Source organism: Dendrobates tinctorius, unplaced genomic scaffold (assembly GCF_039654945.1).
Source record: "Dendrobates tinctorius isolate UK_male_01 unplaced genomic scaffold, ASM3965494v1 ptg000056l, whole genome shotgun sequence".
NCBI lineage: Eukaryota > Metazoa > Chordata > Amphibia > Anura > Dendrobatidae > Dendrobates > Dendrobates tinctorius.
In genome coordinates this window covers 5,410,514-5,481,970 of record NW_027361724.1, presented here as the reverse complement: position 1 = coordinate 5,481,970, position 71,457 = coordinate 5,410,514, and the positions used below count along the sequence as shown (strand labels likewise).

The window sequence follows — 71,457 nt, the reverse complement described above, 5'->3', positions numbered from 1 at the left end:
CTGGGACTACAGCTCCACCTGTGGGGAGCTTCACCATCTTGGCTGCAACACCCCACAAGCACCAGAGGATCTGCACGCAGCGTCGGCTCAACATCTCACTTGGCGAACACCACAGGTGGCGTCATAAACTATTCCATTAATTACATTCTACCATTCAAACTTCCCCTATTAATTGGGCGCCCAGGGCCATGGACCGGGTCACCGCTGCTGTGACACATCCCGCTGACACCGGCCCGGTACCGAGTACCCCCCACGGCCCTGGGAGGGCAACCCAATTACACCGATCCTAAGCACTGCAAGGGGCCGCCATTATGTGGCTCCCCTGAGGCTTCAGTCGCCACAGAGGTACTGCACCTTCTCCTAAGGTGTAGTGCCCCACCATCCAGGTAAGGTGGGAACTCCTTCCACATTCCAACACCTGCACCCCACACACAGGATAGATCAGCAGGGACCCATCCAAGCTTTATGCTGGAAAGGTCATAGGGTGCCTTTTGTGGTCCCTGGCTTCGTAACACGAGAGGTGCTGGGGAGGCGGGTGGAGTTAGATATAAAAGAGAGGGAAGGTGTAGGATTTCAAGTCAGTCTGACAGAAGCTCAGTCTGGGGTGAGTCCCAGAGAAGGAGGTCAGTCAGACGAGGGTCTGAGAGAGAGCAGGCTGATAGCAGGTCAGCCTGAGAGGAGCTCAAGGCGGAGGAAGGCAGTCAGTCAGGAGAGGCTGAGGACTGGTCTTAGTGGAACGAGCTCCCTAAGGAAGGAAGAGAAGGAGAAAGAGACGTAGACCGGAGACTACAGATTCCATAAGAGAGAGACAGAACAGATCGGAACGAAGGAGAATAGAAGGACGGTGGGATGCAGGTTGAGAAAGAGAGGGAACCCTTCCAGTCCAGAGAGCGCAAAGGCCGGGGCCCGGTCCCCGAGGTTGATTGGATCTTTATGTCCGGCAACAGACACCGGAGAAGTAGTGAGCGGCTAGCGCCTTGCTCCCATCATAGACTTGGGACACAACAGCAACTGAATAGAGAGCCGGGACGCAGTGAGGAGTCCCCGAAGCAGGCTACAGCTGTCTGTCATACAAGTAAAGACTAGGAACACCTAGAGAGAGGCATTCCAGGGTAACTAAGTACTGGCGCTATAAGAGGAGTCGTTCAGTAAGGTACATGTTGGCGGAGTGTGGAAGGGAGAACCGTATCTGTCAGGAGGCACTCCAGTGTAACTCAGTACTGGCGCTATAAGAGGAGTCGTTCAGTAAGGTACATGTTGGCGGAGTGTGGAAGGGAGAACCGTATCCTGTCTGGAGGTTGGCTGGAGCCCTGACCTGGAGAACACAGTACGGAGGCAGGCAGTTGAGTGAACTGCAAACAGTGAGTAAAGCTTTGGAACCGCATACTCTGGTGTCCTCCAGTTATTCCCGCACCACTACACCTGGGTACCAGCCTCCATACCATTCTGCGCCTCTCCTCATCCATTGCACCTACACTGCCCTGGGACTACAGCTCCACCTGTGGGGAGCTATACCATCTTTGCTGCACTACATCAGTCCCAGCGGATCTGCATGCAGCGTTGGCGTAACATCTTACTGGCCAAACACCACGGGTGGCGTCACAAACTATTCTAATAAACTTTAACACCATTAACATCACCGCCATTGATATTGGGTGCCCAGGGCCACGGACCGGGTCACCGCTGCTGTGACACATTCCCGCCTGACACCGGCCCGGTACCGAGTACCCCGCTGCCCTGGGTGTGCGAGGGCGACCCAATTACACCAATCATAAGCACTGTGAGGGTCCGCCATTACACCGATCCTAACCACGGTGAGGGTCCGCCATTACACTGATCCTAAGAACGGTGAGGGTCCGCCATTACACCGATCCTAAGCACTGCGAGGGTCCGCCATTCCCCCGATCCTAAGTACGGTGAGGGTCCGCCATTACCCCGATCCTAAGCACGGTGAGGGTCCGCCATTACCCCGATCCTAAGCACGGTGAGGGTCCACTATTACACCGATCCTAAGCACTGTGAGGGTCTGCCATTACCCCGATCCTAAGCACTGTGAGGGTCCACCATTACACCGATCCTAAGCACCCGCACCTTATCATATGTGACATACGGCAGTGACTTAATACTGTGAGGGTCCACCATTACACCGATCCTAAGCACTCGCACCTTATCATATGTGACATACGACGGTGACTAAATACTGTGAGGGTCCACCTTTACACCGATCCTAAGCACTCGCACCTTATTACATGTGACATACGGCAGTGACTAAAAACTGTGAGGAGGTAGAATAAAATGTAAGGCTTATTTTTTCACCATGGTTTGAGGCGCTGTCTTCTTTTTTATTGACATGGAACTTTCCCAGGTTGGAGTCCCTGGTTTTTGACGTGCGCTTCTGAAATTTTGTCTATAAGATTTTGACATTTGTGAGGTGCGGTTCAACCTTTTTACTCTATATATTAAATACTGTGAGGGTCCGCCATTACACCGATCCTAAGCACTCGCACCTTATCATAGGTGACATACGGCAAAGTTTTTGTCATCATCCAAGATGTTCTGGGCAACCCAACGGACTAATTCCTGAATAAAATCTGACCGAGTGTATGTGGCCTAGTATTCAATCCATCAAGGCTGGCATAGCTCCTGTAGTTGCAGTTTCTGGTTGCGGTTAACCATCCACTCTGGTCCTCTTCAAAAGGCAGAGGTGATTGGGTTGGACATGGTGCCGTCTGAAACCTATTGTGTAGGCCTCACCTATGGTCTGCAGGGTTTTTATATATGCCTCCCTGGTTGTGGAGCCCTTGGACGGTGTCTATGAACATCAGTCCCTTGCAGCTCCCCTGGATCCACCTGGCTCAGTAATATCCCACTGCTGCCATCAAATGTGAAGACATGTGGGTTAGTGGGTGCTCTTGTCCACTGGTCCGAGATCGCATGGGCTCATCCCATTGAACGCCCACTCTCCTTTTCCGGTGGTCAGAGTACTACTCAGACAACACAGGGTGAAGGTAAACAGTGTTGCAATACCTTATTGATTCAACAACAGACAATAACATATAGAACAGTCCCAGCAAATACCCAAGGTGGTGCAAATTATAGAGTCTCACTTTTCCGCTGGCTCGCCGGGATTAGAGCAGCTGTGACTTCGGGATTAGAGCAGCTGTGACTTTAAGTCCATCTAGTTCAACCTATATCCTAACCTAACCTGCCCTAACATGTTGATCAAGAGGAAGTAAAAAAAACCCATGTGGCAAACAGTAAGCTCCCCATTGGGGAAAAAAAATCCCTTCCCGACTCCATATTCAGCAATCAGACTAGTTCCCTGGATCATCGCCCTATCAAGGAATCTAGTATATATATCCTGTAACATTATACTTTTCAAGAAAGGCTTCCAGGCCCCTCATATTTTAGTAATTTGTGCTCTAATACGATGTTCCAGTGGCCGTGGCTGCATGTCTCACGGCTGTTAGGCAGTCATAACACATGGAGGTAGGGATTGTCTATCAAACAACTATCAGAGTACGCTCGCTCATCACTAATAGCAAATAATAACCTGCAGCAAAATGCAACTCAAGAGTCAACATTCTGACTCGTACGAACAATAGTCTATGTCTCTTTACCGACTGAAGAAAGACAAGTCTGGCATAACTAAGATTAAATGCTGTGTCGTCACAGCATAAGTATAGTATATACATACAATATATATAAATATGGATACATATTGTCTGCGTATATTTGCTTTTTATAACAGAAGTGTTAATATATTATTTTTATCAATTGACAAAATGCAGAGTAAAGTTTAATGAATATTTTCTTTATTAATAATAGGATAAAATGATAATGGAGGGAGAAAACCAGGAACTGAATCAATAGACGAAATCATAGTCTGATAGACAGCCGGGGTCAGATACCAGGTGATCAGTATGGATACCGCGGAGCCTGGTTAGAGGCCATAGATGTCCAGTATGGATACCGCGGAGCCTGGTGACAGAGGCTATACATGTCCAGGTAGAGATGTGACAAAAGGACACAGCTAGATGATGAAGGTCCTTCTATACTTCTCCAACAGTGATGGTGTATCTGCTGGACTTCAGGGCGCTGGATGTGGAGGTTTCCCGTCTTTTAGATGTCTGTAGGGGAGCGGCAACAACATGTAAGCACGCTGGCAGCCCTGGATAATCCACGCCGGCAGGATGATAAGATCCGGCGGAAGATGGAACCTATGAGAATAGAAGTAAATGCAATGTAAGTGATGGGACTCCATACAACATGATACTTCTGTGGGGTCACAGTGGCCAGACAGCTGAGGAATCTCATCACACAGAGGTCAGGGATCATCACCAACCATCATACATGTGATAATCCCATCACTGACAGATGACACATGAATTCTTCTCACTGACCGACATCACACAACATGGACATGATTCTCAATCTCACCTCTTCTTCTTTTCCCCTTTTTTACATTTTCTTGGCTTTCTTGCTCTGCATTGGGATTTATTGCAGAATTTGTTATCTCAATATTTGATGCTTGGGTACACTCTGGATGGGACTTTGAATTCTCATTGTTCATCGTGATGGTAGCGATGGTGCAAAGCTAAATAAGGGAAAAAATAAGATATGAAAAACTTTTTTTTACTTTGAGATGTCTTTTTTTTACATATTCTGGATTTATTGGTCATATATTCACTTTAGAAAGCCTTCCAGAGGATGACGTAAAATTTTGGAAGTCAAGGTCCTTGTCCTCACTTGTGTCCTCTTCATTCTCTGAGACCATAGGCATGTCTCTAGTAGCGTGATCTACAAGACATAGGTAATGAAATGTTACGAGAGGTTTTGGATATAGCACAGTCACAATTCATCCCCGAACCGGATGTCACATATTAAGGAAGACGAGACAAACAACAACTTAGTCTAGATGATGTCTCCTTCTACTTACTGATAAAGAGTCTGGTGTCCACATCTGACAAAAGATGAGGAATATACATTGGCTTCTGATTTAGAAGATTGTCAAAATCTAATTTTTTCACGAATGGATGATCCTTAATCTCAAATGCTCCACCTGGAAAAAAAAAAAAAATTGATGAGGACATTGTCAGAAACTGCTGAATATCTGAACAGTTTATCCTAATCTGAACTAATGACGTAACTGAGCCAACATGAAGGAAATAGAAAGAAAGTCACAGTATGGAGAACTAGAAATAGGCGAGCAGAAAGAGAAGTGCTGACCCTCATGGACATGAACGATTTGTCCTCAGTGTAATAAGTAAATATTAATACTATTATATCTGTTACCTGTCCCAAGTCTTTGCTCAGGATTTTTTTGGAGCAGCTCAGTGATGAGGTTCTTAGCCTTACGGGGTGGATGGCGTTTGTGATTCCAAGGTATTTTTGCTGTTATATAGAAAGTTACAGAAAATAAAACGTTTGTATTGGACTGTAAGGTGCAGCAAAGGAAATAACCAATGTAACCAGTCAAAGCAAAAATCGGATCATTCTACTTACCCATGACAATCAATCTTTTAAGCTCAGTTATGAAATCCACATCAAATGGTAAAGATCCCACCAGAAATTCATGGAGGATGATACCCATTGACCACCAGTCAACAGGTCTTCCGTAGTCTTTCTTCATGATGACCTCTGGGGCCATGTAATGCAGGGTACCACAATTCTAGAAACCAACAGAATATCCAGATGAGAGGTGATGAAACTCATTATTAAGACAAGTTCTCACCATTAAATACACAGTGACAGAATATCAAATAGAAGTGGAGAAGTTCTCCAGAAATGAAGAACGTAGAGAAGAGACAATAGTGGTGAGATATGTAAAGAACAAGCTAAGTTCCAGTAAGTGATGCTAACCTCACGGTCCTTGAACTCTCTGGAGATGTCCTTCGCTGATTGCTTATAGGTGTTGGTTTTTGGTATCATGATACCAATTTTTGAAAGCCCAAAATCAGTGACTTTAATGTGCCCAGCAGTTGTAATCAGGAGGCTGTGAAAGAGAAGAAGGTTTTAGGCTCACAGATCGTGTGATCATAAATAATAACTCCCCTCTTTATTACACTATAGGGGGCACTTACTTCTGCGGTTTCAGGTTTCGGTGCACCACACCATAGCTGTGCAGGTATTCCACTGCAAGAACTGTTTCTGCAAAGTACAAGCGGGCCAAGGGGATAGATAAATGGCCCCTGGTTCTTAGAAGGGACGCACAGTCTCCACCTATAGAAGAAAGGAAATATGAGCGGTGAGGGGTTTATAGAGCAGATCACCAAGATGTATCATGAGAAGTGAGCTGAGACATCGGAGCAGGAGAGAATATATACAGATATAATGCATATATAGTGCACAGAATATTGGTCTGAGGTCACGGTGAAATGTCGTCCATATACAGTGATGCCACAACTGGTCTACAGCTGGAGATACAGACGAGCTCAGTGCGGACATACAGGGACATCACACATCAATGACTTTCCTTAATATCTACAGTAAATGCTGGGTGGGGATGCAACCATCCTCGTGGACAAGTCCTAACAATATGAGTCATGATAAGATGTCCGCAGACATAGGCTGAATATAATATATGTACATGTCCTACCTCCGACATACTCCATGACCATACACAGGTGAGATCTAGTAGGGAAGGAGCAGAGGATGGAGGCCACAAAGGGACAATCAGCGAAGGTCATGATGTCCCTCTCCAGAAAGGCCGCGTCCACATCTTCTTCAGTTTCCAGGTTCTTCTTCGCCATTTTCTTCATAGTGAAGATCTGCTGTGAGTGTTTGTGCTGCACTAAGTAGGCAGCCCTGGAGAGAAGAAGAATCCATGGTTAATAATGAGCCCTATAAAAATCCAGCTATAGAAGTCCTTGGACAAGACAGTGATGTGGACTCAGATCATGTCCCTATGATAACACTGTATGGCAGAGCACAGAGGCGGAAGCCTTGTCATAGGGAACCCTGAGAAATGTGGATAATGCCAACAAAAATCTCACCCAAAACATCCGCCGCTGATCAGTTTGGATGTCTCGAAGTCGCTCATATGCGGCTTTCTCGCCGGGATCAATGATTCCATCAAGTTCTATAATAGAAGAAGCAGAAATGAGGTTAAGATCTAGAAGCTGCTGGAGAAAAGCTCCAGATGCAGAAACGTCTCGTACTACATCATGTCTCAGCTGATTTGCACTGATCCGATGTAGGTGTAGCAGTGGTGGGGCTGATGGATTGCTTCCTGACACTCCAAGGGTTAAATGTATTTGTTGTTCATGTGTGTGATAAATGGATGATACCCACTGGGGCTACAGCTAGCTGAGACAGGGTTAACTGTAGTGGCCGATCCAGATTGGGAGGGAGAACTGAGAGCTATTGGCAAGTCCATGAAGTGACAGTCAGTTAGTGTGTGAACCGCAGTGAACGAAGTAGCAGGCCTAGGACGAGAGGCTGCTAAGGATAGCGTGGGACTAATACTCTGGGCAGTGAATTGCTGAAAATACCTTTCCATGTGATTCGTCTACGAGTGTGGGTGGGATTTTACATAGGGAGCTACCAATCTCTAGTGTGGGTGGGGTTAGACACAGGACGCAGCTAATCACTGGTGTGGGCGGGGTTATACACACTGGTGTGAGTGGGATTATACAGGGCTCAGCGTTCAGAGCACTGCCAGATTTGCAGCAGCGAATATAGTGTAAGGTAATGGACACATGGCTGGACTCAGGGTCTCTGCCTCTACATCATGCTGCTCTCAGATGTGGAGTAAATACCTGCTGACAGATTCCCTATAATATAACTGCTATTATCTCGCCCAGAATAGAGACGGCCCCTGGTTACATGGGGATAATCCTGGACGGGTCATTCACCCCCAGGATCAGTGACGCACAGACATCTCTCTCTATGATACTTACAGTGGCAGGCTTGTGGATCTCCGGGATATCACAGATCACACTCTCAGGATCCGGCAGCTCAGGGGTTTCTACAATAGAGATAAAATGTATCAGACACCATTAATCCCACAGACATAATCCAGCGACATCAGGGAGGAATGACGAGACGTCTGTAGGTGGGATTAATCCTGGTTATATGGGGGCTCTGAGTATGGGGACGGGCAGCGCAGCCTTAGACAAATGTGCTGTCAGTGATGGAGGACCCCGATCACTACATGAGGAGCCCCCCACCCTCGCTGCACATGTGAGTGATGGGAAGAGAGCTGGAGCAGAGTCAGAATATGCAAATTAGCCTGGAAGTGCAGTGGGGCATGTCCCTGCACTCAGACTCTTCTGCCACGCCCCTAGGGCACTTCTATCCTGCTTTGCATATGACTTCTAACTCCCATTTCTCTTGACTTGTACATTTGAGGCCATAAATCGTCCGCTCCAGTCCTCCCACTGTTCCACATGTGACATGGCCGCCCGGTTCCCATCACACAGAGGGGAAAGAGTAAATGTGACATTCTCCCTGTCCAGAAGAATATCCGGATATTTCCAGTAGACGGTCGTGTGATCGGCTCACCTGTGGTCAGATCGCTGTTCAGCCCCGACTGACTCGTATTAGTGTCCGGGGATTCCGGGGGGACATTTTCCCCATCTTTGTCGTCGCCTTCTTGTGTCTCCTGATAGATAGAAGATATAAAATAAGATGTGGAAACTTCTACTGATCCCCGAATCCATAAATCAGAAGGACTGACCCTACACCTAGAGACGCCTGAGTGTCACCAGACAACCAGGCGCCATCATGGGAACAACGACTTTTTGTGATCACTACAATCAGTGTTTTATCAGCAGGTGATTATCAGTACAGGACTATCTGTCTTGTGCCCTATAGTCCTGCTGCTCTGAGTAACCGCACCCCCACCAATGACTGGCAGCTATCTGCCTATAAACTGTACATAGGAAGCTGCCAATCACTGGTGTGGGTAGGGTCAGACACAGGAAGCAGCCAATCACTGGTGTGGGTGGGGTTATACACACTGGTGTGGGCGGGATTATACAGGGCTCAGCATTCAGAACACTGCCAGACCTGCAGCAGAGAATATAGTGTAAGGTAATGGACACATTGCTGGAATCAGGGTCTCTGCCTCTACATCATGCTGCTCTCAGATGTGGAGTAAATACCTGCTGACAGATTCCCTATAATATAACTGCTATTATCTCCCCCAGAATAGAGTTGGCCCCTGGTTACATGGGCATAATCCTGAACGGGTCATTCAACCCCAGGATCAGTGATGCACATATATCTCCCTCTATGATACTTACAGTGGCAGGCTCGTGGATCTCCGGGATCTCACAGATCACACTCTCAGGATCCGGCAGCTCAGTGGTTTCTGCAATAGACATAAAATGTATCAGACACCATTAATCCCACAGACATAATACAGCGACATCAGGGAGGAATGACGAGACGTCTGTATGTGGGATTAATTCTGGTTATATGGGGGCTCTGAGTATGGGGACGGGCCGCGCAGCCATAGAGAAATTTGCTGTCAGTGATGTAGGACACCGATCACTACATGAGGAGCCCCCCACCCTCGCTGCACATGTAAGTGATGGGAAGAGAGCTGGAGCAGAGCAGGAAAATGCAAATTAGCCTGGAAGTGCACTGGGGCGTGTCCCTGCACTCGTACTCCTGCCACGACCCCCAGGACAGTTTCATCCTGCTTTGCATATGACTTCTACCTCCCATTTCTCCCGATCGCTCCAGTCCTCCCACTGCTCCACGTGTGAGCTGGCCGCCCGGTTCCCTTCACACAGAGGGGAAAGAGTAAATGTGACGTTCTCCCTATCATGTATAATATCCGGATATTTCCGGTAGACGGTCGTGTGATCGGCTCACCTGTGGTCAGTTTGCTGCTCGGCCCCGGCTGACTCGTATTAGTGTCCGGGGATTCCGGGGGGACATTTTCCCCATCTTTTTTGTCGCCTTCTGGTGTCTCCTGATAGATAGAAGATATAGAATAAGATATGGTACCGTCCACTGATCCCTGAATCCATAAATCAGAAGGACTGACCTTGCACCTACAGATGCCCGAGTGTCACCGGACAATCAGGTGCCATCATGGGAACAACGGCTGCTTGTGATCACTACAATCAGTGTTTTATCAGTAGGAGATTATCAGTACAGGGTTATCTCTCTCTTGCCCTGTAGTTCTGTTTCTCTGAGTAACCCCACCGCCACCAATGATTGGCAGCTTTCTGCCTATAAACGGTGTACATAAGAAGCTGTCAATCACTGGTGTGGGCGGGGTTATATATAGGATACTGCCAATCACTGGTGTGGGCGGGGTTATACACAGAAAACTGCCAATCACTGGTGTGGGGAGGGCAACACACAGGAGGCAGCCAATCATTGGTGTGGGCGGATTATACACAGGAAGCACCCAATCACTGGTGTGGGCGGGATTATACACAGGACGCAGCCAATCAGTGGTGTGGGCGGGGTTATACACACTGGTGTGGGTGGGGTTATACAGGACTCAGCGTTCAGAGCACTGCCAGATTTGCAGCAGAGAATATAGTGTAAGGTAATGGACACATGGCTGGACTCAGGGTCTCTGCCTCTACATCGTGCTGCTCTCAGAGGTGGAGTAAATACCTGCTGACAGATTCCCTATAATATAACAGCTATTATCTCGCCCAGAATAGAGACGTCCCCTGGTTACATGGGGATAATCCTGGACGGGTCATTCACCCCCAGGATCAGTGACGTACAGACATCTCCCTCTATTATACTTACAGTGGCAGGCTCGTGGATCTTCGGGATCTCACAGATCACACTCTCAGGATCCGGCAGCTCAGGGGTTTCTACAATAGAGATAAAATGTTCAGACGCCATTAATCTCACAGACATAATCCAGCGCCATCAGGGAGGAATGACGAGACGTCTGTAGGTGGGATTAATCCTGGATATATGGGGGCTCTGAGTATGGGGACGGGCCGCGCAGCCATAGAGAAATGTGCTGTCTGTGATGGACGACAGCGATCACTACATGAGGAGCCCCCCACTCTCGCTGCACATGTGAGTGATGGGAAGAGAGCTGGAGCAGAGCCGGAAAATGCAAATTAGCCTGGAAGTGCACTGGGGCGTGTCCCTGCACTCGGACTCCTCTATCACACGCCCCCAGGGCACTCCTGAGCAGCACATTGGAGGCCATAAACCATCCGCTCCAGTCCCCCCACTGCTCCACATGTAACATGGCCACCCGGTTCCCATCACACAGAGGGGAAAGAGTAAATGTGACGTTCTCCCTGTCCTGTATAATATCCGGATATTTCCGGTAGACGGTCGTGTGATCGGCTCACCTGTGGTCAGATTGCTGCTCGGCCCCGGCTGACTCGTATTTGGGTCCGGGGATTCCGGGGGGACATTTTCCCCATCTTTGTCGCCGCCTTCTGGTGTCTCCTGATAGATAGAACATATAGAATAAGATGTGGAACCTTCCACTGATCCTTGAATCCATAAATCAGAAAGACTGACCCTGCACCTACAGACGCCCGAGTGTCACCGGACAATCAGGCGCCATCATGGGAACAAAGTCTGCTTGTGATCACTACAATCATTGTGTTATCAGCAGGAGATTATCAGTACAGGACTTTCTCTCTCGTGCCCTATAGTCCTGCTTCTCTGAGTAACCCCGCCCCCTCCAATGATTGGCAGGTTTCTGCATATAAACAGTGTACATAGGAAGCTGCCAGTCTCTGCTGTGGTCAGGATTATATGTAGGATACTGCCAATCACTGGTGTGGGTGGGGTTATTCACAGAAAGCTGCCAATCATTGGCGTGGGCAAGGTTATACACAAGAAGCAGCCAATCAGTGGTGTGGGCGGGACTATAAAGGGCTCAGCGTTCAGAGCACTGCCAGATCTGCAGCAGACAATATAGTGTAAGGTAATGGACACATGGCTGGAATCAGGGTCACTGCCTCTACATCGTGCTGCTCTCTGATGTGGACCTGCTGACAGATTCCCTTTAAAATAACTGCTATTATCTTGCCCAGAATAGAGACGTCCCCTGGTTACATGGGGATAATCCTGGACGGGTCATTCACCCTCATGATCAGTGACGCACAGACATCTCCCTCTATGATACTTACAGTGGCAGGCTCGTGGATCTTCGGGATCTCACAGATCACACTCTCAGGATCCGGCAGCTCAGGGGTTTCTACAATAGAGATAAAATGTTCAGACGCCATTAATCTCACAGACATAATCCAGCGCCATCAGGGAGGAATGACGAGACGTCTGTAAGTGGGATTAATCCTGGTAATATGGGGGCTCTGAGTATGGGGACGGGCCGTGCAGCCATAGAGAAATGTGCTGTCTGTGATGGAGGACAGCGATCACTACATGAGGAGCCCCCCACCCTCGCTGCACATGTGAGTGATGGGAAGAGAGCTGGAGCAGAGCAGAAAAATGCAAATTAGCCTGGAAGTGCACTGGGGCGTGTCCCTGCACTCGGACTCCTCTATCACACTCCCCCAGGGCACTTCCATCTTACTTTACATATGACTTCTAACTCCCATTTCTCCTGAGCGGCACATTGGAGACCATAAACCGTCCGCTCCAGTCCTCCCACTGCTCCACATGTAACATGGCCGCCCGGTTCCCATCACACAGAGGGGAAAGAGTAAATGTGACGTTCTGCCTATCCTGTATAATATCCGGATATTTCCGGTAGACGGTCGTGTGATCGGCTCACCTGTGGTCAGATCGCTGCTCGGCCCCGGCTGACTCGTATTAGTGTCCGGGGATTCCGGGGGGACATTTTCCCCATCTTTGTCGTCGCCTTCTGGTGTCTCCTGATAGATAGAACATATAGAATAAGATGTGGAACCTTCCACTGATCCCTGAATCCATAAATCAGAAGGACTGACCCTGCACCTACAGACGCCCGAGTGTCACCGGACAATCAGGCGCCATCATGGGAACAAAGTCTGCTTGTGATCACTACAATCAGTGTTTTATTAGCCTGAGATTATCAGTACAGGACTTTCTCTCTCGTGCCCTGTAGTCCTGCTTCTCTGAGTAACCCCGCCCCCTCCAATGATTGGCAGGTTTCTGCATATAAACAGTGTACATAGGAAGCTGCCAGTGTCTGTTGAGGTCGGGGTTATATGTAGGATACTGCCAATCACTGTTGTGGGCGGGGTTATTCACAGAAAGCTGCCAATTATTGGCGTGGGCAGGGTTATACACAAGAAGCAGCCAATCAGTGGTGTGGGCGGGACTATACAGAGCTCAGCGTTCAGAGTACTGCCAGATCTGCAGCAGACAATATAGTGTAAGGAAATGGACACATGGCTGGAATCAGGATCTCTGCCTTTACATCGTGCTGCTCTCAGATGTAGAGTAAATACCTGCTGACAGATTCCCTTTAAAATAACTGATATTATCTTGCCCAGAATAGAGACATCCCCTGGTTACATGGGGATAATCCTGGACGGGTCATTCACCCCCAGGATCAGTGAGGCACAGACATCTCCCTCTATTATACTTACAGTGGCAGGCTCGTGGATCTTCGGGATCTCACAGTTCACATTCTCAGGATCCGGCAGCTCAGGGTTTTCTACAATAGAGATAAAATGTTCAGACGCCATTAATCCCACAGACATAATCCAGCGCCATCAGGGAGGAATGACGAGACGTCTGTAGGTGGGATTAATCCTGGTTATATGGGGGCTCTGAGTAGGGGGACGGGCCGCGAAATGTGCTGTCAGTGATGGAGGACCCCGATCACTACATGAGGAGCCCCCCACCCTCGCTGCACATGTGAGTGATGGGAAGAGAGCTGGAGCAGAGCCGTAAAATGCAACTTAGCCTGGAAGTGCACTGGGGCGTGTCCCTGCACTCGGACTCCTCTGTGACACGCCCCCAGTGCACTTCCACACTGCTTTTCATGACTTCTAACTCCCATTTCTCCTGAGCGGCACATTGGAGGCCCTAAGCCGTCCGCTCCAGTCCTCCCACTGCTCCACATGTAACATGGCCGCCCGGTTCCCATCACACAGAGGGGAAAGAGTAAATGTGACGTTCTGCATATCCTGTATAATATCCGGATATTTCCGGTAGATGGTCGTGTGATCGGCTCACCTGTGGTCAGATCGCTGCTCGGCCCCGGCTGACTCGTATTAGTGTCCGGGGATTCCGGGGGGACATTTTCCCCATCTTTGTCGCCGCCTTCTGGTGTCTCCTGATAGATAGAACATATAGAATAAGATGTGGAACTTTCCACTGATCCCTGAATCCATAAATCAGAAGGACTGACCCTGCACCTACAGACTCCCGAGTGTCACCGGACAATCAGGCGCCATCATGGGAACAAAGTCTGCTTGTGATCACTACAATCATTGTGTTATCAGCAGGAGATTATCAGTACAGGACTTTCTCTCTCGTGCCCTGTAGTCCTGCTGCTCTGAGTAACCCCGTCCCCACCAATTATTGGCAGCTTTCTGCCTATAAACAGTGTACATAGGAAGCTGCCAATCACTGTTGTGGGCGGGGTTATATATAGGTTACTGCCAATCACTGGTGTGGGCGGGGTTATACACAAGACGCAGCCAATCACTGGTGTGGGCGGGATTATACAGGGCTCAGTGTTCAGAGCACTGCCAGATTTGCAGCAAAGAATATATTGTAAGGTAATGGACACATCGCTTGAATCAGGGTCTCTGCCTCTACATCGTGCTGCTCTCTGATGTGGAGTAAATACCTGCTGACAGATTCCCTATAATATAACTGCTATTGTCTCCCCCAGAATAGAGACGGCCCTTGGTTACATGGGGATAATCCTGGATGGGTCATTCACCCCCAGGATCAGTGACGTACAGACATCTCCCTCTATTATACTTACAGTGGCAGGCTCGTGGATCTCCGGGATCTCACAGATCACACTCTCAGGATCCGGCAGCTCAGGGGTTTCTACAACAGAGATAAAATGTATCAGACGCCATTAATCCACAGACATAATCCAGCGCCATCAGGGAGGAATGACGAGACGTCTGTAGGTGGGATTCATCCTGGTTATATGGGGGGCTCTGAGTAAGGGGACGGGCCGCGCAGCCATAGAGAAATGTGCTGTCTGTGATGGAGGACCCCGATCACTACATGAGGAGCCCCCCACCCTCGCTGCACATGTGAGTGATGGGAAGGGAGATGAAGCAGAGCTGGAAAATGCAAATTAGCCTGGAAGTGCACTGGGGCGTGTCCCTGCACTCGGACTCCTCTGTCCCACGCCCCTAGGGCACTTTCATCCTACTTTGCATATGAATTCTACCTCCCATTTCTCCTGACCAACACATTGGAGGCCATAAACCGCCCATTCCAGTCCTCCCACTGCTCCACACGTGACATGGCCTCCCAGTTCCCATCACACAGAGGGGAAAGAGTAAATGTTTCGTTCTCCTTATCCTGTAGAATATCCAGATATTTCCGGTAGACGGTCGTGTGATTGGCTCACCTGTGGTCAGATCGCTGCTCGGCCCCGGCTGAATCATATTAGTGTCCGGGGATTCCGGGGGGACATTTTCCCCGTCTTTGTCATCGCCTTGTGGTGTCTCCTGATAGATAGAAGATATAGAATAAGATGTGGAACCTTCCACTGATTCCTGAATCCATAAATCAGAAGGACTGACCCTGCACCTACAGACGCCCGAGTGTCACTGGACAACCAGGCGTCATCATGGGAACGTTCTCATCCCCAGTGGAGTAAGAGACGGGTTCAGTATTGATCCTTACCGGGTGTTCCGGGGAGCGGGCCGGACCTTCCAGCACATACAGGACTTTTTCGGCCGGTTCTTTAACAAAAGCCAAATCTCCGTCTTGAGATCTTTCTTCGGCCTATAAAGAAGGAAAGAAACAAAAGGGAAATCGTGAGATGAGAGCGGTGAGATTGGAGGTGGCCATAGTGTAATGACTGCGGAGCGGTAAGTATGGAGACGGCCATAGTGTAATGACTGCGGAGCGGTAAGTATGGAGGCGGCCATAGTGTAATGACCGTGGAGCGGTGGGAATGGAGGCGGCCATAGTGTAATGACTGCGCAGCGGTGAGAATGGAGGCGGCCATAGTGTAATGACTGCACAGCGGTGAGAATGGAGGCGGCCATAGTGTAATAGACCACGGGCCGGTGAGAATAGAGCCGTCCATAGTGTGATGACTGCGGAGCGGTGAGAATGGAGGCGGCCATAGTGTAATGACCATGGAGCGGTGAGAATGGAGGCGGCCATAGTGTAATGACCATGGAGTGGTGAGAATGGAGGCGGCCATAGTGTAATGACCATGGACCGGTGAGAATGGAGGCGGCCTTTGTGTAATGACCTTGGAGCGGTGAGAATGGAGGCGGCCATAGTGTAATGACTGCGGAGCGGTGAGAATGGAGGCGGCCATAGTGTAATAACTGCAGAGCAGTGAGAATGGAGGCGGCCATAGTGTAATAACAGGAGCGGTGAGAATGGAGGTGGCCATAGTGTAATGACTGCAGAGCGGTGAGAATGGAGGCGGCCATAGTGTAATGACTGCGGAGCGGTGAGAATGGAGGTGGCCATAGTGTAATGACCGCAGAGCGGTGAGAATGGAGGCGGCCATAGTGTAATGACTGTGCAGCGGTGAGAATGGAGGCGGCCATTGTGTAATGACCATGGAGCGGTGAGAATGGAGGCGGCCATTGTGTAATGACTGCGGAGCGGTGAGAATGGAGGCGGCCATAGTGTAATGACTGCGCAGCGTTGAGAATGGAGGCGGCCATAGTGTAATGACTGCGGAGTGGTGAGAATGGAGGAGGCCATAGTGTAATGACTGCGCAGCGTTGAGAATGGAGGTGGCCATAGTGTAATGACCGCAGAGCGGTGAGAATGGAGGCGGCCATAGTGTAATGACTGTGCAGCGATGAGAATGGAGGCGGCCATAGTGTAATGACCATGGAGCGGTGAGAATGGAGGCGGCCATTGTGTAATGACCTTAGAGCGGTGAGAATGGAGGCGGCCATAGTGTAATGACTGCGCAGCGTTGAGAATGGAGGCGGCCATAGTGTAATGACTGCGGAGTGGTGAGAATGGAGGAGGCCATAGTGTAATGACTGCGCAGCGTTGAGAATGGAGGCGGCCATAGTGTAATGACTGCGCAGCGTTGAGAATGGAGGCGGCCATAGTGTAATGACTGCGGAGTGGTGAGAATGGAGGCGGCCATAGTATAATGACTGCGGAGTGGTGAGAAAGGAGGCGGCCATAGTGTAATGACTGCGGAGCGATGAGAATGAAGGCGGCCATTGTGTAATGACTGCAGAGCGGTGAGAATGGAGGCAGCCATAGTGTAATGACTGCGGAGTGGTGAGAATGGAGGAGGCCATAGTGTAATGACTGCGGAGCGGTGAGAATGGAGGCGGCCATAGTATAATGACTGCGGAGTGGTGAGAATGGAGGCGGCCATAGTATAATGACTGCGGAGTGGTGAGAAAGGAGGCGGCCATTGTGTAATGACTGCAGAGCGATGAGAATGGAGGCGGCCATTGTGTAATGACTGCGGAGCGGTGAGAATGGAGGCGGCCATAGTGTAATGATCGTGGGTCTGGGCCTCATCCTGTGTAATATTGGGGGACACCAGAAGCTTCTGTCCACCATTATGACCCATCATTGTGGAGAAGGTATGTGCAGAGCGTCCACCACTTACCTGCTGTAGTAATGTCCTGATGTTTCGGGTTAAATCCGTCAGATACTCTGAGGTAAGACGGTCTTGTTGGTATTTGGTCAGGCAGTCCTGCACTAGCTCCACCACCAGCCGGTGAGTGAAGCCGAGGATGCCATCGGGTGGTAGAAGCTTAATGTCAGAGCAATGGGTGTAAAGAATCTCCGATAATGCTTCTACCTGAAGCTTGTCTAGAAGAAATTCAGCCATAGCGAAAAATTGCAAATGCACTCAGTCACTAGGGAGCCAAAATGGCAGCCGGAACCCTGTGTGCACAGCATAAGTAACTGCGAGCGGTGATGTCACAATGGAGGACCATCTGTGATGTCATAATGGCCTACCATCTGTGATGTCATAATGGAGGACCATCTGTGATGTCAGAATGGAGGACCATCTGTGATGTCATAATGGCCGACCATCTGTGATGTCATCATGGAATGTGGTGATGGAATCCTCAGGATCGTCTGCAATACTTACAGGGGAACCCGGGGATTACAGACGCCTCCATGTTTTCATGGCTGTTCTCTTCTCGGTCCATTAAAAACACAACTAGGATCAGGGCATGTTCACACCTTGCGCTTTTGCAGCATTTTTACTTGTGTTTTATTTTCCATTCATTTGAATGAGTGAAAAACGCTGCAAAATCCCTGAAAGAGATGAGATAAAGCAGAAACAAAAAATGCAACAAAAACCAACATGTGACTGAGGCTCCAGAAGTCTCCTGTTCTACACTCCCTGACAGAAGTTATGTCTCTTATCCATGTTATGTAAATAAAAGCTTATGACCTGACGTTAAATTCATCCATTGGTTGTATAAATTATTCTTTTGAAAGCTGAAACCCTCCAAAATGTGGTTTAGGTTAAGAAAATAAATTGGCATCAATGCAGAAATATTGATCATTTAATGGACACAGAATGGTCAGATTTTGTCAAGACAAAAGTTTTGTCGGCCACAGAAAGTAATGTGATATTCAAACAAATAATTAACTTAAAATACAAATATATGTTGCAAAACATTGGTGAATGAAGTTGTGGTGCTATTAGAGTCATATTTAATATTTTGTGGGACTTCCATGAGCATGAATGACTGCATCCAAGGGGTTCAACCAGCGTCGGACTGGCCCACCGGAGAACCGGAGGATTCTCCGGTGGGCCCTGGCATCTGGTGGGCCCTGGCACCTGCTGGCATACAGGGCCAGCAGTTGCCTAGGGCCTCCGCTGCTCCAGGGGCCCCCAGCCAGTGGTGTGTCACTAATAGCGGCACACCATGCAGCTGCTAATGGGGGCCCTGGGCCAGCAGCCCCGGTCCCCGCTGCTAAAAGGAAATGAATATTCATTGCTTCCCACGCCCACATGGATGTGGAAAGCAGTGAATATCATTTCATGGTCTCCACTCCCCCAGGGGCCCAGCCTCCCAGCCTGGGCAGCCGCTATGCAGCAGTAAAGTGAGGGCCGGCGCCGCCCTCAATTGTAATGGGAGAGAGAGTGTCAGATGATGTTCTCTCTCCCATCAGTCCCCTCTGTTGACTCACAGCCGGTGCGCGATGACGTCACTACATCGCGCACCCGCTGTGTGTCTGGCAGAGGGGGCAGCTCCCAACACTGAAGCCGGCTGCCGGAATCAGCGTGGGAGCGCGGAGGAGAGGTGAGTATTGTGTTTTGTTTTTTTTATATCTCTATCTCTCTATATCTATCTATCTATCTATCTATCTATCTCTATATCTATCTGTCTCTATATCTATCTATCTGTCTATATGTATCTATCTATCTATCTCTATATCTGTCTATCTCTTTAGCTGTCTATGGCTGGAGTCACACTAACCAGCTCAAAATACGCTCCGTAGTTTACATGCGTAATACGGATGACAGACCCCTAAATAGTGCTCCGTAGGTCATCCGTAAGCAAGGTGCGGTCGCGTATTTTGCGCATGTCTGCATCCGTATGTAATCCGTATGGTATCCGTATGCCAGTGGTCCCCAACCTTTTTTGCACCAGGGACCGGTTTCAAGCAAGACCATTCTTCCATGGCCCGGCAGGGCGGGGATGGAGGTGTGGCAGGGGCGGGGCTTTGGTCATAAGGGGGCGGGGCTATGGACACGGTTGTAGTGTAGCAGTGCATACTTATAATTAAATAACATTTATAATGTGACTCAACTCACCATAGGTTTTGAATAAGTGCTCCATCACCCGAGTGCTCCCTTCTCCCCATCATTGCCTTCACCCCATCACCCCCTTCTCCCCATCATTGCCTTCACCCCATCATTCCCTTCTCCCCATCATTGCCTTCACCCCATCACTGCTGTCTCCCCATCATTGCCTTCACCCCATCACTGCCATCTCTCCATCATTGCCTTCACCCCATCACTCCCCTCTCCCCATCATTGCCTTCACCCCATCACTCCCTTCTCCCCATCATTGCCTTCACCCCATCACTCCCCTCTCCCCATCATTGCCTTCACCCCATCACCCCCTTCTCCCCATCATTGCCTTCACCCCATCACTCCCCTCTCCCCATCATTGCCTTCACCCCATCACTCCCTTCTCCCCATCATTGCCTTCACCCCATCACTCCCCTCTCCCCATCATTGCCTTCACCCCATCACTCCCTTCTCCCCATCATTGCCTTCACCCCATCACTGCCATCTCTCCATCATTGCCTTCACCCCATCACTGCTGTCTCCCCATCATTGCCTTCACCCCATCACTGCCGTCTCTCCATCACTCCCCATCTCCTCCAGGGCCAGGCTACACAAACACAGACCAACACACACACACACAGACATACATACACACACACATTATACACACACACACACATTATACATACACACACACACACACACACCACCTCTCTCCTCTCACCTGGCCGCCGCCCACGCTTCCTCGCTCTGACACAGCAGCGGCCGCGCTCCTCTCTGTGTCAGTCAGAGACAGGAAGCGCGGGCGGCGGGCAGGAAGCTGGACGCAGTGGACGGGTCCTTGCATCTCCGCTCCTGCTATTCCCTCTTGCAGGCAGCGGAGCTGCTTGATCGCTCCCTGGCCGCCCCAGCCCCAGCCCCCGCTACGCCACTGACCGCCCCTGGCTCCCCTTGTGTCCGCGGACCGGCAAGGGCACTGCAGCGGCCCGGTGCTGGGCCGCGGACCGGCGGTTGGGGACCCCTGCCGTATGCAATCCGTATGGCGAGATTTTCTCGCAGCCTTGCAAAATGGACATTTAACGGTTTTGAAGTCTGCTAACAATTTAAATCATTAGCCTGCACCCTATTTCTACACTCAGGAACAGGTGGCTGCCTCCATTCTGTCCATTTGTCACCTTGCATTCACGAGGTGTGTTGGTGTTCTTTGTGCAACATGGCAGAGGGTCTGAGATTCAATACAACCGAGCAGGTTCTCTTTACCTGGCTTTTGTCACGGCGCTTTGGGCAACCATATCCTGTGATAGTGGATCCGAGGAGGAGGAGACGCATGTGGGTACATCAACTTTTGAGGCAACGACTCACAAGAGGTCATTTTCACCGCCTCTATTCTTCTCTGCGGGAGCATCCTGAGAAATGTTACCAGTACTGTCGCATGAGCATTTCCACATTTGATCGCCTCTTGGAGACAGTGCGCCCTGGGATCACCTTTCAGGACACAAGGATGCGCAAAGCCATATCTGCAGAGCAGCGACTTCTACTCACAATACGGTATGTACTACACAACCACATTCTCTATGTTCATAATGTGTGTGCTAAAGTATGTTTTTTTGCCTTCTTGGACAAAGTTTTATGCCCTCATCTTACTCCAAATATGTTTCACCTGACACAGCAGAATGTTACATCTAATATGTCCTGCATATCACTTAGTCATTGTGCCACCAAATATGTGTGTGTTGTTCTCTCTCAATTCCTCCCAAGTTTGGTCGGCATGTAACTGATGTTTTTGGACTTTATGCATTCTAAAATTATCCATTTCTGTTGTTCTACAGCTTCCTGTCCACTGGCCTGTCTTATGCCGCCCTCCACCATGAGTTTCTCATTGGAAGATCAACCATTTCAGGCATAGTGAGGTCTACATGTACAGAAATCTGGACAAGACTCCATCTAGTGGTCATGCCCGAGCCCAGGATGGAAGACTGGTTGAGGATATCAAGGGACTTTGAGGAGGACTGCAAGTTTCCAAATTGTATTGGGGCCCTGGATGGCAAACATATCCGGGTGCGTAAGCCGCCGAACTCAGGCTCCCAATTCTTCAATTATAAACATTACTTTTCTGTTGTATTGTTGCCTCTGGCCGACCCTCAATACAAGTTTATAATTGGAGACATTGGGGCCTATGGAAGGACGGGAGACTCTAGAGTCTTCAATACTTCCATAATGGCTCGGCGGCTACGCACCAACCAGTTGGCTCTACCACCACCACGCCAGCTACCAGGCTCCCCCGAACAATCAGTCCCTTATGTCCTTGTGGCAGATGAGGCCTTTCAGTTATCACGCAATGTCATGAGGACATATCCTCGGCGCAACCTTGACCACAGGCACTGAATTTGTAACTTGCGCCTATCGCGTGCTAGGCGACTGGTGGAGTGTTCCTTTGGGATTCTTTGTGCCAAATGGCGAGTACTCCAGTCTGCCATTCAGTTGAGTGAACAAAATGTAAATGAAGTTGTGAAAGCCTGTGTTGTTCTGCCTAACTTCACCAGGATACATGATTGTTCCTCCTCTGATGTTGTTGTGCGTAGGCCGGACAATGCGCGCAGGGTGAGACCACCTATGAACCCTCAACGTAGACCGCTCTCTGGCCTCAAAGTGCGTGATATTTTCACTAATTACTTTATCTCACCTGAGGGGGCAACTTCTTGGCAAGAGCATGCTGTGTCTATGTTATAATTTGTTTCTTTAAGTGTGTCTAAATATATATTACTCCACCCCTTATGATTCTATGACTGTTTCATTGCATTGGTTAGTGTATGTTAGTATGTTGACAGGGTTTTTGAAAAATCACACAGAGACGTTAACTAGAGTAGACAAATTTTTAGTTTTGCCTTTTTTTTTTTGTTTGCTTAAAGGCAAACATAATATTGCCATAAGAAAAATTTTGCAATGGGCAAAATGACCCTTTGTGCCTTCTTTAACTTTTTTGAAAAGTAACATTACATAACAAAACACCAACAAAGATTAGGCAATAACAACATTGCTGCATGACAATAGTTAACTAGAAAGGAAAAAAATAGGTGAGCTCCATCACCAAAATAAAGGCTACAAGATAACACTCACATTTCCTCATAATGTTTTCCAATCATAGAAAGCTTCCACCATGACAGGCAAGGCTACCTCACAGCTTTCACACAGATATTACCTGTCTGTAGAACAGAGAATATTTAAGCATGCTATACTGGAAAGGATGAAAATACAAAACTCACTTGTTAAGACATAGAGAGAGCGTGATATTCTGAATGCTGGTCGCCTTGAATTGTTTTACTAGAGATTGCTACCAAAAAAGGTGACTACTTAACTAAGGCGAGCACGCCTTTCCTAGGCCTTAGCAAGTGAGTAGTGTATTTTCATCCTTTCATTTTACATTATAGCGCGTTGAAATATTCTCTTTTGTACACACATGTAATATCTGTCTGAAAGGCGTGAGGTAGAGTTGCCTGTCATGATGGATTGTTTCATATGTTTGGAAAACATTGTTTAAAAATTAGAATGTTAAATTATGTACAAAATGTTGGTGATGGAGAACACCTGTTTTTTCCTTTCTATTTGGAGCACCAGTTAAAACGCACTGGACATCTCCCGCCATCAGAATCATAAATCCTCATAGGTTGGGGAAGGGGAACGTGGAAGAACAGCCTGTGGGTGCTGCTGGACACTGTGGCCAACATCGCCCTGTGTGGGGCCATACTGTTGCCCATGATGCTGGAATTGTCCTGCCTCCTGGGACTGTTGGGGATACTGGCCAGAGTAATGATGATGGTGAGGGGCTTCTTGTTGGCTGTGGTAGGCACGTGGCTCATACCCACCAAGATAGCCAGATCGTCCCCAACCAGGTTGGGACCAGCCTCCAACACTGGGTGGGTACAAGTGGCCATATTGGTGGGGTTGGCTTGAGGCTGACATTTGGGGCTGCGGAATAGAAGGTTGGGTAGTGGGAGGAAGGGGTTGAGGTGTAGGCCCACGTATTAGAGGATGTTCGGACCCTGCTTGAGCAAGCATCTGTGTGGATGGTCTCATGCGCATTAGATTTTGGGGGGAGAGCTGCCACCTCTACAGAAATTCAAAAACCTCATATGGGGTATTGGGGGGGGGTGCTTGCATCAAGCAGGATCTGAATACGTCCCCTAATACGGAGCCTGACCTCACGGGTAAGGGCACGGAGATAAAGGGTGAGGCTACGTGCATAGGCCTCCTCACCATCATCTGTAGTTACTCTAGATAAATAATTGAGCACCCCAGTGTCCACATTGGTCCTGCTCTCTTGAACAGTGACCTGGCGCCTTCTTATTCGCCGTGATGTAAGAGGAGCCTGTGGGGAGGGCCTGATCAGGGCAGTTGGGCTGCTGCTCAAGTTGCCCAGCTCTTCCAGGATGGGTGAGGTTGCAGCAGCAGACCGTCCTGGTGGTGTGTTGTGTAGGGCAGCCATTGTGTGGTCTGGTGATGCCTCCTCTTCAGCCATCCTTCTTGTAGGGGGAGAAGATGGGCCAGCCACCTCATCCCCTACAGGATCAATAATGGGCTCTGCCTCTGAGGCCGTTCCTCGATCCGTAAGGTTGGATTGAGTTCTGTTATGAAATAGAACAGAGGCAAAAATACATCAATATTTTTGTCCCTGTAAAGTATTTGTGTAATGTATTTGTGTAATGTGGTGTGAGGTATGTACTTACGGTCTCAGAGCCAGAATTGGGGAGAGGAAGTTCAGCCGGTCATAGTATATGTACTTCCTTTTTACATATCCAGCATCCCCACTCCTGGACCGCTGCTGGCGTTCCCGGCGGTACTGGTCCCGGATGCTTCGCCACCGTTTCATCACATCTTCCACTGCAATGTGACAGGAAAGATTGTAAAATTCACATATTGGAGAGGTCACATTTTCTAACAGTAGTCTAGGCATGGGGCCTTCTGGGGTGTGCGTTCTACCCATGGTGGCACATGTAATTGGGCCGATACACAAGGTCTCTTTAGCTACACTTAAACTAATTTGTTTGGCTAGGAGGATGAGGAGCTTGTGGCCTAACCCCAAATTATGGCTGTGTGAAGCCACGTATCGCATCCAAATGTAACGGCCTCATGAGGCTAAAATTACATGCCCAGGAAGGGGGGGGTGCTGATTGTAGAGTCATTTTATAGCGCGCGATAAGGTTAATGATATTTTTATGGTTGCACTTACGAATTTTATGCTGCTCATCACGTGGTCGGTCACCAAAGTCATGGTACATCTGGCGACAGATGCGCCTCCATGACGCCTCCTTTCTTGTGCGGTTAGCATAATTTGCATCGCGTGGGTCCCATATTTCTGGACGCTCCTGCACCAGCACAATGAGCATCTCCACATTTATGTACGTGGACGCCATGCTGCTGCTGTACTCCGTGGAGGCGTACTTCCTGGATGTCTGGAGCGCTTTTTGAGCTCATTTGCATGTCTACGCTTCCTGATGATGGATTGGCCCATTTCCTGTCACCAGCCAAAAGACCAGCGTATTTCTCGCAGGTCACATGTGTGTTCCGTGTGTAATCCGTATTTTTTGCGCACCCATAGACTTGCATTGGCGTACTACGGGCGTAGTACACTGACAATCGCAGCATGCTGCGATTGGCACGGAGCGTAGAATACAGATGAGAAATATACGCCTGGTGCGAGTGACCCCATAGAGAATCATTGGTCCGTGTGTAATGCGTGCTTTTAGCGCCTCTCTCCCGTATTCCTCGCCAGTGTGACCCCGGCCTTACGGTGCGACCCTGCAGAGCACTGCTTTGAATGGAGTAGAAGTGCACATGCTTGGCCTCTGCTCCATTCATTGACTATGGGACATCATTTAGAGGATTTTTAGCAGTCCCTTAGACAATGAATGGAGCTGGGATCCATCATTTCTATAAGGACTTGCTTACATGAGCATATAACACGGCCGAGTGCACTCTGATGTGTTATCGGATAGCACTCGGACCGGGGTTGTACTGTAGGGCAATACAGACTGAATTCAGATCACGCTCACCCATACAAGTCTATGGGCGTGTGAAACATCGGACTGCACTCGGATTTCATCCAAGTGCAGTCCGACATCTGCAGACCCCGGCAATGGAGGAGATGGAGAAATTAGTTCTCTGATTCTCTAATGCAGGAGGATCAGATCACAGTAAGATGACGCTCGGCTCAATTTCTCATCACAGTTTGAGCCGAGTGTCATTATCATAATCGGCCCGATTCACTTGCGTGACAGAACATACAATCATGTGAGCGAACCCTAACATTCAAGGAGAGGTTTGGCAGATGTCATGTGTGCATCACGCTGCGATGATGACGCTGTGCAGGGCCTACTAATCAGGAAAGGCGCTCTTTATACCTGCAGGTAGGAAGAGTTTCGCTTGTCTCTGGTCTGGCAGCCATGGACTACCAAGGTGGCTACTGGCCCTGTGTCCTGCAAATATTTTTGGTCATCTCTGACATTAATCCCAGGATCACATGGCTACTTGTGGTTGTGCCACATATAGTCACAAGGTCCAAAAACTGCAAGTAATAATAGAAAATACAGAAATAAAGTAGTTTTTTATTTATTTATTTCTGATGACTGTTGGGATACGGATCACAAAGATCAGATTGACTATTACTTACAATGTCACCATGAGACAATGCGATCTTATAATGCGCTAAGTCACAGTGCAGCTATCAGATCTACATAAAGATAAGAAGTGGTGTATGTTTTGTCTGTGTAGGGCTAGTTTCACACTAGCGTTACAGGGCGCAGCGCACGGCCGTCGCTAAGCTCCGCCCCAGCCACACCCCCTCCGGTCAGCTCCTCCTCTGATCGCATAACGCTGCATGCGATCAGCGTACCCTATATATTTAGTGTTGGGTACGCTGGTCGTGCGCTGGTACACTTTTGCCTACGCATCCGCCCTTTTGGCGCTGCGCTGACGTGCGCCAAACGCACTGTGTTGCATTTTTGTGCGCTCGGCGCAGCGCTAAAAGGGCGGATGCACCGTCAAAAGTGTGGAAGCGCACGACCAGCGTACCCAACGCTAAATATAGGGTATGGTGATCGCATGCAGTGTTATGCGATCAGAGGAGGAGCTGACCGGAGGGGGCGTGACTGGGGGCAGATTTGTCCGCTCTTCGCCAGTCGTTACACTGGCTGCCCATTCATTATAGGATCCAACTCAACGTACTTGTTCTCACCCACAAAGCTCTCCACAGTGCGACACCCCCTACATCTCCTCCCTCATTTCTGTCTATCAGCCTAACTGACCACTGCACTCTGCAAACGACTTTCGACTAACATCTGCACTAATCCGTACCTCCACTCCCGACTCCAAAACTTCTCCCGCGCTGCACCAATCCTCTGGAATGCTCTACCTCAAGAAATTAGGACCAGCCCCAACTTGCACAGTTTTAGGCGCTCCCTCAAAACACATTTGTTCAGAGCGGCCTATCACGTACCCTAATCAAAGTCATTTTATGTGTAAGTGTGCGTATGTAGCCCATTCACTATCTCGATCTATCCCCCAGTCTCTCAACATGGCTGGACCATCACTGTAAATACATCATTGTAAATACACACCTGTACTTTGTTTCTCCCCCACCTCATTGTAGATTGTAAGCTCTCACGAGCAGGACTGTCTTATTTTGCTTTAATCACTGTATTATTGTTAAAGTTGTTACGGGCAGCATGGTGGCTCAGTGGATAGCATTTCAGCGCTGGAGTCCTGGGTTCAAATCCCACCAAGGGCAACATCTGCAAGGAGTTTCTATGTTCTCCCCGTGTTTGCGTGGGTTTCCTCCGGATACTCCGGTTTCCTCCCACACTCCAAAGACATACTGATAGGGAAATTAGATTGTGATGACAGTGATGACAATGTGTGCAAACTGTAAAGGGCTGCGGAATATGTTAGCGCTATGTAAAAATAAAGATTATTATTACTCTTTCACAATGCTCTTTTATCATGCGGATAACGGGCAGAATCCGCCTGAAAAAATAAACTCTGTACACTAATGACCTTAAAGGGGTTTTCCAATTTCAGAAAACCTCTTACCTTAAGTGTTTGTTAAAAAAAAAAACCCTGCGATTTAGTCACCCTCCTCCGGTCCAGCGCTGAGTCTCTGCGCTGCAGCCAATCAGTGAGCTCAACCTGAGTTGACAGCAGAAGCCACAGAGCAAATCTAGCATGCCGAAACCGCAGCAAAAACGCACAAAAATAACAAAGGAAAACATGCTTTTTTTCCGCAGCTTCTTTCCTGCCAAGAGATCAGGTTTTGCTACAGAAAAAAAAGCTGAAAAAAAAGCTAGCGTGAACTTACCCCTAGGCTTTGATCACACGTTGCGTTTTTTTAATGCAGATTTTAAGCTGTTGGTTTTACAGTACCAGCAAAGCCTATGAGGTTTCAGAAATCTCATGCACACAGCTTGGTTTTTTTTTCTGACTGATTTGGAGAACGGCTACCTTTTTGCAAGCTGCAACATGCCACTTCTTTTAGGCCTCTTTCACACATCAGGTTTTCGCCGTCAGGCGCGATCCGGCGCTTTTGACAGAAACCGGATCCGGCGAAATGCAATGCTGGATCCGGTTTCCCCCCCATTGACTTGCATTTGCGCCGGATCGCGCCGGATGGCCATGCGTTTCATCCGGTTTTCGCCGGATCCGGCGTCTGGAAAAAACGTCTACTGTAACGTTTTTTGTCTCCGGCGAAAAAGCCGGACACGCCGGATCCGGCGCGTCCGTCTTTTTCACACAATGAAAGCCTATGAGCGCCGCAATGCGCCGGATCCGGCGAAAGCCGGATACGGTGGCCGGATCCAGTTTTTTTGGTCTGAGCATGCTCAGTAGCTCTGCCCACAAGACATATATAAAAGCAAGACAGTGGGACCCACAGCCACACCCAACATGCCACCCAAGCCAAGAACCAGGAGAAGGCAGCAGACATCTGCAGCACCATCAGCACCACCACCACCCCAAATGGAGCAGCAAATGGAACATGCTGAGGAGGGGAGTCCAGCAGCAGATGAGAGACGGTAATTATCAAATCCCCCATTCCTCCAAACTAGGGCCATGGAATATCAAGATATTCATTGGCCCTTTGTTTTTCTTTATTCAACAGCCGCCAAAGAGATGCAGCAGCAGCAGCAGCAGAAATGGCATCACTGGCAGCAGCAACAGCAGCAGCAATACCCACAGCCATGGAGTCTGGCCATCAACAGGACAGCACATCTTCTTCTGGGAGCCCTCCCTCGCATCGTCAGCGTTTGACGGTAAGTTTTTATTTCCAAAATCCATCATCTCTGTAATATATGTCTATTCATTGACTTTTATTTCAAAACAGGAATCACAAGATGAAGAGGAGCTCCCAGAAGAAGAAGGAAGGGGTGGACAGACACCTGGAGTGGGCTCACAATTGGTAAGTTTTTTGCATCAAACGCAGAAACACAACATCACACTACACACAACACATAGAAAACAATGTTCTGCAGACCACACACAGCAAACAAATGCCTACATCCAAAGACATAACATTTTTTGTTTTCTTCTCTAGTCTTCCCAATCTGGTGCTCGGCCAAGAGGTCCTCGCAGTGCCTCCCAGGGTCGTCGGCGACAGCAACGCGACGGTCACCAGCGTGTAAGTATAAATATTTTTGCTTTGTTTTTTTGCACTTTTTATTTCATTTCTTTTGTGGAGGCTAATTATGTTATTTTTGTCTTTTTCTTTAACAGCCTTCACAGCGTGCTCCCGACTCTGACGGTGAGGATGGAGGGATTGATGTGGACCACCTCATCGATCTCGTCAGAGAAAGGGAGCCGCTCTGGAATATGGCTGACCGCCGCCACGCTGACCTGATCGTTACCCGACGACTCTGGGAGGAAATCTGTTCGCTCCTTGTGGGCCGCTGGGAGGACCTCGATGTTCGGGCCCAGATTACAGAGCGTAAGTATATACAGTACCGGTTGCTTGATGTAAACCAGTGTTTCCCGAACTCCAGTCCTCGTGGTCCCCACGGATCATGTGTTCAGGATTTCTATTTACTATGGAAATCCTGAAAACATGACCCCTGGGGACCATGAGGACTGGAGTTTGTGAAACACTGATGTTGTATACTAACCACTCCTTTCTCGTTTCAGGGAACAGAATTGTGAATCGGTGGCGGTCTGTGAGGGATCGTTTCAAGAAGGAGTTCAATAAAGAGATGCGGGCCCCGAGTGGATCTGGAGGACGCAGGAGCAAGTACAAGTACGCACGAGCCCTGTCGTTCCTCCGGGAAACAATGCTCACCAGAAGGTAAATATTACACACCACATGTGAAAAAAATGTTAGATGTAACTTTTTTTTTTCAGCCAGGGCCATACCATGTCAGTATTTTAATTGTTTTTTTTTCTCTTTATTACACAGCACGGTGAGCAGCACTCGGGAGCCTGCACGATTGGACCCTTCTGAGGCGATCCCTGAGGAGACCGGCACCGAGGGACACTTCGACCGCCCCGGTACATCTGCACCTTCCCAGCCTTCCCACACATTCGACCCATCTGTCCCATCCACCAGCGCAGGAGCATCGTGGCCGCCTACTTTACATGAAGCTGCTGGTGAGGAGATCGCTTTCCCTTTACCCCACCCTTCTGCCCCTGCCACCTCTAGTACACCTGCGGGTACTGGGCGGCAGCGGCAGAGGGGTCAGGAAAAGAGTTATGCGCAAGAGTTCTTGCATCTGAATGCATCTTTCCAGAACTGTCTAAAAGTCTTGTCAGAGCAAATCTCCGCAGGCTTTCAGCAGATCAATTCCAGCATTCTGGAGGTGAAGACACTTCTGCAAACCATGCATTCAGAAGCAAGATCTTCGCCAAACCACACCTTTTTCAGGTCTGTTGTGGAGCGCATGGAAACGCTATCTCCTACCCAGCAGATGCATGTAATGCATTCGTGCCACGGTGCTCTACAGCAGGTTACCTCCCAACCTCCACCTCCCACCACTGTAGTTCCTCCACCTGCACCCCCTCCAGCCACTTTCCATCCTCCCCCTCCTATTACATCTGCACCCCCTCCAGCCACTTTCCATCCTCCCCCTCCTATTACATACCAGCAACCTCACCAGTACCAGCAACCTCCCCAGTACCAGACATCTCCCCACTTCCAGCAACCTGCCCCGTACCAAACTCCTTCCCCGTACCAAACTCCTTCCCCATACAACTTTCCATCAACATCATCTGCTCCTACAGTCCCTGCCCAACCCTCCACTCCACTGCCCACCACCTCTTCTGCCTCCCACATGTCCACCCATTCTGTAGCTTTTTCCACACCTTCACCTCTAACTGTTCCTTCCCCACCACGATCCCAGTCCTCTCTCCACACACCCAGTGTCGAAGTGTCCCGCAGCCCCTCCAGCAGTATTTCCACCCCACAGTACACAGATTTGTAATGTGTGTTTTTTGTAATAAAAATGCCCATTGGGTTTAAAACCTTTATTAAAAAAGTTTTTTGCACTTTAAAAACATTTTACAAAAAAAAAAAAAAATTTAAATAAAAGTTAAATTATCGTTTCACAATGGTTGTCTGTCATTTCTTTCTGCGGCGAACTATGTTTTAAAAAAAGGTTAAATACAGGGTATTTCAAAGGTAAAAAGGTATTCAAAACCAGGTATAACTGTGGGTAAATTTTAGCTTTTTGCCACAGTTGTGTTCCTGGTTGTGTTTGAAGCAAAGTATTTCACCTAAAAAGTTGTGTTTATTGTTGGTGATTTCCTACCAATGTACACAACTTTTGTTAAAAGGTGAAATACTTTGCATAAAACACAACCAGGTACACACCTGTGGCCTAAAGGTAAAAATAGTAAGACCATGACAAGATAGCCAACTTTGGTTGGCAAAGGTATATACTGTTGGTCCAGAAGGTACACAAGTTTAGGGCACAAATCTTTCACACTCTGTCATCCCAGTGTACTCTGCCTTGAGGTGACAAAGTATAGTGGAAAATTGTCCCTGAAACCGTCACAGAACTTCTAGTTTTCCAATGACAACATCCATCTTCGCCAGTAACTTGCTCTTCTCTCCAACCTGCACTTTCTTCTCTACAACCTGTCAAAGAAGGGCTGTAGGAACATGCTATATCTAGTTTTCCAGTAGCCAATCCCGTTCGGAAGGCCACAAGGGTCAATTTTAAAAACCGGATCCGGCGTAATCCGTCGAAAAACGGATAGAAAAACGGATGAACCGGATGAGACGGATCCGGTTTTGTCTGTCAAGAACAAGACGGATCCGGCAGAAAACCGGATCCGGCACTTCAGGTTTTACAAAACATTTGCCGGATCCGGCATTCCGGCACGACGCCGGATCGTGCCTGACGCCGAAAACCTGATGTGTGAAAGTAGCCTTAGCGTTTTTTTCTGCACATTTGCAGCATTTTTTCACCCATAGGAAACAATGTGTAAGTGCAAATATTCAGCAAAAAAAAAGTGGGTATCAGGTTTTGCTGCATTTTTGGTGCAAAAATCTTAAGGAAGTTCTAAGCATGATTTTTAGGGGCACTAAACTTTAGTAGCCTGCACATGAGACATCAAAAATGCAGCAAACCCTCAATTTTGTAAGCAGGTTCTTTACTGCAAACAGAGCAGGATTTGCCTGCAGAAAAAAAAACTGCAAAAATGCAAATATTACATGTCTTATTATATATGCCGGGCGTGCTGAGCCTAGTAGTTCTATACCTGTAACTCTCCCAAAACACTGCACACTTCTGCACTGGTGACACCCAACTGCCTGCATAAGACATCGTACTCTGCTGCCTGCACAAAGTATTGCAGAGAGCACCGCTATACGCAGGTCATGCCCCTGATACGCGGTGCACTCCATCCTCTGGAAAGAAGATCCGGCCCGGCCGGAAACAGAGTGGAACGCACTGAGCTCCACTTACCGGAAGTGCGCCCTGCCGGAGAGACGGGTTGGAACGCATGTGCGCTCCAACAACCATAAGCACACCCGGCGCCAGATACTACTGGATACAAGCCAAGCACCGACGGCGCCTGAAATAACAGTCACTTTTACCTAAAATAACCACCGTGACCCCCCCGGGAACCGGAAGTAGTGACTACGGTAGCCTCATTATAAGTGGAGACTCCCGGGGCACAGCTGTACGTCTCCCACCATTGCGCACTCCTATCTGGAGCCTATGATGAGGGACAAAGGGGGAAACACGTAGGGACGAGGGACACAATACTGGGAACTATTATACCACATAAGGAATCTGTGCTGCTACCCAGAGTGTTTCTCCATGAATTCCCTGTGACCAGTGACGAGGCCGCATACTCTTACCGGAGCGCCCGAGCTTCTATTACATGGTGTCTTATGTGCATTCTGCCCCCTGATCACTGCAGGGTCCATCGTGGCACAGAGCTATGGCCAAGTCACAGGGAGGGTCTGCCATTACACCGATCCTAACCACTGTGAGGGTCCACCATTACACCGATCCTAACCACTGTGAGGGTCTGCCATTACACAGATCCTAAGCACTGCAAGGGTCTGACATTACACCGATCCTAAGCACTGTGAGGGTCCGCCATTACACCGATCCTAAGCACTGTGAGGGTCCGCCATTACACCGATCATAATCATTGCGAGGGTAAGCCATTACCCCGATTCTAGGCACGGTGAGGGTCTGCCATTACACAGATCCTAAGCACTGCGAGGGTCCGCCATTACACCGATCCTAAGCACTGTGAGGGTCCGCCATTACACCGATCATAATCATTGCGAGGGTAAGCCATTACCCCGATTCTAAGCACGGTGAGGGTCCACCATTACACTGATCCTAAGCATGGTGAGGGTCCGCCATTACACCGATCCAAAGCACTGCGAGGGTCCGCCATTACACCGAACCTAAGCACAGTGAGGGTCCACCATTACACCGATCCAAAGCAATGCGAGGGTCCGCCATTACCCCGATTCTAAGCACGGTGAGGGTCCACCATTACACTGATCCTAAGCACGGTGAGGGTACGCCATTACACCGAACCTAAGCACTGCAAGGGTCCGCCATTACACCAATCCTAAGCACTGCGAGGGACCGCCATTACACGGATCCTAAGCACGGTGAGGGTCCGCCATTACACTGATCCTAAGAACGGTGGGTGTCTGCTATTACACCGATCCTAAGCACTGCGAGGGTCCGCCATTACCCCGATCCTAAGCACGGTGAGGGTCCACCATTACACCGATCCTAAGCACGGTGAGGGTCTGCCATTACACCGATCCAAAGCACTGCAAGGGTCCGTCACTATGTGGCGCCCCTGAGGCTCAGTCGCCACAGAGGTACTGCACCTCCTCCTGAGGTGTGGTGCCCCACCATCCAGGTAAGTTGGAGGCTCCTGACCACGCTCCAACACCTGCTTCCCACACAACACAGTAGTTCAGCAAAGCCACATTGCGGCCCCCTGCTTGGAGTGTAGCGGAGCACCTTTGGTGGCTCCCTGCTTGGAACACGAAACGTGCTGGGAGGCGGGTGGAGTTAGAATACATAAAAGAGCAGGAAGGGTTAGGATTTGAGGTCAGTCAGTGAGAGGGAGTCACTCAGAGAGGAGTGAGGAAAGAAGATCCCTGAGAGAGAGGGATGGAGGAAGGAGGTGCTGCAGCAGATCTCAGTGACCTGGGTCTGCTGGCATGGGAAAGGAAAGAAGGAGAAAGACATTGAAACGAAACCTGATCTTCCAAAAGGAAACACTAGTATGGAACGTAGGAGTAAAAGGGAACAGAGGACGTGGGTTAGAGGAAGAACCCTGCCTAGAAGTTCTAAGCACAAGGCCAGGGCCCGGTCCCCGAGGTTGTATGGATAGTAATGGTCCTACAGCAGAGTAGGAGTAGGAGTAGGAGTGGAGTAGTGAGCTGTAAATGCACTACTCCCATCTAAGACTTGGGGGCACAACAGCAACCTTGATAGTGAGCCGGGACTCAGGAGTAAGGAGTTCCCGAAGCAGGCTACAGCTGTCTGCCGTACAAATACCACAAAAACGGCTATCAATACTTGAGCTCATCCACTAAAGCTATAAGCAAAACAAAGAAAAAATGGAATCAAGAGCAATGAATAAAATATAAGATTTTTTATTTATACTCAGTAGAAACATACAATATGTAGATAAAAATATCAAAAAAAATCTAAATAAGGGAATCAGCGACATCCAATTACCACATATCAAAAAGGGTCAAGGCACTAATGTTAATCCATACGTACAGGCGGATAACAATAACAGAATCGGCTCTCTAGATTATCTTTTTAAATGTATTGGTAAATAACATCTCCTATAAAGTGCATAGTGCATATGCTTTCTCTTAATTATCTTTTAAATATAATGATAAACAGCGTCTCCCATTAAAGTGCATAGCGCAGATAGGGTTATAGGGTTATAATAACCACCAGTGAGCGAGACTGTTGACTGGTATAAGCATAAATAAAGGAGAGAAATAGCCAATTTCATGAACGAATGCCTCATATTCAATTTGGGAAGTACCAACCTCTATAATATGTGGACAGCGGGACCCCTACGTGCGTTTCCCTTCTTGCTTCATCGGGGGGGGGCACATTAGTGCCTTGACCCTTTTTCATATGTGCTAATTGGATGTCACTGATTCCCTTATTTATATATTTTTTTGATATTTTTATGTACATATTGTATGTTTCTACTGAGTATAAATAAAAAATCTTATATTTTATTCATTGCTCTTGATTCCATTTTTTCTTTGGTTTACTGTCTGCCGTACAAGTAGAGTTCCTGGGAACATCTGTCAGGAGGCACTCCAGTGTAACTCAGTACTGGCACTATAAGAGGAGACGTTCAGAAAGGCACATGTTGGCGGAGCGTTGGAAGGGAGCATTCCATCTGGAGTGGAGGTTGATTGAGTCCCTGACCCGGAGGACACAGCACGTAGGCGGGCACCTGTGTGTACTACAGACTGTGAGTAAAGCTTTGGAACTACAAGCCTGGTGTCCTCCATTGATTCTTGCGCCAACACACCTGGTACCGCTACATATGGGTACCAGCTTCTACACCGCTTGTGCCTCTCCTCTACCCCGACATCTACACTGCCCTGGGATTACAGCTCCACCTGTGGGGAGCTTCACCATCTTGGCTGCAACACCCCACCAGCACCAGAGGATCTGCACGCAGCGTCGGCTCAACATTTCACTTGACGAACACCACAGGTGGCGTCATAAACTATTCCATTAATTACATTCTACCATTCAAACTTCCCCTATTAATTGGGCGCCCAGGGCCACGGACCGGGTCACCGCTGCTGTGACACCGGCCCGGTACCGAGTACCCCCCACAGCCCTGGGAGGGCAACCCAATTACACCGATCCTAAGCACTGCAAGGGGCCGCCATTATGTGGCTCCCCTGAGGCTTCAGTCGCCACAGAGGTACTGCACCTTCTCCTAAGGTGTAGTGCCCCACCATCCAGGTAAGGTGGGAACTCCTTCCACATTCCAACACCTGCACCCCACACACAGGATAGTTCAGCAGGGACCCATCCAAGCTTTATGCTGGAAAGGTCATAGGGTGCCTTTTGTGGTCCCTGGCTTCGTAACACGAGAGGTGCTGGAGAGGCGAGTGGAGTTAGATATAAAAGAGAGGGAAGGTGTAGGATTTCAAGTCAGTCTGACAGAAGCTCAGTCTGGGGTGAGTCCCAGAGAAGGAGGTCAGTCAGACGAGGGTCTGAGAGAGAGCAGGCTGATAGCAGGTCAGCCTGAGAGGAGCTCAAGGCGGAGGAAGGCAGTCAGTCAGGAGAGGCTGAGGACTGGTCTTAGTGGAACGAGCTCCCTAAGGAAGGAAGAGAAGGAGAAAGAGACGTAGACCGGAGACTACAGATTCCATAAGAGAGATAGAACAGATCGGAATGAAGGAGAATAGAAGGACGGTGGGATGCAGGTTGAGAAAGAGAGGGAACCCTTCCAGTCCAGAGAGCGCAAAGGCCGGGGCCCGGTCCCCGAGGTTGATTGGATCTTTATGTCCGGCAACAGACACCGGAGAAGTAGTGAGCGGCTAGCGCCTTGCTCCCATCATAGACTTGGGACACAACAGCAACTGAATAGAGAGCCGGGACGCAGTGAGGAGTCCCCGAAGCAGGTTACAGCTGTCTGTCATACAAGTAAAGACTAGGAACAACTAGAGAGAGGCATTCCAGGGTAACTAAGTACTGGAGTGCTTCGCACCTAAAGGCGCATTGGAGGAGTCGTTCAGTAAGGTACATGTTGGCGGAGTGTGGAAGGGAGAACCCTATCCTGTCTGGAGGTTGGCTGGAGCCCTGACCTGGAGAACACAGTACGGAGGCAGGCAGTTGAGTGAACTGCAAACAGTGAGTAAAGCTTTGGAACCGCATACTCTGGTGTCCTCCAGTTATTCCCGCACCACTACACCTGGGTACCAGCCTCCATACCATTCTGCGCCTCTCCTCATCCATTGCACCTACACTGCCCTGGGACTACAGCTCCACCTGTGGGGAGCTATACCATCTTTGCTGCACTACATCAGTCCCAGCGGATCTGCATGCAGCGTTGGCGTAACATCTTACTGGCCAAACACCACGGGTGGCGTCACAAACTATTCTAATAAACTTTAACACCATTAACATCACCGCCATTGATATTGGGTGCCCAGGGCCACGGACCGGGTCACCGCTGCTGTGACACATTCCCGCCTGACACCGGCCCGGTACCGAGTACCCCGCTGCCCTGGGTGTGCGAGGGCGACCCAATTACACCAATCATAAGCACTGTGAGGGTCCGCCATTACACCGATCCTAACCACGGTGAGGGTCCGCCATTACACTGATCCTAAGAACGGTGAGGGTCCGCCATTACACCGATCCTAAGCACTGCGAGGGTCCGCCATTCCCCCGATCCTAAGTACGGTGAGGGTCCGCCATTACCCCGATCCTAAGCACGGTGAGGGTCCGCCATTACCCCGATCCTAAGCACGGTGAGGGTCCACTATTACACCGATCCTAAGCACTGTGAGGGTCTGCCATTACCCCGATCCTAAGCACTGTGAGGGTCCACCATTACACCGATCCTAAGCACCCGCACCTTATCATATGTGACATACGGCAGTGACTTAATACTGTGAGGGTCCACCATTACACCGATCCTAAGCACTCGCACCTTATCATATGTGACATACGACGGTGACTAAATACTGTGAGGGTCCACCTTTACACCGATCCTAAGCACTCGCACCTTATTACATGTGACATACGGCAGTGACTAAAAACTGTGAGGAGGTAGAATAAAATGTAAGGCTTATTTTTTCACCATGGTTTGAGGCGCTGTCTTCTTTTTTATTGACATGGAACTTTCCCAGGTTGGAGTCCCTGGTTTTTGACGTGCGCTTCTGAAATTTTGTCTATAAGATTTTGACATTTGTGAGGTGCGGTTCAACCTTTTTACTCTATATATTAAATACTGTGAGGGTCCGCCATTACACCGATCCTAAGCACTCGCACCTTATCATAGGTGACATACGGCAGAGTTTTTGTCATCATCCAAGATGTTCTGGGCAACCCAACGGACTAATTCCTAAATAAAATCTGACCGAGTGTATGTGGCCTTGTATTCAATCCATCAAGGCTGGCATAGCTCCTGTAGTTGCAGTTTCTGGTTGCGGTTAACCATCCACTCTGGTCCTCTTCAAAAGGCAGAGGTGATTGGGTTGGACATGGTGCCGTCTGAAACCTATTGTGTAGGCCTCACCTATGGTCTGCAGGGTTTTTATATATGCCTCCCTGGTTGTGGAGCCCTTGGACGGTGTCTATGAACATCAGTCCCTTGCAGCTCCCCTGGATCCACCTGGCTCAGTAATATCCCACTGCTGCCATCAAATGTGAAGACATGTGGGTTAGTGGGTGCTCTTGTCCACTGGTCCGAGATCGCATGGGCTCATCCCATTGAACGCCCACTCTCCTTTTCCGGTGGTCAGAGTACTACTCAGACAACACAGGGTGAAGGTAAACAGTGTTGCAATACCTTACTGATTCAACAACAGACAATAACATATAGAACAGTCCCAGCAAATACCCAAGGTGGTGCAAATTATAGAGTCTCACTTTTCCGCTGGCTCGCCGGGATTAGAGCAGCTGTGACTTCGGGATTAGAGCAGCTGTGACTTTAAGTCCATCTAGTTCAACCTATATCCTAACCTAACCTGCCCTAACATGTTGATCAAGAGGAAGTAAAAAAAACCCATGTGGCAAACAGTAAGCTCCCCATTGGGGAAAAAAAATCCCTTCCCGACTCCATATTCAGCAATCAGACTAGTTCCCTGGATCATCGCCCTATCAAGGAATCTAGTATATATATCCTGTAACATTATACTTTTCAAGAAAGGCTTCCAGGCCCCTCATATTTTAGTAATTTGTGCTCTAATACGATGTTCCAGTGGCCGTGGCTGCATGTCTCATGGCTGTTAGGCAGTCATAACACATGGAGGGAGGGATTGTCTATCAAACAACTATCAGAGTACGCTCGCTCATCACTAATAGCAAATAATAACCTGCAGCAAAATGCAACTCAAGAGTCAACATTCTGACTCGTACGAACAATAGTCTATGTCTCTTGACCGACTGAAGAAAGACAAGTCTGGCATAACTAAGATTAAATGCTGTGTCGTCACAGCATAAGTACAGTATATACATACAATATATATAAATATGGATACATATTGTCTGCGTATATTTGCTTTTTATAACAGAAGTGTTAATATATTATTTTTATCAATTGACAAAATGCAGAGTAAAGTTTAATGAATATTTTCTTTATTAATAATAGGATAAAATGATAATGGAGGGAGAAAACCAGGAACTGAATCAATAGACGAAATCATAGTCTGATAGACAGCCGGGGTCAGATACCAGGTGATCAGTATGGATACCGCGGAGCCTGGTTAGAGGCCATAGATGTCCAGTATGGATACCGCGGAGCCTGGTGACAGAGGCTATGCATGTCCAGGTAGAGATGTGACAAAAGGACACAGCTAGATGATGAAGGTCCTTCTATACTTCTCCAGCAGTGATGGTGTAACTGCTGGACCTCAGGGCGCTGGATGTGGAGGTTTCCCGTCTTTTAGATGTCTGTAGGGGAGCGGCAACAACATGTAAGCACGCTGGCAGCCCTGGATAATCCACGCCGGCAGGATGATAAGATCCGGCGGAAGATGGAACCTATGAGAATAGAAGTAAATGCAATGTAAGTGATGGGACTCCATACAACATGATACTTCTGTGGGGTCACAGTGGCCAGACAGCTGAGGAATCTCATCACACAGAGGTCAGGGATCATCACCAACCATCATACATGTGATAATCCCATCACTGACAGATGACACATGAATTCTTCTCACTGACCGACATCACACAACATGGACATGATTCTCAATCTCACCTCTTCTTCTTTTCCCCTTTTTTACATTTTCTTGGCTTTCTTGCTCTGCATTCGGATTTATTGCAGAATTTGTTATCTCAATATTTGATGCTTGGGTACACTCTGGATGGGACTTTGAATTCTCATTGTTCATCGTGATGGTAGCGATGGTGCAAAGCTAAATAAGGGAAAAAATAAGATATGAAAAACTTTTTTTTACTTTGAGATGTCTTTTTTTTTACATATTCTGGATTTATTGGTCATATATTCACTTTAGAAAGCCTTCCAGAGGATGACGTAAAATTTTGGAAGTCAAGGTCCTTGTCCTCACTTGTGTCCTCTTCATTCTCTGAGACCATAGGCATGTCTCTAGTAGCGTGATCTACAAGACATAGGTAATGAAATGTTACGAGAGGTTTTGGATATAGCACAGTCACAATTCATCCCCGAACCGGATGTCACATATTAAGGAAGATGAGACAAACAACAACTTAGTCTAGATGATGTCTCCTTCTACTTACTGATAAAGAGTCTGGTGTCCACATCTGACAAAAGATGAGGAATATACATTGGCTTCTGATTTAGAAGATTGTCAAAATCTAATTTTTTCACGAATGGATGATCCTTAATCTCAAATGCTCCACCTGGAAAAAAAAAAAAATTTGATGAGGACATTGTCAGAAACTGCTGAATATCTGAACAGTTTATCCTAATCTGAACTAATGACGTAACTGAGCCAACATGAAGGAAATAGAAAGAAAGTCACAGTATGGAGAACTAGAAATAGGCGAGCAGAAAGAGAAGTGCTGACCCTCATGGACATGAACGATTTGTCCTCAGTGTAATAAGTAAATATTAATACTATTATATCTGTTACCTGTCCCAAGTCTTTGCTCAGGATTTTTTTGGAGCAGCTCAGTGATGAGGTTCTTAGCCTTACGGGGTGGATGGCGTTTGTGATTCCAAGGTATTTTTGCTGTTATATAGAAAGTTACAGAAAATAAAACGTTTGTATTGGACTGTAAGGTGCAGCAAAGGAAATAACTAAACCAATGTAACCAGTCAAAGCAAAAATCGGATCATTCTACTTACCCATGACAATCAATCTTTTAAGCTCAGTTATGAAATCGACATCAAATGGTAAAGATCCCACCAGAAATTCATGGAGGATGATCCCCATTGACCAGCAGTCAACAGGTCTTCCGTAGTCTTTCTTCATGATGACCTCTGGGGCCATGTAATGCAGGGTACCACAATTCTAGAAACCAACAGAATATCCAGATGAGAGGTGATGAAACTCATTATTAAGACAAGTTCTCACCATTAAATACACAGTGACAGAATATCAAATAGAAGTGGAGAAGTTCTCCAGAAATGAAGAACGTAGAGAAGAGACAATAGTGATGAGATTTGTAAAGAACAAGCTAAGTTCCAGTAAGTGATGCTAACCTCACGGTCCTTGAACTCTCTGGAGATGTCCTTCGCTGATTGCTTATAGGTGTTGGTTTTTGGTATCATGATACCAATTTTTGAAAGCCCAAAATCAGTGACTTTAATGTGCCCAGCAGTTGTAATCAGGAGGCTGTGAAAGAGAAGAAGGTTTTAGGCTCACAGATCGTGTGATCATAAATAATAACTCCCCTCTTTATTACACTATAGGGGGCACTTCTGCGGTTTCAGGTTTCGGTGCACCACACCATAGCTGTGCAGGTATTCCACTGCAAGAACTGTTTCTGCAAAGTACAAGCGGGCCAAGGGGATAGATAAATGACCCCTGGTTCTTAGAAGGGACGCACAGTCTCCACCTATAGAAGAAAGGAAATATGAGCGGTGAGGGGTTTATAGAGCAGATCACCAAGATGTATCATGAGAAGTGAGCTGAGACATCGGAGCAGGAGAGAATATATACAGATATAATGCATATATAGTGCACAGAATATTGGTCTGAGGTCACGGTGAAATGTCGTCCATATACAGTGATGCCACAACTGGTCTACAGCTGGAGATACAGACGAGCTCAGTGCGGACATACAGGGACATCACACATCAATGACTTTCCTTAATATCTACAATAAATGCTGGGTGGGGATGCAACCATCCACATGGACAAGTCCTAACAATATGAGTCATATGCGATTCCGCCGCGGAAAAAAGCGCAGCATTAGCACAGCATGTGCGGAATGCCATAGGAATGCATGGGGGGCGTTCTGTACACGATTTTTAAGCGTTTTCGCGCCGAAAATCGCGGCAAAAACGCTTAAAAATCGCTACGTGTGCACACAGCCTAAAGGGAATCTGTCACCAATATTTAGTGATATCATGTAAAGATATCACTAAATTGTGCGTCCCATAAGGATTCTATTCGGGCTTTTGACTCCCCCCGACCCCGCACCATTGAGGCATAAATACATTTTTTAGCTTGTTGGTGATGCATGCAAATCGACGCGGTCCGGTCCGATGGGCGTGGCTTAGTGGTCTTCTCCCTCCCCACCTCCTCGGTTTGCTTCACGTAATCTTCGCCTGTGGATACCACAGATGCCGTTGGTTTCCACGCTTGCGCAATGTAAAGGCCCCCGGCGCCTGCGCAGTATGCTTTGCCCAACTGTGGGCGAAGCATAAAATCGCTACTGCGCAAGCGCCAGTGTTTTCTAGTGCGGTCTATGCCCCGGAAGTGTGTCCTGCATATGAAGATTTCCGGGGCATAGACCGCGCTGGAAAATACTGGCGTTTGCGCAGTAGCGATTTTATGCTTCGCCCACAGTTGGGCAAAGCATACTGCGCAGGCGCCGGGGCCTTTACATTGCGCAAGCGCGAAAACCAACGGCGTCTGTGGAATTCACAGACGAACATTACGTGAAGCAAGCTGAGGAGGTGGGGGGGGGGAACCACTAAGCCACGCCCATCGGACCGGACAGCGGCGATTTGCATGCAACACCAACAAGCTAAAAAAGGTATTTATGCCTCAAAGGTGCGGGGTCGGGGGCAGTCAAAAGCCTGAATAGAATCCTTATGGGATGCACAAATTAGTGATATCTTTACATGATATCACTTAATATGGGTGACAGATTCCCTTTAATGGGAACCTGTCAACGAACAAAACGCTATTAACCAGCAGATATGGGGTTAATCAGCAGGTTATTATAGCGTTCCTAACCTGCCCTTAGCTCAAAACTGCAGGGAGAAAATAAACTTTAGTCCCTTCTGCAGCTTTCCGGTTTCAGTCATGGGATGGCGCCGGTTAAGTCACCGCTCTGAGTTTATAGAGCCGCGTCTGTAACCACGCCCCTAACACCGACTGACAGCAGCTCATCATTAGATCTGGACGTCAGTCAGTGCCGGCAAGGGGTAGTGGGGATACAGCTGCTGCTCTCTATATACTGAGCGGTGACTGAACCTGTGACGATGCCACCCCTGTGGCTGAAACCGGAAAGTTGCTGGGAGGAATAAAGTTCATTTTCCCCCCTGCGGCGTTCTGCTAAGTGCAGGATTCAAGCAGATAAGGCCTCTTTCACACTTCCGTTTTTTACAATCAGTCACAATCCGCCAGGTTTTTAAAAAAAACGGATCCTCAATTTTTTTTTGAGGATCCGTTTTTTCCCCATTGACTTGCATTAATGGCGGATTGTGACGGATTGCTGTCCGTTGCATCCGTTTTTTGTGAGGATCCGCCAAAAGTTGCTGTCCGTCACCATCCTCAAAAATTTCAAAACGGAGCTTGTAACGTTTTTTTCTCTGGCGGATCCTGCAAACACTGATTTAACACGAATTTCTTTCTGGGTGCCGGACAAAAAAAAAAATTCTCTCTCTCTCTCTCGCCAGCGATTCCTTTAAATTTCTTCTTTTTCAGGATCCGTCTGAAAACGGATCCTGTGCCATCCGTTCACATCAGTTTACAACGGATCCGCTTGTCCGCCTTTTTGGCGGATTATAACTGATGCAAAAAACTGAAGTGTGAAAGAGGCCTAAGTAACGCTATTAACCTGTCTATTAACCCCATATCTGCAGGGTACTAGCGTTTTCTGGTGACAGGTTCCCTTTAAAATACGTGAGTTCTCCCCCCCATTCATTTAAATGGAGAGAAACACTGCAAAAACCTTATGGTTCAAATCTGCAAGGAAAAAATACGCAGTGTGTGGCGATGTCAGAAATCTCAATCTCTTTGCCCGTGCTGTAAAATACTGCATTTTGTTGAGTGGGAAAAAACGAGGCAAAGACGCAGCATGAACAAGCTGTTGAGTGAATGTCTATTACCGATCGATACATAGCTGACCCTATCCAATGTTTTTTGTTTTTTTTTTTACATCTACAGAGCCCAGCCCTTCTCTCTACATTTTGGAAATGGATTTAAAATAGTGTTTTAAATATTCTGAAATTAAGCGGGATCAATAAAGCATAATATCCGTGTAATATTAGAGGGTTAAGCACACTAGTAATATTATACTATGCCAGCTCTGCAAATTACTGCGATCCCAAGTGACGATGACCTCGTACTGTATCCAACAGTGAAAACAGGTTCTGTTTCCAAACACAGAGCCATCATATCGCTACAGATCGTGGCGCTACAGATCATATTTCTACGGATCATGTCGCTATAAATCATATCACTTCAGATCGTGCCGCCATAGATCCTGCCACTACAGATCATGTCACTTTAAATCAATAGTGCCGCTACAGATCATATCACTACTGATCGTGCCGCTACAGATCATATCACTACTGATCGTGCCGCTACAGATCATATCACTACTGATCGTGCCGCTACAGATCATATCACTACTGATCGTGCCGCTACAGATCATATCACTACTGATCGTGCCGCTACAGATCATATCACTACTGATCGTGCCGCTACAGATCATATCACTACTGATGGTGCCGCTACAGATCATATCACTACTGATGGTGCCGCTACAGATCATATCACTACTGATGGTGCCGCTACAGATCATATCACTACTGATGGTGCCGCTACAGATCATATCACTACTGATCGTGCCGCTACAGATCATATCACTACTGATGGTGCCGCTACAGATCATATCACTACTGATGGTGCCGCTACAGATCATATCACTACTGATGGTGCCGCTACAGATCATATCACTACTGATGGTGCCGCTACAGATCATATCACTACTGATGGTGCCGCTACAGATCATATCACTACTCATCGTGCCGCTACAGATCATATCACTACTGATCGTGCCGCTACAGATCATATCACTACTGATCGTGCCGCTACAGATCATATCACTACTGATCGTGCCGCTACAGATCATATCACTACTCATCGTGCCGCTACAGATCATATCACTACTCATCGTGCCGCTACAGATCATATCACTACTGATCGTGCCGCTACAGATCATATCACTACTGATCGTGCCGCTACAGATCATATCACTACTGATCGTGCCACTACAGATATCACCACAGATCGTTTGGCTACAGAAGAAGCTAACATTCAGCATGGGGTATTCCAGAAAGTAGCAACCTGTAACATCTGACACTGATGAACGCGGGCGGGGGCCTCCCACATGGTTATTCTACTAATTAGGATACAATGGGGATAATCAGGACGTGACCGAACACTTTCATCATGTAATCAAACGCTTCCCGACAAATTGCTGGCTGGTAATTGCTAAGTGCCCAGGAGAAAATGACAGCAACGTAAAATAAATCTGCCAAGCTGGAAGCAGGAGAACTAAATGCGGAGTGAATGCCAGGGCGACTCGGGAGCTTCAGGCTCTAACAACAAGATACCTACAATCAATTGGAATTTTTTACCTTCAAATAAGACTGAAGTAAAGAGGATTTTCCCTCCCACAATCACTGTATTACTCCATCACGGGCTCATTCTGTACTTTGCACATTATATTCAGCATTTAATGCCAATTTTACAGGTTTCTACAATCATATATGGAGCTTTCCGTTCCTTTTTTATACACCGCTGCTCTCAGGAGGGAACTATGGTCATTTCCATATAGAAGAGATTCCTATGGTGCTCTTAGAGTACAGTAAAGTGTATACAGCACCGCTGCGGACAAGTGTCATTCCCATAAAAGAAATGGTAATGCCCATTACTTCCCTTCTACTGATTTAATATGTCTCATTAGTTGGAAAGCCCCATAATTAGGTCCCATTTAAAGGTAATTTGTCAGCAAGTTTATGCTACCCCATGTGAGACTAGCACGTTGTAGGGGCAGAAACCCTGATTCCAGTGATGTATCCCTTATTGGGCTGCTTGCTGCAGTCTTGATAAAATCTCCATTTTATCTGCCTCAGATCTACCAGTTCTCTGAATACAGAGCTCTGTATAGCCCCACCCACACCACTGATTGGCTGATTTCTTTGTACACTTTGCATAGGCAAAAAGCTGCCAATCGGTGTTGGGGGCGGGGTTATTAGAGCTCATGAATATGCAGGACTACATGGCAGCAGGTTTACTAGTCCTGTAGTAATAATCTCCTGCTGATAAAACAGTGATTTTATAAAAACTACAGCAAGCAGCCCAGTAAGTGACATCCCTGGAATCACAATATGCTGCTCTGATGAAGTGTCAAGAATCTGGTGTGACAGATCCTTTAAGACATGAGGCAAATAGAAGATGCGTTTCCTCTGACCTTTTTTTTACCTACTATTTACATTACGGTTTCATTCAGAAGATCGAATTTGTTGTCCACGTGCAAAACTCATGTCAAAAACAAATGAAGTACCGTAGTTGGTGTAATTTATATGAAATTTTTTATGCAATGGGGTGGAGGGAAAAAAAAAAAAAAAAAGACTTGCCCACTAAATTATCGGCGAGTTAAGAAAATAAATTAAAAAGTGCGATACATACTCCAGCAGTATGGCAGATGACTTTTTATGGATCCATTGCCATGATGACCACGTTAACCAGTATTCAACCTTTCATTACTTTTTTTTTTAGATTGTAGATGTATAAAACGGATGCCAAGGGTGAAAAGAGAATTAAGTTTTTTTTTCTCTAAGAAACACCACACAGTTTTTGATCCTCTCATCTGAACCCAGCCAAACTGAGACCCCCCCTCCCCCCCCCCCCCAAGAGGCACTCTTTTTTTCTTTTTTTTTTTTTTTGGGGGGGGGGGGGGGGGGGGGGTGGGAGGATGGACGTCAAGCAATCAGGACGACTATGCCATATCCAACTGATAAGTGTTACTGATGTAAAACCTTTAGAAAAATCTAAAATTCTATTAAAATGTTTTGCATCTCTGCATACAAATGTGTCCTACCTGCCATTACTGACAGCATGGAGGTATGATACATGGCAGCATCTCTATAGTCACGGTCTTTGCTTCTTCTGTTCCTCAGTGCACAACAAATGTATTCTAGTGGTCATCTGACAATCGCCTCGCTTACCACAATATACTTTATTTTTTTACGTACCCCTAGCCAGTGTTCCTCAACTCCAGTCCTCAAGAGCCACCAACAGGTCATGTTTTCAGGATTTCAATAGTATTGCCCAGGTGATGGAATTATTGCCTGGGCAGGTACTGCAATAACCACCTGGGTCATACTAAGGAAATCCTGAAAACATGAACCGTTGGTGGCTCTTGAGGACTGGAGTTGGGGAACCCTGCCCTAGACTTTATAAAATGAACCTTTCCTGGGAATCAGTGACTATGGGGCGACAGATAAGACTGCAGAACGGACATCTGGTACTTACCCGAAATTTAGAGACTCAGTATGTTCTTTGTCTCTTGTTGGACTCATCTTTTGGAGAATCGGCTTGCATCACCTTCAGCTTTACGCCGTTCACCATTTTGCCATGCAGAGCGGCTATGGCATCATTTGCGCTGTACACCTCCGAGTATCGAGCGTACCCAACGTTCTTTCCCGGCACAATGTAAACTTCTATCAGATTCCCAAAACGACTAAAAAAAAATAAAAGAAAAAGGTTAAATATTTCAGTAGTAGCAGCACAGAGAACGTCCAATGTCAGAATTTACATCATGTCTGACCTCATGTGTCCTGAAAGCACATCATACCTGTACCGCCCTATTGAAACCACAGATATTAAACTGCAAGAATTCAGAAATCCAATTCTGGTAGAGAAGCACAAAAGCCACCAATGAGCAAGCAGACATGGTGTGTAACGAGGGAATGCTGAAGTAATCAGGCTCCATGCATCTTCTTGCCCTACCACTTGCACCAGTGACCCCATTCCATCACATCTCCTCCAGTTCCTTTCCCCTGCTGTCACCACTCACCTAACAAAAATATTCAACCTCTCACTCTCTTCTGGTATCTTTCCTACCTCATTTAAGCATGCCATCACACAGCCATTACTTAAACCATCCCTTGACCAAAACTGTGCCGCTAACTATAGACCTGTCTCTAATCTTCCCTTCATCTCTAAACTCCTGGTCCACACCCGTCTTATCCGCCATCTCTCAGACAACTCTCTCCTCGAACCTCTACAATCCGGTTTCCGCTCTCTACGCGCTACTGAAACTGCCCTCACTAAAGTCTTTAATGATCTACTAACAGCTAAATCTAATGGTCATTACTCCATGCTAATTCTCTTGGATCTCTCTGCAGCATTCGACACTGTGGATCATCAGCTCCTCCTCACTATGCTCCAGTCCATCGGCATCAAAGACACCGTTCTCTCTTGGTTCTCCTCCTATCTTTTGCTGGCTCCTCCTCCTCTCACCTTCCCCTTACTGTTGGGGTTCCTCAAGGATCAGTTCTAGGCCCCCTCCTCTTCTCCTTGTACACTGCCTCTATTGGTCAAGCAATCAGTAGATTTGGGTTCCAGTACCATCTCTATGCTGATGACACTCAATTATACACTTCTCCTGATATCACGCCAGCCTTTTTAGAAAACACCAGTGATTGTCTTACCGCTGTCTCTAACATCATGTCCTCACTACATCTGAAACTGAACCTGTCAAAAACTGAACTCCTTGTGTTTCCTCCCTCTACTAATGCATCTATACCCGACATTGCCATGTCTGTGTGTGGTTCCACCATTACTCCCCAGCAACATGCCCGCTGTCTTGGTGTCATACTCGATTCCGAGCTTTCATTCACCCCCCACATCCGATCACTGGCTCGCTCTTGTTATCTGAACCTCAAAAACACTTCTAGAATTCGACCCTTTCTTACTTTCGACTCTGCAAACTGTTTCTCTTATACATTCTCGTCTGGTCTACTGTAACTTTCTACTAATGGTCTCCTTCTTTCCAAACACTCCCCTCTCCAATCCGTCCTGAATGCTGCAGCTACGATCATATTCCTCACCAATTGTTATACCAATGCCTCTACCTTGTGCCAGTCCTTACACTGGCTACCCATCCACTCCAGAATTCAGTATAAATTTATTACCCTCACCCACAAAGCTCTCCATGGCTCAGCACCACCCTACATCTCCTCCCTCGTCTCAGTCTACCACCCTACCCGCGCCCTCCGTTCTGCTAATGACCTGAGGTTAACATCCTCTTTAATCAGAACCTCCCACTCCCGTCTCCAAGACTTTTCACGTGCCACGCCAATTCTTTGGAATGCACTACCCAGGTTAATACGATTAATCCCCAATCCCCACAGTTTTAAGCGTGACTTAAAAACGCATTTGTTCAGACTGGCCTATCGCCTCAACACACTAACCTAAATATTCCTGTGTGGCTCATTTCAAAATTTACCATAACCAGGTTCCTCGCATCATATTCTCACCTGCTTTTTGCATTTAATAGCCCTCTGTGTCTGTACTGTTACATATTTAGACTGTTAACTGGTTCATGCAGCAACAGGAACACCCGATTATTACACTAGGGCTGGTCCAAAGAATTAAAACAATAAAAGCAATTGTTACCACCCACCTTTCGTGTCTCCCCTTTTTCCTTATAGATTGTGAGCTTGCGAGCAGGGCCCTCATTCCTATTGGTATCTGTTTTGATCTATGTGTTTATTGCTATGCTGTGCTGTAATGTCTTTTGTCTGTAAAAGTCCCCTCTATAATGTAAAGTGCTGCGGAATATGTTGGCGCTATAAAAATAAAATTATTATGCTATAATTCATGCCCAAGTGTCAGTAAGGGGTGCTACTGTAATCGGCGAGCCCTACCAGAAAACGTCGTCCATCACGTCCAGGCTCAGGGGATGAGGGTTGAACACAATGAACAGTCTCTCCTTGCACTGTGCATCGACGTGCGCCTTCTTTTTGTATGCGGGAAGGGTAGCGTCTGTCTGAAGCTGGGAGGCAACAGGGGAAGCATATGGTCGATCATAGGCCTGCAGACAAAAAAGATTCACCGTGAAAACCCTACTGAATACTGCAAACAACAAGCAACCATGTCAGACGAGGAGGGGGGGGAAGGAAACGGAAAGTGTGCTCCACACAATTTAACCCTGCCCCTGGACTAGTTAGGATTATACTCCACTGATACAGCCAAAATTACACAAAGTGATACACACTTAGAGAGACAGAAGGGTAAAAAGAGGGATTTCCTCATGGTAATATTATATTATGTGATGCAAGTCCCATAATTGAAGGCTCTAGTAACAGTAGGTTAGAGATTTTTTCTTTTAAATACATATGGGTCGAATTTTGGGTCCAGGATTGAGGAGTGACCAGAAGAGCTCTGAGTGGGAATGGTCGCTCCCATTCACTCCAGTCAAGGTCTTTTATTTGCTCAGGTGTGTCTGAGCTCTAATGGCGAATAGACCATGCCTGAAGCTGTGTGTATGTGTGATACATCATATAGCTATCTACACACCTCACTTTTTTATTGTATCTTTTCATGGGACAAAACTGAACATCTGACAGTGATACAATGTAAAGTAGTCAAGTGTACAGCTTGTATAACAGTGTAAATTTGGTGTCCTCTAAATAACTCAACACAGCCATTAATGTCTAAACCACGGGCAACAAAAGTGAGTACACCCCTAAGTGAAAACGGCTAAATTGTGCCCACAGTGTCAATATTTTGTGTGGCCACCATTATTTTCCAGCACTGCCAGAACTCTTGGCCATGGCGTTCACTAGAGCTTCACCGTTGGCCGCTGGAATCTTTCACTCCTCAGTGACTACATCACTGCAGTGTTCCAACGTGATAAAGACCCCAAATTCCTCCAAGACCATCACAGTCTTTCGAAAAGAAACTGAGGGTAAAGGTGCAGAACTGGACTAGCATGTCTCCAGACGGAAGATGGAGAAGAACAAGGTCTCTAACATCCATCAGCTCAGTGATGTTGTGATATACTGTATATATTAGTGCGTATGTGTCCGTTATATATTAAACCCTTAGAGACCAGGCCAAATTTTTCAAATCCGACTTGTCACACTGTATTATTATTTATTTATATAGCGCCATTAATTCCATGGTGCTGTACATGAGAAGGGGGTTACATACAAAGTTACATGTATGACTATGACTGGAAGTTTTCAGCATATCCCAGAGATTGTTTTTTCGTGACATATTATATGTTCATGCTGAATGGACTAGCACAGCTGACTACACCACCTCCAGAGAGCAGAAATGCTTGGCTGAGCATTCACGTGTTTGATATTCGGCAAGGCCGCCTTTATGATATAGGGGTTTCACAATGATAGGATTGCATTTCTGATGTGTCTGCAGCGGGTCCCGGGGAGTTGGTAACAGACCTATGACAAGCAGGGTGTCACGTCCAGCCTGGTGAAGCACGGCTTAGTTTTCTGTAAAGCGCACAGACCTCACCAAATAGAATAATCCCCTTAAAGGTCACACCGTCCTTGGACATTTTGCAAACATGAAAAGATGACGGTATAAGGACAAGAGCTGCTGATCAGAGAGGAGAGCCGAGTGTACAGAGCTCAACCAAGAAAACGCCAACCAAAAATTGGTAATCCCCCGCCCCATAGAATAATCACGGGGTATGTTCATACATACAGAGAAGATAGTACTACATTATCAGAGATTTCACATGGATAGAAGATGTATGAGACTTGTCCCCGCAGGTCAGGACCACAAGGAAGCAAACTAATTGTATTGTGACTAGGGTTGATCTTATAGCCTCTGATAAGTGCTTACCGAATAGCTGCATCGGGAACCCCGATACCTGGAGCGCTCCCGATGATCAGCTGTTTGGCTCCGCAGCTGCACGTGTCACAGCTCTTTCACTGTCACAACACATGCAGGGAGAGCCCAACAAACAGCCTCTCCATGCATGTGTTGTTACTGTCATGCAGCCGAGACAAATGCAGCTGCGGAGCCGAACAACTGATCGGGAGCGCTCCAGGTATCCAGATGAGCTCTTATCCAAAGCTATTCGATCAACTCTGATTGTGAAGTCATGGTGTACTTGTATCACAAGAAGTTCCTAATGGGATGTGGCTTTTCCTGCCAAAATCAGTTATTTGCCGAGGGTGGTGGGAACAGGACCAGGAGAATCAGCCAGGGGCCACATTTTCAAAGACAGTTTCTAATGAGAAGCCTCCTTTAATAATCCTCTTGTATAAAACTTCCTTGAAAAGGGAATATGTGAGCTGGATCTCCCTTTCTAAGTCATCTATATGGGCACGTAGGTCATAGGAAGCTGAATAAAAAGATACCTTGATATCTGCGATCTGATGGGTTATACCAGAGAAATCCACATTTTTGTAATATGTAAATGAGCAGTTAAGATCTATGGGCCGGACATAGATCTCCCTGAGAATCCGCCTCCAAAGATTATTATACATGAAATGGGGTGTTCATTTTTTTTTTTTTTTACTGTATTTTGTAGTCCCTTGAACCTGTGATTTTCTGATCGCTTGTATTATAAACAGCAGCACGGTGGTATTGCTGTGTGTAACAAAAAAACAAGTCACAGGCTAGCTTTCATAGTAGTCCCATCATGACAGGCACAGGGTTCTTCAGCAGGCCCCCCCCCCCCCCCCCCGACAACCCACGTGCTGTGAATGCTGCCATCACAGATTGCCAGTGGAGTTAACTGAGTTTGCTGCGCTCTGCTCCACTCGCAGCTGTTAGAAGCTAATGATGGCTGAAGACGACAGCAAGAGTGTAGGAATGTGCTGCTGAGCCACAGAGACAGAAAAGACATTATCTCAATAGATATGGATTAAAATACTTACAGGCCCCGTCGGTGGGTATTGTTGGGAAACTTGGGGACCCCAAACCATTGAATTTACCTGAGCAGCCACCATGGTGGATGCCATTTTTTTAAGAAGTCTAGGGGAAAAAAAAAAAAAACCAGGTTAAATTTAGATTATTTTTTTTTATTTTTAAAGGGATTGTACCGAGTGCGGAAGTTATGTCCTATCCCATGGGCTCCATCCGTCATAGAATGGAGCAGAGGGAAATATGATTGATTCAGACAGTCCTGCTCTTGGGACTGGTGAGGGTCGCCGTGGTAGGACCCCCACCAAGCAAGATACTATCCCGTATCCTAAGGTTAGGATACAACTTCCAAACTGATACAATCTCTAGTCTAGGAATGAACTATGTCTAGAGCCACCACTAGGGCGACCTCGCTGTATACTGGTTTATTATGGAGTTCAATGTACAAGCAAAATGCAATAAGCCCCCTCTAGTGGTGGCAGAAGGCAAGAAGAGTTGTATAGCTTGGACCTCTGATGTTGAAGGGTGAATGTATACAGGGCAGAGACAGATTAAAAGCAGGAGAAAGGTCGCATGATTACCTACTGAAAAACATGCTGGCTACTAAATGTGTCAGCATGGCTTATACTACGCATGCAGTTTTGTTCAATCATATAGCACCAACATACGGAGGAGTGTAGGGTGCTGGTCACACACAGGTAGTGCACAGTGTCTGGCTTACAGGCTATTAGTGATGCCCAGCGGCATTTAATTTGCGCTTCCGGAAAGCACATTGGAAATCCCGCCCATCTGCATGACAAACAGAGGTCTCCAGCAGGCCTCTATGGTTGTCCCTGCCGGGCAATTCTGCTACCTACAGGCAATCTGATCATCGCCTGTATGTAGCAGAGCCGATCGCATTATGGCAGCTTCTAGTCTCCCATGGAGGCTATTGAAGCATGCCAAAAGGGAAAAAAATGTTGTTAAAAATATTAAAAAAATAAAAATATAAAAAGTTCAAATCACCCCCCTTTCGCCCCATTCAAAATAAAAAAAAAATAAAAATCAAATATACACATATTAGGTATCGCCGCGTTCAGAATCGCCCAATCACAATATAAAAAAATTAACCCGATCGCTAAACTGTGTAACGAGAAAAAAAGTCAAAAGGCTAGAATTACGTTTCTTTTTTAGTCGCCGCAACATTGCATTAAAATGCAATAACAGCCGATCAAAAGATCGTATCTGCACCAATATGTTATCATTAAAAACATCAGCTCAGCGTGCAAAAAATAACCCTCACCCAACCCGAGATCATGAAAAATGGAGACGTTACAAGTATCGGAAAATGGCGCAATTTTTATTTTTAACAAACATTGGAATTTTTTTACACCACTCAAATAAAAAAAGAACCTCGACATGCTTGGTGTCTATGAACTTGTAATGACCTGGAGAATCATAATGGCAGATCAGATTTAGCATTTACTGAACATGGTATAAATAAAAAAAAAAACAAAAAAAAACAACACCTCAACAACTGTGGAATTGCATTTTTTTTGCAATTTTACTGCATTTGGAATTTCCCCCCGCCCGTTTTCCAGTACATGATGTGTTTAATGGAATAATTCAAAAGTTCCTGCCCAAAAAAAAAAAAAAAAACTCACAGCCATTTTGACCCTAAAAATAAAAAATGTTATGGCTCTGGGAAAAAGGGGAGCAAAAAATGAAATTGCAAAACCAAAAATAAAACCTCTGGTCGTTAAGGGGTTAATTATACCATTTTGGTGCAGATACAATCTTTTGATCGCCAGTTATTGCATTTTAAGGCAATATTGTAGCGACCAAAAAAAAAATAAAAAAATTTAATTATGGCGTTTTAACTTTTTTTTCTCGCTACGCCGTTTAACGATCATATTAACTCGTTTACATCTTGATAGATCGGGCGATTCTGAATGCAGCGATACCAAATGTGTATTTTTAATTCTTTTATTTTGAATGGAAAGAATGGGGGTGATTTGAAATTACACACGCACATATATAATATTTTGTTTATTTTTCACTTGCTTCAATAGTCTTTATGAGAGACTAGAAGCTGCGATAATCCGATCGCCTCCACTACACACAGGCGATGATCAGATCGCCTGTGTGTAGCAGAAATGCTCACTTGCTATGATCACCGACCGCTGGGCGGCGCTCATAGCAACCCGGCAATGACAACCACAGGGCTCTGCTGGGTTTAAAAGGAATCTGTCAGCAGGTTTTTGCCGCCTAATCTGAGAGCAGTATGGTGTAGATACAGAGACCCTGATTCCAGTAGACACTTGCTGCAGTTTTGATAAAAATCAGTTTTCTCTGCTGCAGATCCAACAACTCTCTAATGCTGAACTCTGTGTAACCCCGCCCCCACACCAGTAGCAGCTTTCTGCCTATGCACAGTGCACACAGAAAGCTGCCAATCAGTGGTGGAGGCAGGGTTATACACAGCTCATGAATATGAAGGACTACCTGTCAGCAGGTTTACTAGTCCTTTAGTGATTATCTCATGCCTATAAGAGTGATTTTATCAAAACTACAGCGAGCAGCCCAGTACAAGACACTGCAATCAGGGACAGGTTCAAACCCGTAAGTAGCTCATGTAGGTAATAGAAAATTTCCTACCATGCAGTAATCTTTGCAGGTAAATCAGAGCAAGCAGCTTACAATACCCCCAATTGTTATTTTGTCACTAATCTAAAACCCCATCTTCTGTCTTATTAATATTATTAGTGATGGACACCGCTACCTAATCTTGAAATATAACTCGTGTACAGATATATTGGGTGAGACATGGACCTCGCCGCTTGGACAGTGGATTCATGATCATACTCACTCTGTGCCGTCACCTCCATCACTCAGATAAGTGACTCCCAGACGATTTCCGGGGGGATACTCAAACCCGTGTAGCTTGTACTTGGCATATATGGCGGATGAGATATTCTGATACTGCACCACGGCGTAAGCTACCAAAGAATAACGAAAATGTCAAGGAGGTGGCAGAAATCAACTGGTGTTATCCTAACTATCAACCTATACAATGCAGGAAGACTTACTGAAGTGCACGCTAATGGAAACTTACCCTGGGACTTTTGTATGCTCACACACTGAACCTTTCCAAAGCTGTGACAGCCCACACCGCCATATGCAATGGGACGAGGACATAAATCGGAAGTGTCAATGCCTTAAACAGCTCCGCTGCTTTGTACTTACCCCAGGGCAATGGCACAAATCTGCAAGAGGCCCCTAGAGGTCAGCTAGGGTTCATTCCCTGGTGGTTAGTGGCACATTATGCATCAGGGTCCCTGGTGGTAAACGGAACATTAAGCATCTGGTGCCTGGTGATTAGTGGTACAGTCGGCATCCGGTACCTGGTGGTAAACAGTACAGTCAGCATCCAGCCCTGTACAGTCAATGTCCTCTACCCGGAGGTCAGTAGTAAGATCAATAACTAGTCCGACGTGGTCATTTTTGGTTCTCTCAAGCAGCCGTTGGTACCTGAAGATCAGCGATTTTATGCTCCCTGGTGGTAAGTGGTACAGTCAGCAAAGCATTGTCTTCTGGACAGTGGAATAATTATTGCCTGTTCCTCGGGGTACACGGTGCCAGCTTCCTATTTCTGATGGTCACTAGTATAGTCATTGCTGGCGATCTCTGGGATACATCTGGGTCTCGAGTAGTCAGCAGTATGGTCAGCAGTACATTACTCATCCAGAACCGGCTTCTTCAGTTGTACAGTCAGTAAGTGCAGCAGTCAATATCCGATTCCTGGTCAAGACACAGTCACCGTCTGATCCTGGCTGGTCAGTGGTACAATCAATGTTTGACACCGAACGATCAGTGTAAAGATGGCACACAATTCCAGAAGTCAACGGTACAGTCAGCTTCTCTTTATCTGATGGTCCAGTTGAAGGTCGCAATCTCTCGTGATCCAGTTGTTTGCGTTTTAGAATCCCAATCCAATGAAAGGGTTGGTTTTGCAGTCTACCAAGACACTTACCATCCCTACAAAATGATACTACCAGTTACAGATGGACTGGCTCCACAGGGATCCCTCACCGTCAGGCTCTACGCTGCACATGATGGCAGCAGCACTGAGTGGTCCCAAAATTGATCTATACTTTTATGCCGCTGGAGACTACCATAATTACATGGGTTGTCTCCTAAACAAGATAGATCACCGCTACTGTGAATGAGACCTCCAGCAAACAAAAATCCCCCCTGAGAAATAGGGATTTTTGTGTACTCACCGTAAAATCCTTTTCTCCAAGCCATTCATTGGGGGACATAGACAGTGGGTGTTATGCTACTTGCCACTAGGAGGACACTAAGTAAACCAAAAAAAAAAAAAAGTTAACACCTCCCCTGCAGTATACACCCTCTCGCTGGATGAGATTTCTCCAGTTCGGTAAAAAAAAGCAGTAGGAGCTAACAGTCAACAAAAACCATAACTATGTCACAAAGTAAGAATGTTACAATGAGCCAGTAGGCTAAACAGGGTGGGGCGCTGTGTCCCCCAATGAATGGCTCGGAGAAAAGGATTTTACAGCGAGTACACAAAAATTCCTATTTCTCCTACGCCTCATTGGGGGAAAGTGGGACGTCCTAAAGCAGTCCCTGGGTGGGGAGCATACATCTGCTAATACCCCATGTACCACTGAGTCAACACTGAGGTACTGCTGATTGCAGGATGTGTCTGCCGAGAGCTGCATCCGCAGAGGCCTGAGAATGAATTTGGTAATGTTTTGTAAAAGTATGCAGACTGGACCAAGTCGCAGCCTTGCAGACCTGTTCTGCCAAGGCCTGGTGCTGAATGGCCCAAGAGGCACCCACTGACCGGGTAGAGTGCGCCTTAATCCCCGTTGGGACAGGCACGTTCCTGAATCGCCAAGTGAATCCATCTGGCTAGCGTTGCTTTTGACGCGGCTAGACCCTTCCTATGCCCATCTGGAAGTATGAACAGGGCATCTGACTTGCGGAAGGGAGCCATCCGCGAGATGTAACGTCTCAGCGCTCTAACCACATCCAGGGTGTGGAGGGCCTTCTCAATGCGATGGACTGGCGCCGTACAAAAGGAAGGCAAAACAATTTCCTCGTTGAGATGGAAAGAGGAGACGACCTTGGGCAGGAAGGACGGGGACGTCCTGAGAACTACCTTGTCCTGATGAAAATTCAGGAACGGAGAACGGCAGGAAAGGGCTGCCAATTCCGAAACTCGTCTGATGTAATTGCCACTAAAAAGACCACCTTCCAAGAGAGGACGGTCAGTGACACGTCCTGCAGCGGTTCGAAAGGAGCCTCCTGTAAGGCCCCGAGAACCAGGTTAAGGTCGGTTGGAAAAGCACTGACAAGGCCGAAATTTGGCCCTTGAGCGAGCTAAGCGCGAGGCCTGATTTTAATCCGGATTGAAGGAATTCCAATATGGCCGGAATGGAAAACACCAGAGGTGATCGACCATGATCCTTGCACGACGAAAAGAAGGTTTTCCAGGTGCGGTGATAGATGCGCATGGACACAGGCTTCCTAGCACTAATCATGGTGGAATTCACGTCGTGAGAGAACCCAGCCTGTGCTAAAATCCAGGATTCAACGGCCACGCCGTCAAAGACAGGGCCCCGGAGTCAAATCGGGCCCTGTGAGAGTAGATCCATGCGATCTGGAAGTCGCCAGGGGACGTCGGCGACTAGTTGTATTAGTTCTGCATATCATGCTCGGCGCAGCCAAGCTGACACGACTAGGATCACTGGTACTCCCTCCGTTCTGATCTTCTTGATGACCCTCGGAAGCAAGGGAAGAGGGGGTGCCATGGCAGAACTAGGGCGTCCGCTCTGATGGCGCATGGATCGCGCATTGAACCGAGGAACCTTGTTGTTTAGTCTTGAGGCCATGAGATCCACATCCGAAGTCTCCCCAACGATGACAAATCTGCTGAAAGACTTCCGGATGAAGAGACCACTCTCCCGAGGCAATGCCTTGGCGATTGAGAAAATCTGCCGCCCAATTTTCTACGCCCGGGATGTGGATTGCTGAGATGGGCGAATGGTTGGTCTCGGCCCAATGGAGGATGTGACTCACTTCGTGCATGACCATCCTACTCTGGGTACCTCCCTGGCGGTTGATATACGCTACAGCCGTGGCGTTGTCGGATTGGATCCTGATGGGGTGACCTGCGAGGAGATGGTGGAAACTCCATAGAGCTAATCTGATCGCCCGTATCTCCAAAATGTTGATGGGGAGACGTGACTATCGTGTTGACCAAAGACCCTGTGCCGTGTGGTGACGAAAGACTGCACCGCAGCAGAGAAGACTTGCATCAGTGGTTACTACCAAACATCTTACTGGGAGAAAAGACCTCCCTTGATTCAGGGAGGACCTCAGTGTCCACCACCTGAGGGCTTGCCTGACTCGCAGGGACAGAAGAATCCGACGGTCCAGGGAGAACGGGTTCTTGTCCCAAGCTAACAGCAATGCATGTTGTAAGGGACGGAGATGGAACTGTGCAAATGGAACTGCTTCCATTGCAGCCACCATCTTTCCAAGAACTCTCATGCTGAAACTAATGGAGTGAGAAACTGGTAGGGAAAGAGTCCACGCTGCCTGATGTAAGGCTTGGGTCTTTTCTGGAGGGAGAATGACCAACCCGCGGGAAGTGTCCAAGATCATTCCTAAAAAGGAAATCTGCTGAGCCGGTTTTGGGAGAGACTTTTCGAAGTTTATCTTCCACCCCAGGCGAGAAAGTGTATTTACTGTTATATCCACGGATTCCTCACAGGCTGGAAGGGACGGACCCTTGATGAGCAGGTCGTCCAGATACGGTAACACCACTACTCCCCGAGAGTGGAGAATGGCCATGACAGCCACCATGACCTTGGTAAAGACCCTGGGGGCGGTGGCGAGTCCGAAGGACAAGGCAACGAACTGGAAGTGTTCCTTGTGAATTGCAAAACGCAGGAAGTGCTGGTGGGACGGGCAGATCGGAATGTGAAGGTAAGCGTCCTTGATGTCGATGGATGTTAGGAACTCTTTTTCCATGGAAGCGACAACTGATCGGAGAGATTCCATTCGGAATCGCCGTAACTTGACAAACTGATTTAACAGTTTGAGATCCAGAATGGGTTGCATCGTCCCGTCCTTTTTTGGAACCACAAAAAGGTTTGAATAAAATCCCCTGAACCTTTCGTGATGAGGGACCGGAATGATGACTCCTTCCCTTAGCACAGCCTGAACAGCCCGAAGGAAGGCTCTTGTCTTTTTCTTGGGGGAGAGAGGAAAGGAAAAACCGAGTTGGTGGGGGAGAAGAAAATTCTATCTTGTATTCGGAGGACACCAGCTCCCTGACCTACTTGTCGTGGACGACCGCGAGCTAGGTGTGGCTGAAGGAAAGTAGGCGACCGCCTACTTTGTCGGTGTCCGCCGGATACCGCAACAAATCACTGGGTAGATCTATGAGATCTGGCTCCCCTGGATCCAGAAGCCCTAGGCCTGGGTTTTCAAGAGTGGTTAGGTCTGTATGAGACCTGGGAGCCTCTGTCTCCGCGCGGGAACCGACCTGATCCGGAAGAGAAGGTAGAGGACGACCAACCGGAATTGTTGCGAAAAGATCGAAACGCGTTGGCTGTTGGTTGCGAAACGGCCAAACAGCCTTTTGTTGAGGAAGGAGTTTACTTTCCCTCCCCCTCCGGTAGTATCAGAAATGAGCTGGTCCAATTTCTCTCCAAAAAGACGACCCGTTTGAAAGGGGAGAGAAGTCAACGATCTTTTAGATGTGGCATCCACCTGCCAGTCGCGGAGCCATAAGGCTCTTCTAATGGAGATCGCATTAGCGGCAGTTTGAGCAGCAAAATTTGTGGCATCAAAAGAAGCGTCTACTACTAAGTCCGCTGCGTGAATTATCTGCCTGGCGACAGTGGTTGCCTCCGGAGGAAGATTGGTGCCCTGGAAGGAAGTAATCAAGACTTCTGCCCAAGCGGCCATTGCCTTAGTGACCCAAATTGCCGCGAAAGATGGAAAAAGCGCCGCTCCTGATGGTTCAAAAACTGAGCGGGCAAGGTAGTCAATTTGACGATCGGAGGGGTTTCTGACTGAGGAGCCCTTAGAAACGGATAGGAGCGTTTTAGAAGCAAGACGCGATACAGGAGGGTCCACCGAAGGGGACAGTAACCAATCCTTCATTAGGTCTGGATCAAAAGGGTATTTAGCCTGAGTAGACCTTTGCCCTGTGAACCGCTTATGTGGACGATCCCTATGTTTCTGGACAATTTCCTTAAACTCTGGATGGCTGGTAAATAACCTGCGCACACGCTTGGTTTTCTTAAATGAGTTAGGGTGTGCTGGAGCGGGAATATTTTCCTCATCCAACTTCAGAATCCTGTTGACTGATTCTATAAGAGAATCAAGCGACTCTTGATCAGTTGGGGGATTCTGAGGGGCTGACATGTCAGATTCGAATTCAGGGTCGTGCTCGCTATGAACCTCAGGACAGGGAGAGCGAGAGATGGGAGTCGCCGATCCTGAGGCGCGAACGGGACTAGGGGATGCGTCATGGGTCCGCTTTCTAGCCTGACCATCCCTTGAACGAGTACGGCCCCTGCTGGTGGACGGTTCCCGGCCGACGCCATAGCCCTCCTGGGGAGGAAAGGACGCTTTCTGATTTAATGCGTCCTCCCGGAGGGAGAATATAGCCTGGGTCAGAGACTCCACCGACCGTGAAAGGGACGCAGCCCACTCAGGGGTACTAAACGCAGGAAGGCCGTCAGCAGTGGTGGCGAGGGGTGTTTGAGCGCAGGCCAGGTCGCAGTCCGTGCATAATGGATTAGTCTGTGCACTGGGTAAGGCAGACTTGCAAGTGGTACACACGGTAAGAAACGCAGTGTGCTTCTTAGCAGCCCGATCAGCCTCCTTAGATTGAGACATAGCGCTCCTGAAAGGGTTAATGTCAGAGTCTGTCTGCAGCTGCAGGGAATATTCCAGGAAGGGGTTAAGCTTTAATCTGAGGGCAGATGTAGCTTACCCCGGTCCTGTGCTGGGTCCCCCGGGAGGAAAACGGTGGCCCTGTGGTGTCACCCGGTATCTGGCAGAGTGCATGCCTCACAGCTCGTGTCCAGAGCAGCCTGAGGTAAAAGACATGGCCCCTGAGATTAGAATTGCACGTCTCGTAAGGAATGAGAGGTGCGAAGAGGAGGGGGCGGCGAGGTTAGCGCGAGCTGCGCTATTCAAATTGCGGCCTAGTAGGCCGGAAAAGCCGGGGGACTAAATTTTTGGCCGACCCGCGGTAAGCGCCGAGAGCGGGGGGGCCGTGATGGGGCGCCGGTGCACTGCCGCTGACGCCAAGTCAGCGCTTCTCCCGGGGACCAGGACCCGACCCCATACCTCTATTCCAGTGCTCAGGCAGGCCGCACTGTCCGGGGCCATCCCTGCAGGTATTCTTATCCTCCTGGGCTGATGTAGCAGAGCTGGAGGAGTTCTTAAAGGGGTATGCTCAATCGATCCTCCCTATGGCAGGGGGATGGAGAGCTATGGGGCTGATTCAGGGCATTCTTTGGAAGCGCTGTTCCAGTCTTCTCCATTGCAATCCATGCGCTTGCCCTCGTATCCGTGGATTACCAGGACCGTAAAGATCATCGCCGTCATCGCCAGAGGAATCAGCCCCAATCGTCGCAGGAAAGTGTACGGGGAGGTATACTCCGTGTGCTTGCCTGTTGTTGGTTCGGGGGAGAGCGGGCCGTAGAAAGGAACCGTCGCCCACTTCACTCCGTTAATTAAAAAATAAAAATTTACAGAAAAACCAAAAATCAAATAAAAACGGTGGGGTCTGAAACTAGGCCCAAGTGCCTCCTATAGACACTAAGCAAGAACTGAGGAAATCTCAATCCAGCGAGAGGGTGTATACTGCAGGGGAGGAGTTAACTTTTTTTTCTGGTTTACTTAGTGTCCTCCTAGTGGCAAGCAGCATAACACCCACTGTCTCTGTGTCCCCCAATGAATGGCTCAGAGAAAAGGATTTTACGGTGGGTACACAAAAATCCCTACTTCTCAGGGGGGATTTTTGTTTGCTGGAGGTCTCATTCACAGTATCGGTGATCTATCTTGTTTAGGTAGTGTCTGACTTCATGCCAGCACCACCCCCATGACTGAAACCTGAATGTTACGGGGAGAAATAAAGTTAATTTCCTACTGGCAATGTGGATCAAAGTGCGGGTGCCAGACAGGGTCAGAACACTATTAATCTGGAGATCAATAGTCTTTTTTCATGTGTCAGGTTCCCTTCAACCAGGATCTGATTTGTAGTACCCAACAGCGGGCGAAACATACTGAACTGAGCTGTGCTGTACAGCTTTAACAGCTAGGACTTTAACGTATAGCGTGAATGGGTAAGACACCTTTCTAATGAGCACCCTGGCACTCCTGTAATGTGAGGGAAACTATTAAAAAGCAATTAGACTAATACACGTGAGCCTTTGGGTTGTTTCACCATCAAACGAAGACTCAAGCAAATAGAATAGGCGACAATGGTCGGCACCAAGAATGTTGCCTTTCCTCACAGCGCTGGTCTTCTATCTGCTCGAGTCTTCATCTGACAGCGGCAATCAGTCTGATGAAGGTAAAATTGCAGAGCGAAAAGTCACGGGGGTTTGTCGAATTGCCCATTAAATGGAATATTGGGTCCTCAGGAGGATTTTAACAAGTGGGGCAAAGTCAAAAGGGTAAAACCAGTGCAGTTTTCCCAAAAGAAGAAACCTTACCAAATGATGAGAACATGTCGCGCTGGACCTCGCAGAACTCGAGTCCTGGAATAAGATCGAATAAACTGTAGATCTGATCCTGGACCAAGGGCACTCGGGACACAACCGTCAGACGCTTGGACACACTTTCCTGGCCTCGGCCATCTCCCGCTTTGTCATAATGGGAATAGTCGTATTGATCTGAAAAGGAGAAATACAGAAAGTGGTCAGTGTCCTGTAAACATTATTTAAGATAGATACTCTTGCTCCTTGGTCCTAAAACTGTAAGAATTTAGCACATGACTGAATGCAAACATCAAAACTGGGCAAATTTTACGAAGGGAATATTAACACCCAGAAGTTAATTTATAAAAAAAAAAAAAGATCAGAAGGAACAAAAAACGTAAGAGGTAAGAGAAGAGATGCCTCAAATATTGCTACATGCCGAATATAAGGACTTACTAGAGCAGACACGTCAGCTGACAGATCAGGTCCATATTTGCTGACAACTGCTCCAGAAGGGCCCGACATTGGGGTTATGTTACAACAAGAAATGCAAGACATTGTGATATCCAACATAAGTGGCGAAACTGCCAATTCAACCCTCAGAGCAGTGGGAAGGAAACCTTATTCTGTGCCATTTATGCTGGTCTTTTATTAGACGTCCTAGAAAAGTGACTAGGGAATACGGCAATTAAGTAACTTCATTTTACTAATTCATTTCTAAGCTGATATGAAGGTGTCTACATTCAGGGAGAGAAAACAGTTTTCTAGAAATTCTGTATATGAGATCTGACAAGCGGTACATGATCGATCAAATCATCCACATTAAAGAACTGGCTGTAATAATCAATCATATTTAACTGCACAAACCACTATATATAACTTAAGGGTATGTGCACACGTAGTGAAATCTGCTGCGTTTCCGCAGCGGTTTTGGCTCTGCAGAAACGCAGCAGATTCTGCTGCGTTGTACAGTACCTTTATTTTCAATGGAAAAAAAAAAAACGCAGTGCACATGCTGCGGATTTTTCCGCGCGGTTTTGCTGCAGTGTATAATCCGCAGCATGTCAATTGTTTGGTGCAGAAACGCTGCAGTTTTACATCCATTATGAGGTGTAAAACTGCAGGGCAAAACTGCAGGCAAATCCGCAGATAAACCGCAGGACTTTTGTCCTGCGGATTTACCTGCGGTTTTCTCTCCAAAATCCCCACACCCAAAAATCTACATGTGCACATAGCCTTACAGAGTGCATTAAAGGGTATCAGCAGAATTTCACCCACCAAACTATTTATACATGCATGTAGCTCTTTCAAAGACCAGCAATACCTTTACATGGCCAGTCCGTTCCTACATTACTGAGAAATCTGCGTTTTAATTGACAAAGGAGGCTGAAGCACTATGGTAGATCTGATGCCTCTGTCACTCCAGCTCTATTCCCTGCTCAGCACCTCCTCCTCGACTGACCACACCTTTGCCTAAAGTCACAGCACAGAGGCAGTCAATCAAGCAGCGGGAGGAATAGAGCTGGAGTGACCAAAGCTTCAGATCTACAGCCTCATTTGCACATCAGTTCAAATACTGATTTCTCAGTAAGGCTATGGGCCCACGTAGCATTTTAAAACGCACATTGAAAACCGCACTCCTTCCCAGAAATCGTGTGGTTTTTTCCGCGTGATTTCACAGCGATTCTGTTCGCGATTTTACCACGATTTTCTCAAGCACTTTCCAAGCGAATTGAAGCATCGCTTGGAAAGTGATTGACAGGTTGGTCACACTCGTCAAACATAGTTTGACAAGTGTGACCAGCTTTTTACTATTGAGGCCGCCTATGCGGCATCAATAGTAAAAGATAAAATGTTACAAATGATAAAAAAAAAAAATAAAAAATCGGGGTATATTTACCTTCCGACGTCCCGCGCTGCCATCCCGGGCCTCAGCGTTCCCAGCGATGCCTTGCGAGACCTGTGATGACGTTGGTTTCGCGTTACTATAGCGATCTCGCGAGACCGCTAGAGTCACGCGAGACTACGTCATCACAGGACCTTGCCGCAAGGCATTACTGGGAACGATGAGGCCCGGGAATGCAGCGCGGGACGTCGGAAGGTAAATATACCCCGATTTTATATTTATTCTTTTTTTTACAGGGGTATGGTACCCAGGGCCTGGTGCACAGTCTCCTCTCCTCCACACCGTGGGTACCAACCGCACATGAGACGCTTAACTTCCCGCATAGTGGGCATAGCCACATGCGGGAAGTAAGCGATTCTCATGCATTCCTATGGGTGCGGAATCGCGGCAATTCTTTGCGATTCCGCACAAAAGAATGATCATGCTGCTTAAAAATCGCATTGTGGGAACACAGCCTAACAGGGGAACGGACTGACCATATAAAAGGTATTGCTCGACTGGTCTTTGAAAGACCTACATGCTTATATAGTTTGTGGGGTGAAATCCTGCTGAAAAATTACCTTTAAAAAAAAAAAATAAAAAAAAAATTGTCCCCAAACAGGAATAAATCAAGTTGCCGCTGAGGTACGTCGTTTCCATAATTCCCAGAAAAATAAATATGTTATCGAAACGGTGCAGCAAGGACAATTGCTTCTGCCTCTGCCATAATAGATGAGAATAACCCTTAGAAAATTATCATTTTAGACGTTATAGCAGCAATACCTACCAGACTGCCCGTAAGAATACAGGGGTCCTGCAGAGTCGTGCGGCAGAGGCTCTTGCTGCTGCTGGCGAGAGGGGCCGTGGTAATCTGCGGCTTCTGATGTTGCGCCCCCCTTGCTTCGGGGTTCTGCCAGGATGGCTTTGTAACCTGAGAATGAAATTATTAATTTAAATCTGCAGTGAACAATCTGGGGTAACTAAGGTTATACTAGAACTAGGTTTCAGCTGGTGTGGCTGCACGAATAACGAAGACGTGACGCCACTGATTATACGTGTAGTTTCAATAATACTGTCCAGCCAACGCTAACAGGGCCCACAGGGGACAGGATCTTTGCAGATACATCTTCAGTGACAATTTATTTTTCTTACTTAAATGAATGCACTTGGGGCTAAAAATAATTTATGCAATTGGGATTCATTAAAAAATTTTGTATTACACAGTCTATTGCTGACTGCAGAACAAGTTAACGGGGCAGGCACCAGGGCTGCGGAGTCAGAATAAAATGGACTCAGACTCCTAAAATATACAATAAATTGGGTACAGAAGTACAATGCAGGATATGCTGTAAATATTTTCATAAGAATTTGGGAAAGTTATTAAGTGTCCTATAAAAGTCTGTTCTGCCCCTGATCGAAGGATCTCGCTTTTTAGTTGAGATGAATCTGTGCTGCACTTTATGTGAATGATCAGTAGTGACCAGGGCTGTGGGGGTCGGAGTTGGAGGTTTGGCTTGGTCGGTACACAGACAGATCTGGTCAATGCTCCTCAACCAGCAGCCATTGTACGGACTGCAGAGCTGTGCTGTCTGTGAGGAGAGCTGCACTAACAAGAGCAGGAGGAGAACCTGTCCTACCTACATAATAGTGCCACAAAATCATGTCCCTAAGCTCATCTTGCAGCCTGCAATAGACTGTGTAATTGAGCAGCTATAGGAGGAAAGCTTAGCCCCAACTGCATATATTTAAGAAAAAAAAAAAATGTACACAAAGGTGGACGACCCCTTTAACTATAGCAGACCTGGTTTCATGACATCAGCATTAGGGTATGTGCACACGTTAAGTATTTGGTGCAAAAATCTGCAACTCTTGGCAGGTAGAACATGCGGTTTTTTGTGCAGATGTATCCCCCACTCATTAGTACGGGTGAACTCTGCAGTAACAGCGCTGCTAGTATTGACCTGCTGCAGATTTAATTCTGCAAATATGCAGCGTGTGCATGAGACTTCAGGATTCTCATTCACTTAGCTGGTTTCAGGAAACACTTCAGGTTTTGTGATAGATCTGCACTGGAAAAAACGCAGCAAAAATGGAGTAAACACGCAATGTGTGCACACGGCCTTAGAGTACAAAAACCTTCAGCCAGAGTGTCACAGTGAGAACAGAGACCCCTCAAGCAGGTGATCCCCTGGGAGGAGCAGTAAGCCCAATATGCACGGTGCAGCTCCGTGCAATCCTACATATGCCATCCTAAGCTTGGCCACTTGCTCTTTTTACTCATCTTTTAATTGATCTTAAAACATGAAAATAAATTCGCTGTCAAATGGCTTATGCAGAGGAGTGTATAAATCGCACGTGTGCTGCCCGATTCTTTGATAGCACATGGACAACACACGGACTAACGTCATTCAATAGGGTTGTTTAGATGAACGATTCTCTCGACCCGACTGTCCGTGAGAAAGAAAAAAAAGTCACGGATTGCAATACATACATTAAGAGTGTCCCATATAGAGCATTTCATTTTTAACAGATACATTTCTATTATAAACCAAGGAAACTGGATTCGACCATGTACATGTCTTAGTGTAGATGGATAAATACTGATCTCATACGGACATCAGAAAAGGACACACGGTTGAACATTAAAAAAAAAAAAAAAAAAGAAAAAAAAAAAACACTTTCAAGTTTTCTGGATGAAACGGACGATTTCTCATGCGCTCGCCTGCAGCTGCCCTGCACTTGTCGGTGCCATGTACAACAGTCACTAACCACATTAGTCAAGGATTGGAGGCCAATGACAGGCAGCAGTGCACGCTTCTTATACTTATTCATCCATACATCTGCATTTATCTGACGAATCACCTGTACGGGCACCAGTCTTCTGACTCCATTGAAACATGCAGTTGACTGCTACTCCCTCCGTACAATTATATCCACAAAGACAACCAACGAGGTACACTGTGTGATACATGAGACTCTACAGGTGACTGCGGCCATTAAATGTAGAACTCCGAATACGGCACTCACTTCTGTCACAATTTTCGATTGCCAAAGCCGCATGGGAAGGCTTCAGGAACCGCACATAGGCCAATCCTTTACTCTCGCCCGTGGTTTTATTCTTGATAATTGAACAGTATTCCACTGGTCCGTATTCCTGGTGAAAGAAGAAACATATCTGAGTGTCAAACACTACACATACTTGGAAAAAATGCACAAGATAAGTCTCTGTTCCTAAAGCCTTAAGGCCTGGGATAAAGAGCTTTGAGTGGTTGCAAAATTTAGGCACAACACAAGGCTGCCCTAACATTTTGCAACCTATGGCGCCATTTTCACCTGACTCTGACAAAGTGGGCTCCAGAAATATGGGACTGTTTATTTAGTGCTATTCGTTAATGGTCTTTGCCAAGGGGGTGGTGCTCGCAGGATAATTACGCAGAGAAGCCTACCCCCCCAGTTCTTAGCTCCAAGCCACATTTATGGTTAATGTCATTTCCTCCATCCCTCACAGATATTTATGAGATGCGATACACAAGAAATCTCCAGCATTCGTACCTTAAACCTGGCTTTTATGTCATCTTCTGAATACGTTTTCGGGATCATGACGAAGATCCTCGTCAGCTCCTCATCCTCTACTTCTCTGTGGCTTGTGGATCCTCGGGACTGAGCAATAAAGACCTGAAATAGATGGGAGTTACTAAATGGGAGGGGGAAACTTCTGCCATGTTATAAAGGAATTGATTGGTTAGTCTGAGCTGGCACCGACATGCATAAAATATCCGGACCTCTACAGCTGCCTTTCAGTCCCCTAGAGCTCACAGCTACTGGTGCTTGCTACAGACGACTGTACCGATCGGGAATAAATCATTCCAGTTTGGAATTTACTGAAAAATTTGGACTCGACAGAATCTGATTGGCACAAATGGTAACCACAGTCTGCTGGATTCTTTACAGGGCCAGGAAGGGGTTAAAAAATGGTGTAAAAAAATGTACAAGCTCTACCCAGACCTCAGATCTCCAAGTGATGACCTGGCCTCAAAGCCTGCCTGGATCACACCCTGAAGCAATGACATTACAGTAGAAAGTATGCAGGGAAGGATTCTTTACAGTTAGAGCAGCCAGCTCTTGGAACGCCCCAGCGCAAGTGGTAGTAAAAGCAAAGACTATAAGAAAAAAAGTCCTGGATGCTCATGTATTAGCAAATGTTATTATAGATCGGCTCCTGGTATTTTACCAGTCAATCACAAAGCTGATTAAAACAAACAAAAAAAAAACACAATAAAAAAAAACTGAATGGAAAGGTTTGCTAGAATCTGATTGGATGCTGAGTAACTTTAACCAAAGGCAGCCAATCGCAACGCGGCATATATTTTTTTTCTGAGACAGAAGGATGAGAGCGGCGCTGTGATTGGCGCACCTTGATGGGCTTGCTGTTGTCGTTGAGGCAGCGGCCGTGCATCTCCTCCATCGCCCGGCACGCCTGAGAGGACCTGGCGTACTTCACGAAGGCGATGCCTTTGGACTCCTTGGTGTGTCGGTCCTTCACCACCCAGATATCCTGGATGTCCCCGAACTCCGCGAACCTCTCCCGGATCATGTCCTCCGTCAGCGTCTTGCTGACCACCAAGAACACTCGGCTGTTAGGAGGATCGTCCAGATTTCCGGCCGATGGGCGAAACCCGCCGCTTTCCTCCATGTCTTCAGTGTGTGAGCGGCGCGGCGACACGAGAAACAGCGGAGCGCTCCGCGGCAGTTACTGGGACACAATGCGAGCCCCGCCCCTTCCGGTGACGTACGGACACGTCTGTGGTAAACCCGGCCTCGCTTTCCTACAGCAGCGACATCTAGTGGCCGGAGGCTGCACGGCACCCTCAGAGCTCATCCGCACCATCAGCCTGATGTTTAGTGTCACCCAGAGTGAGGGTCTCCCTCATCACAGGGATGGACCTGGCTGCCCCCACACGGGGCAAACTCAATGGTTAAACGCCACATGAAATTAACAGAAAATTGCAACCATGCGTGGACTAACCCTTTTAAGTCTTTTCCCCACTCAGGAAAAAAAAACATCTATGCAGAAATCGACGGTCAGTGCTGTTTTATTAATATCTCAAGAACGGCTGAAAATTTTAATTAACAATTGTTTTATTACATCTCATTGCCTTGGAAACCGACCGCCGCTGCCAGACGGAAGAACCAACAAAAGAATTGCTGATGAGCGCGGCAGCGGTGGTCGGTCTCCTAGGCAACAAGCTGAAAAAAAGGGTTAATATCGCAAGCGCGGCTGCAAATTTTAATAAGCAGTAAATTTCCAAAGTGCTCATGAACTATCTGATAATTTCCGTCTGTGAAGATGGGATTAATCCTTTACCCTTTAACCCCCGGAGCTTTTTTCGGTTTTGCGTTTTCGTTTGTCGCTCCCCTCCTTCCCAGAGCCATACCTTTTTTATTTTTCCGTCAATATGGCCGTGTGAGGGCTTGTTTGTTTTTTGTGGGGCGAGTTGTACTTTTTGAACGACACCATTGGTTTAACCGTGTCGTGTAC

At 47.3% G+C, this 71,457-nt stretch overlaps 4 protein-coding genes across 5 annotated transcripts; all 4 read right to left on the bottom strand.

Moving 5' to 3' along the window:
* Positions 1-3,793: 3,793 nt before the first annotated feature.
* On the bottom strand, positions 3,794-15,931 carry LOC141091854 (microtubule-associated serine/threonine-protein kinase 4-like). Its single transcript, XM_073577609.1, has 20 exons — positions 15,926-15,931; positions 15,724-15,825; positions 15,446-15,545; positions 13,488-13,555; positions 12,689-12,788; positions 11,292-11,391; positions 9,826-10,007; positions 9,669-9,733; positions 8,506-8,605; positions 7,902-7,969; positions 6,996-7,081; positions 6,599-6,807; positions 6,084-6,222; positions 5,863-5,995; positions 5,506-5,671; positions 5,296-5,394; positions 4,940-5,062; positions 4,691-4,800; positions 4,441-4,597; positions 3,794-4,220 (listed from the first exon to the last, which is right to left on the bottom strand). Exons 1-20 carry the CDS (start codon positions 15,929-15,931, stop codon positions 4,123-4,125), a joined length of 2,211 nt encoding a protein of 736 aa, XP_073433710.1. The 3' UTR covers positions 3,794-4,122.
* Positions 15,446-19,893, bottom strand: LOC141091749 (uncharacterized). Its single transcript, XM_073577441.1, has 2 exons — positions 15,724-19,893; positions 15,446-15,545 (listed from the first exon to the last, which is right to left on the bottom strand). Exon 1 carries the CDS (start codon positions 17,873-17,875, stop codon positions 16,943-16,945), a length of 933 nt encoding a protein of 310 aa, XP_073433542.1. The 5' UTR covers positions 17,876-19,893; the 3' UTR covers positions 15,446-15,545; positions 15,724-16,942.
* A 19,715-nt stretch (positions 19,894-39,608) lies between these two features.
* LOC141091751 (microtubule-associated serine/threonine-protein kinase 1-like) lies at positions 39,609-41,810 on the bottom strand. Its single transcript, XM_073577444.1, has 7 exons — positions 41,684-41,810; positions 41,327-41,492; positions 41,112-41,210; positions 40,756-40,878; positions 40,507-40,616; positions 40,256-40,412; positions 39,609-40,035 (listed from the first exon to the last, which is right to left on the bottom strand). The coding sequence occupies exons 1-7, from the start codon at positions 41,750-41,752 to the stop codon at positions 39,938-39,940; spliced, it is 822 nt and encodes a 273-aa protein (XP_073433545.1). The 5' UTR covers positions 41,753-41,810; the 3' UTR covers positions 39,609-39,937.
* Positions 41,684-70,707, bottom strand: LOC141091750 (RNA-binding protein 45-like). Of its 2 annotated transcripts, none has more exons than XM_073577443.1 (10): positions 70,333-70,707; positions 69,471-69,593; positions 68,946-69,072; positions 66,706-66,849; positions 64,049-64,228; positions 56,143-56,272; positions 53,309-53,405; positions 50,321-50,487; positions 47,922-48,129; positions 41,684-41,816 (listed from the first exon to the last, which is right to left on the bottom strand). In XM_073577443.1, the coding sequence occupies exons 1-9, from the start codon at positions 70,609-70,611 to the stop codon at positions 47,937-47,939; spliced, it is 1,440 nt and encodes a 479-aa protein (XP_073433544.1). In that variant the 5' UTR covers positions 70,612-70,707; the 3' UTR covers positions 41,684-41,816; positions 47,922-47,936. The 2 variants fall into 2 exon arrangements, with proteins under 2 accessions (XP_073433544.1, XP_073433543.1); XM_073577442.1 differs by lacking the exon at positions 41,684-41,816 and adding an exon at positions 41,905-42,039.
* Between the last annotated feature and the right edge of the window lie 750 nt (positions 70,708-71,457).

Coding starts and splice junctions, on each gene's coding strand:
- LOC141091854 (XM_073577609.1), bottom strand. Junction 6,223..6,598: donor GGTCATGGAGTATGTCGGAG/GTAGGACATGTA, acceptor TTTCTTCTATAG/GTGGAGACTGTGCGTCCCTT. Junction 5,395..5,505: donor TAAAAGATTGATTGTCATGG/GTAAGTAGAATG, acceptor TCTATATAACAG/CAAAAATACCTTGGAATCAC.
- LOC141091749 (XM_073577441.1), bottom strand. CDS start 17,875: ATGGCTGAATTTCTTCTAGACAAGCTTCAGGTAGAAGCATTATCGGAG.
- LOC141091751 (XM_073577444.1), bottom strand. CDS start 41,752: ATGATACCAAAAACCAACACCTATAAGCAATCAGCGAAGGACATCTCC. Junction 40,879..41,111: donor TGAGCAAAGACTTGGGACAG/GTAACAGATATA, acceptor TTTTTTTTCCAG/GTGGAGCATTTGAGATTAAG. Junction 40,617..40,755: donor GGACACCAGACTCTTTATCA/GTAAGTAGAAGG, acceptor TATGTCTTGTAG/ATCACGCTACTAGAGACATG.
- LOC141091750 (XM_073577443.1), bottom strand. CDS start 70,611: ATGGAGGAAAGCGGCGGGTTTCGCCCATCGGCCGGAAATCTGGACGAT. Junction 50,488..53,308: donor AATACCCACCGACGGGGCCT/GTAAGTATTTTA, acceptor TTTTGTCTGCAG/GCCTATGATCGACCATATGC. Junction 48,130..50,320: donor GTGATGGACGACGTTTTCTG/GTAGGGCTCGCC, acceptor ATTTTTTTTTAG/TCGTTTTGGGAATCTGATAG.